The sequence below is a fragment of the Protopterus annectens genome, chromosome 2.part2, assembly GCF_019279795.1.
Source record: "Protopterus annectens isolate FY-2018-M chromosome 2.part2, PAN1.0, whole genome shotgun sequence".
In the NCBI taxonomy this organism is placed as follows: Eukaryota; Metazoa; Chordata; order Ceratodontiformes; family Protopteridae; genus Protopterus; species Protopterus annectens.
In genome coordinates, this window is record NC_056730.1 from 875,695,668 (window position 1) to 875,767,756 (window position 72,089).

The following is a 72,089-nucleotide window of genomic DNA, read 5'->3' on the forward strand; positions in this document are numbered from 1 at the left end:
TTAAATCATGAGTAAAATACAGTTTAATGGATCCAGAAGGCAGTTTTTATTTATTTATTTGTTTTTGTGAAGTACATTTGTTGGCAAGAAGACTAAGGGAAATCTATTCTGGTGAGTTGCAGGAACATAGCCAGGTGTCTGTTAAGTGTGACTTAAGGAGCTTTTTGAATTGTACGATAGAGCTGATTAATGTTATTTGGGTTGGCAGCTTATTCCATATTTTAGAAATTTAGTTAGAAAAAAAAAGAATTCCTAGCTAAGTTGTTGGCTTTGGTGGTGTCTAGAAGGTGCAGGTTACTGAAGCGGAGACACTGAGAAATAGTATTCAAGTGTATAGTATTTTGGAGAGCAGGGGTTTTATCATCAGGTTGGTGGAGAATTTTGTGTGCAAAGGTTAGTTGATTAAAGTGTAGAAGGTGGGGGAGTTTGAGCCAGTTTAGTTGCTTTGGAGAAGTGGGCAGCTGTGGTGGTGCAGTGGTTAGTGTTGCTGCCTCACAGCAAGAGGTTCTCCGATTTGATCCTCAGCTGGGGTGCCCTCTGTGCAGAGTCTGCATGTCCTCTCTGTGGTCATGTGGGTTTCCTCCCACATTCCCAAGACGTACTGTAGGTGGATTGGACACTCTAAATTGGCCCTAGGTGTGAATGTGTGCATGTCTGTTCCTTCTGTGGAAGGTTGGGTGCTGGGCTGGCAACTCGACACCATAAAACTCAGCTGCGAGTTATGAGCAGACAGGTGATCTGCTGTGGTGACCCCTAACCAGGAAAAGCCAGAAGAGCAAGATGCTTTGGAGAAGTACAGTGATGTGACCTATAGGAGGCACCAGTAACAAACTTTGCTATTTTGTTATAGCAGGATTCCAGTTTGATTGTCAGTTTTGCGGAGATTGGTTAGTATTGGGTTCTATTCCAAACAGTTTGGTGTGGGTTATTGGGGTAATCATAGTTTGATTTTTGGATGTGATGGTAAAAGACTTGGACGATGAGGGGGATCTCTTTGAGATAAAAAAAACATTAGCTTCGTTTTGTAGAGATTCAGAATGAGTAGCGAGCTAGTGAGCCATGTTTCTACAGATAGAAAGGAATCTTGGGTTATATGGAGGTCTTGTAGAATGGGAGCTGCACATATTAAGGTTGAATCATCTGCGTATTATACTACAGAAGCATGTGGTGTGGAGGTGCTGAGCTGGGTGGTGAGTAGAGAGAATAGCAGAGGTCCAATGATGGGACCTTGTGGAACCCCTAAGGCAACTGGGAGCAGTGGAGAAAGGTGGTGTTGCCATCAGAAGGCTTGCAGTTGACCTGCAAGGTAGCTATGGAACCATGTGACAGAGGTGCTGCTAAGGCTTAGGGTGGAGAGAATGTTGATGAATTTATAGTGATTTACCATGTCAAAAGGTTTGGATATGTCCAGAAATATAGTAGATACATATTGTCTATTGTCTATTGTTTCTATGGTAGTTAACTGTATTTGTAAAGGACATTAGTGGGGTGGTGGTGCTGTTGAGTGTGTGATATTAGCTTGTGTGTGAGGAAGGTAATCCATTAGTTGGGTGTGCACTAATCTTTCTAGTATTTTGGATAAGGGGAACAGGATGGTAATTGGGTGATAATTTGTAAGTTCAGTGGAATTACCACGCTTGTGTAGTGGTAGAATATGGGAGGTTTTCCAAATAACAGGGACTTGGGCCTTCAGATATTGACTGGTTGTTGTGTATAGCAACTGGATAGGTTATTGCTTCTGCTGAAATTTATAGAAAGTCAGATGGGAGGTCATCTGCAGCTAGGGTGGTTGGCTTTAGTATTTCAAGTATTTTTTTATGGATTTAATAGACATTGGGTGTTAGTTAACGTAGGAGGTGTCATCTTGGGAGATGGTGCTGTTCTGGGGTGCAAAAGGGGTTGATATGCTGTCAGTACCTTGAGATTTTGCTAGAGCTTGAATAGCTTCTGTGAAGTATTTATTGAATTGGGTTGCATTATTGTCAGAATTGTTAGTTAATGTTGGATTGGGGGTAGCTGATTTACCTGGATGAAATAAGTTATTAAGTGCAGTTTGAGGGGGTTTTGCATGTTTATTCTGGATATTGGGATAGTGATTGATTTTATCTAATCGTACTAGTTTTTTTTTTGCTTTGTTATGCAGTTCTAGGTATTTTTGCTTTGTGAATTGTGTTTTGTTTTTATGAAATTGCTCCCAAGCATTGCCTCTAGCCTTGAGTAAAGCTGTACAGTCTTTAATTAGCCAGGGTGCATACTTAGTTTTAATTATAATAGTTCTAGGGAGTGCATGGTAGTTTAGTATGTCTAAGAAGGTGCTGTTGAAGGAGTTTACTGTGTCTTCTAGTGGTAGGTGTTTGAGAGGTTCCCAGCTGCAACTATTGAGAGAGGATATGAAACTGTTTGGGTTGAAGTTTTTTTTGCTTCTGATTAAGTGGAATGTGGTCTGGATGGATTGTTGAGTACGTGTCGTAAGAAGAAAGGTTGGCTGATGATCATTTAGGCTGTCAGGAAAACAGCCTGAATGAGATGCTAGGGAGGGATTAGTAACCAAAATCCAGTCAAGGATTGAATAACCTTTAGAAGATTTGTCTGTTCTTGTAGGGGATGTGATGAGTTGGGTAAATCCGTGGAGGTTAATATGGGATTACCTAGAGTAGTCCAAATACAAGCTTTGCTGTATTCTGGACTTTTGGAAAGTTCCTGTGTTGCCCATTTCCTTTCTTGGATAAAGGGAGGCTTCTTTGTTCACCAGTGGCAGTGGGGAGCTTAGAGCAGACTATCTATCCCTGGAGGAGTGTTCCCAGCACAAGAATCCAGTAGTCTATTGGCCGTTTTGGGCCAATTTCTAGCTCTTTCAAGTCCCCCTGTATAAAACCCGCTTTAGCGCGGCTTTGCGCATCGGGCAGCTCCGCTTAATTGGGTTTAAACCATTCTCGGCTCCACAAAGTCTGCTCTTCACTTTTTCCCTTAGAACTGATCTAGTTCTCATAATAAACACCCTATTCCTACTCTAAAGCCTGGCACTTGCTCACTAAAGCAATTATATAAGTCAGCACTAAAAAATTAAAAGCACTACACCCTCACAAACTCCCCTTGAGTACCTTGTTCCCCATTGGCCCTTTTTTTAAATTATAAAGGAATTCCCAATACTATTCTAGCATGTCCAAAGGTCAGTTGTCAATCTCCTCTCTGGTCCAGCTGGTGAATCTGAGAATCTTGAGGCAATGTTACAACTGCTTCATGTACACAGACAACCCTCTCTTCCTCCCAACAAATTCCAACACATGTGAGAGATGCAACCATATAGCCAAACTGGAGGCTAAGCTCTCTCAACTCAGTACTGGTGTAACCAGTCAGGAGGAGAAGGAAACCACACTCACTGCAATTCCAGTCTCACATAGACCTACCACGACATCAAACCAAACACATAAACACACAAAAACATACTCAGAGGCTCTAAATAAAAATATGCCTAAGCAGCAGAGACCTCCAAAGCAGACACCCAAGCAACCGCTACCCCAGAACAAAACACATGCAATACATAGCTCACAAAGCCAGTGTGCCGAACAGTCACAGCCCTTAAGGCTAAACAACACACCTGATACACTTGTAATAGATGACTCTATTGTCAGGCACACTGACGTCCCGCTCACTAGGCTGAACAAGGAGAAGGTCATGGTGAGCTGCCTGTCGGGTGCTAGGATCCGCCACATAACACAAGCACTCAGGTCACTCCAAGACAAGCACAAATATGACTCAGTCATTGTCCATGCTGGTGTGAATGACCTTTGATGTACCTCCCTGGACTACATGAAAAGAGACATAGAGGAGCTCTCTGAGCATGTAGCCCAGGCCAGTATGACCCTGACCTTGAGTAGCATCTTACCCTCACCAAGAATGATGCCACAATATGAAGACAGGATGATCAATTTCAACAATTGGCTTAAGTATTGGTGTCATTCAAAGGGGATCCAATGCCTGTCAGCCTGGGATGACATGCTCGACAAGCCACGATGCTTCCATAGGGATGGCTTGCACCTGTCACCCCTGGGCTTTCGGATATTGGCAAAGGCTCTTGCCACCCCCATAGTGCCTTTTTTAGGCAAGGCTCAAAAGACAAACCCACCTCCATAGGTATCACAAGGGATAAGAAACTAAGAGTAATGCTACTCAATGCCAGAAGTCTAAACCTCAAGATGCACACACTCAAAACTCTCCTTAGCATGGAGAACATCGATATCTGTGCAGTAACAGAAACCTGGTTCAAGGCTCCCGAGAGCACCCCAGCACTACCAGGTTATACCTCATACCATGATTTTCAGCCCCAAAACTTGGACCAAACCACAAAAGGAGGGGGAGTATCAATATTCGTCAAAGATACCCACACCTCCAGGTTGGTGGCACAGCACGAAGCATCAGAGACTATCCATGTGCAATTAACAGTGGGTAAAACTGCCTTCCAGTTTATAGCCTGCTACAGACCACCCTCCCAAACCCAGGAACCCCATTCGGCCTTCCTGAGAACACTGGAAAATATGAAGGTCTCTCCAAACACAATTATATTGGGCGACTTCAACTACCCAGACATAGACAGGGAGCATTACTCTAGCTCCAACACCCTAGCCCAAAGGTTCCTAGAATTTATAAACTCAAATGCTATGGAACAGCTTGTTACCACTCCCACAAGAGGGGAAAACATACTGGACCTGATCATCACCAACATGGGGGCTCTATGCTCCAGACCAGAAGTGTATCCCTCACTGGTAAGATCAGACCATAAACTAATCTCACTGGATATTCACATCCTGACCCCACCCCTGCCCAGAAAACCACAGTGAAAACCTTTTCTAAAGCAAATTCCACACTCCTCAAAACCGAGGTGGAAGCCTTCAAAGCCCCCGGGCCTGTGGAAAATACGTCCCAGACTGCAGAATCCTTTATAAATGCATTCTATGAACACCTTCAGGAATGCATGGATCATGCAATCCCAAATAAAACCAAGACCCAATCCTCCAAAGGCAGGCATCCTGTCTGGTGGACCCCAGCCATAAACAAACTATACAATAGAAGGAGGAAGCTACTACATGATAGAGGAAAATCCCAAAAAGGGAAGGCATCACTGATCAGTATTAGCAAAAAACTACGGGCACTCATAAAATCGTCTAAGGCCAGCTTCGAGAGAAAAATTGCACAGGACACTAAGGATAATCACAAGGCTTTCTTTAGTTATGCTAGGAACCTGAGTGGGAATTCCCAGATATGCTCAGAATTAGTCCAAAATGACAAAAAATACACCAAACCCACAGACATTGCCAACATCCTAGCTGACAGGTTCAGCACAAACTTCTCTCCCCCTCCCCACCAAAAGGGCAAATATCTATCCCAGCAGAGTGCTTCCCCCCTGACATCTCAGATGCTCAGGTAAGAGCCACCCTCTCCAAAGCAAAAAACACAGCATCAATGGGAACAGATGGTGTCCCAGGCTGCGCCCTACATGAACTCCAAGAAGAGCTAAACCCAACCATAAAATTACTGTTCAATCTCAGCCTTACTACAGGATATGTACCCAAAGAGTGGCGTACAGCAACAGTGGTCCCTCTCCACAAAGGTGGTGCCTCAATGGATCCTGGAAACTATTGCCCCATAAGCCTGACTAGCTTGGTCTGCAAAGCTATGGAAAGGATCATCATGGACCTCATAAATAAAGATATTGGGCACCTACAGACACTGGATCCTACCCAGTTCGGCTTTGTTAAGGGCAGATCCTGCCTCTTAAACCTGGTTGATTTCTTTGAAACAGTCACCAAGGCCATTGATGAGGGGAAGGTGGTCAACACAGCCTACCTGGACCTCGCAAAAGCCTTAGATACAATACCCCACTCGGGCATTGCAGATAAGCTCACCAGCTTAAATATAACCCCCTATGTCACTAGATAGGTTGCAAACTGGCTCAAGGACAGAACCCACATGGTTAGACTTGCTGGAGCCATGTCAGACTCCAAACCAGTTACAAGTGGCATCCCACAAGGCTCAGTCCTGGGACCTCTCTTGTTTGGTATATATTTCTCGGAGGTACAGGCCAACACGGAAAGACTGTGGCTGACCAAGTTCGCAGATGACTGCAAACTAGGCGCCATAATCGACTCTCCAGCCAACACAAGCATCCTACAAAAGGGCCTCATAAAAACAGACAACTGGTGCCAGAGCCATGGCCTCAAGCTAAATGCCAAAAAGTGTATAGACATCCGCTTTGGCAAAAACAAAGTGCCCACAAATTACCACATAGGTGGTAATCCATTAAGTACGGAAGAAGTAATTAGGGACCTGGGGTCCCAAGTTGATAGCAATCTCTCATTTGAAAACCATGTGGCCAAAGTGGTTAGAAAAACATTTTATATAGCCCACCTAATCATGAAGGGATTCACATCTAGATCAGGGGAGGTCATTGTGCCTCTTTACTCATCCCTCATCAGGCCCATAATTGAGTACAATGCCCCTTTTGGGATGTACCTTACCAGACACCTGCAGCAACTGGAAAGACCCCAAAAGTACCTCACCAAGAGGATCAAAGGGCTCAAACAGATGCCATATGCTGCCCGGTTAAAGAAACTCCAGCTCTACTCAGTGGCATACTGCCTGCTCAGAGGCGATCTGTGCCTGACATATAAAGCCATGTCCAACCCGGAATTAATGGACATGCTGCACCTCAGAAAATCCAAATCCCATCGAGCTACATGCTCGAGAGACTTGAACCTGAGCACTGAAATAAATAGGACATGCTGGAGGGACAGATTCATAACCCAGAGGCTCCCTTCACTCTGGAATAAAATCCCAGTCCAGGTTAGGCAGAGTCCCTCATTGACTCTCTTCAAGAGAAATCTTGAGGAGTGGATGGGAGATCATAGGTTTACCCCGGATATCACTTCTGTGTCACTGTTAGACAGAGGCACAGTATACTAACCTAGAAAAAGGGCATAGCAAAATTAATTTAAAATGGGTGGTGAAAGCCAAACACACTCTGGCTAGGTTTATAAATGCCCTAGGGCAGATAGCCTAGTATGAACCTATGAACCTATAATGGATTATGTGAAGCGCAGTTAAGCCAATCAATATTAAAATCACCCATCAGGATTGTTTCTTGTGGGAGAGACATGGAGGTCCAGTGAAGTAAATTTTCCAAAGTGGGGATATTGTTTCCTGGTGAAATATAACAGCCGATGATGCTAATGTGCTTTTTATGGTTAATTTTTAATGTGGGAAATATAAGTTCAGCATTATCAAAGTCAGGAGTGGGTAGGTTTAAGAGGTCTAATATTAAGTGGCTTTTAAAGAGGACTGCTATTCCCTTTCCTTTTCTTGTTATTCTGTCTTTACATAGAATATTATATCTGGGAGCTGTTATTTCATTGTTCTTATTGTCGGGCTGAAGCCATGTTTTGGTTAATATTACTATACCTGGTGAGTATAGGGAGACTAGGGCATGCAGATTATGAACTTTATTTGCTATGCTCATTTACATTCATGTTAAGGAGAAGTAGGGAAGACTTGTTTTTCTGGTGCAGAGTTTTGAAGTTTGATGTTGTTGCTGATTACTGTGTCTGGTGGTGGCATGGGGCCAGGATTTGGGTGTATATCATCGGATTGGTTTCATTGATTAAGTAGGTATAAGTAGAGTCTGACAAGCTTGTTTAGGAGTTTGTCTTGTTTTTGAGGGGTATTTGAAAAGTTTCTTAGAGAACGGATAGTAGTTTGTCTTGTTTTTGAGGGGTATTTGAAAAGTTTCTTAGAGAACGGATAGTAGTTTGTCTTGTTTTTGAGGGGTATTTGAAAAGTTTCTTAGAGAACGGATAGTAGTTTGTCTTGTTTTTGAGGGGTATTAGAAAAGTTTCTTAGAGAACGGAATCTATGTAGATGATAGTCCATGTTAGAGGTAGAGAAAAGGGAAGGCGCTATAGCATAATTTGAAGGTTTGTTTAGGTGTATTAGTGGAGTAGTTTGCCAAGGAGCGGGACTGTTCTGTTGTAGTAGTTTGTGGTATGAGGTGAGGGAGTATAAGAGAAGTAGCAATGAACTTGTGATAATTTGGAGGAGTGAAAAACCGGAAGAAGAAGAAGAAGATATGTGAAAGTGAGTTTTGTAAAGGGGAAGCATTTTATTAACTCATTCCCTCCAGTACAGCTCTTTTGAGTGCGTACCTTTAACTCCCAGTGGGTGTGGCTTCAGCCTTTAGAATGAAGTTATCACCTTACAGTTCTAACAAATACTCATTGACAAAAGTCAAATATCAATGTAATTGTGTTTGTCATCATGTATGCTTCAAGATAAAATATTCTGATACCTTGTATGTTGCATGGTTTTGGAAATATTAATGTAAATGTGAACAAACAATATTTGACGCCTAGAAGTGCAGTAGGAGGTAACTGCAGAAACCCCTGGAGGTGCACTGGGCTGTAATGATGGTGGATTGAATGTTATTATATGCAGTGAGCCAGGTGTTTTATGTAGGTTGTAGATATACGGTATGTACAATGGTTAAGTATGTGGGTATGCAGATAGGCTGGAGGTATATAGCTTTATAAAAATAAAGAAAAAAAAAAGAGTTAAGATTAGTACCATCATATGTGACATGCAATGCATTATCACAATATGAAAAGTATTTTATCTGAAATTTTACATTTAAGTATACTTCTTAACAGCTACAAACTATAATTAAGGATTGTTCAAAGTAATCCTTGCAATGTCCAGATATTGCACATATGCTTGGTCTAGTTATACAGATTAAGTTAACAGCAGGTCATAGGATCATAGGAAGTTACTAGGCTAATGGCCCTAGGGCCCTTACAAGCCTAGCCAAATTTTTTACTCTTGTTTCCAAGATAGCACCTGTTGCCCCTGTCCAGGAGGGACACAGGTGGGACCCCCAGGTGTAATTTTCTGTAACCCATCCAATCATCTAGATTGCACTTAAATAGGACTAATGAAGTGCTCTGTTTTACATGGATAGGGAATCTATTCCAAAGGTGGGGGAGCCTCTGGAAACAAATCTGTCATGCCAGCATGTTCTATTGATGTCACATACCAGGTTAACGTCTGTGGCACGAGTAACACGTGTACAGTTTGACTTTTGGATATGCAGCATTTCTAGTAAGGCAGGGTCAGAGATGGCTTTGTATGCAAGGCAGAAGTCACCTCTGAGCAATCTGTATGACACTGAATAAAGAGAGGGTTTTGAACCTATCCACACATGGTAGGTGTTTGAGACCCTGAATTTTCTTAATCGGGAACCTTTGGGGCTTTTCCAGCTGCTGCAGGTGCTTCAAAAGATACATTACCAAAAGTGGTTTATACTTAATTTTTGGCCTGATGAGGGAGGAGTACAGGGAGGTTATGACTTATTTTTTTCTGGATACAATGCACTTACTTATGTGGTAGGCCATATAGGAGGCTTTTCTTACCACTGTAGCGACAAGGTGGTCAAATGTCAGGTTGCTATCAACCTTTGTACCCAAGCCTCTCACCACTGAGTGCATACTTAGGACATTGCTGTTGATGTGGTACCTGGCAGGAGCATCTTTCTTGTCAAAAGGGATAATGATACATTTTTTGGCATTGAGTTTGAGGCCATGGTTTTGGCACCAATCATTTGTTAGGGTGAGATGCTCATATAGGATGTTTACATAATTTGGGGAGTCTGTGACAGCCCCCAACTTGCAGTTGTCTATAAATTTTGTCAGCCACAGACCTTTGGTTTTTGCGTGTACCTCAAAGAAGTAGATTCCAAATAGCAGGAGTCCCAGAACTGATCCCTGTGGTACACCACTGGTTACAGGTCTACTGTTGGAGGTTGATTCCTCTATTTTAACTGTTTGGGTTCTATCAGTAAGCCAGTGTGTTACCCATCTAATGATGTACGGGTTGATACCTAGCTGAGCAAGGTTTTTGATGATGCCTGAGTGGGGAATGGTGTCAAAAACCTTGGCTAAGTCTAGGTAGGTAGTATGCACAGATTTTCCCTCATCCAGGGCCTTGGTGACTGTCTCAGAGAAGTCCACCAGGTTCAACAGGCATGACCTCCCTTTGACAAAATCAAACTGGGTAGGGTCTAGTGCTTGCAGACTGCCAATGCCATTGTTTATGAGGTCCATGATTATGTGTTCCATGGCCTTGCAGATCAGGCTAGTCAGGCTAATGGTTCTATAATTTCCAGGGTCCGTGGAGGTGCCACTTTGTGTAATGGGGTAATGGTGGCTGTCTTTTATTTGGCAGGGATGAAACCTCTGCTTAGACTATGATTTGATAGGGTACCCAATGGAGTTGCTAGTTAATGCTGGAGCCCATGTAGAATGCAGCCTGGATGTTATCAGGTCCCACAGATGCAGTATTTTTGTCCATAGAGGGCATTTGTGACCTGCTTGTTAAAGATATGGGTGGGGGACAGGAGACTGGGATGTTCTGGTTAACACTCAGGGAGAACAGGGGGATGAAATTTTCAGTGACCTGGTCTGCCAACAGGTTTGTTATATCAACAGCATTGGTGTGTGTGGTACCATTAGCCACCAGTTTGGTACAAATCTGGGCCTTACCTTTGAAGTTGTGGATGTAACTAAAGAAGGTCTTATGGTTGTCGTTTGTTTAAGAAGCTAATTTGGACTCAATTTACTTTGGATGGTTTCATGGGGAGTCTTATTTGCTTGTTTAAGATGAAGAGGGATTGTTTCCTGTTTGGGATCAGCTCCTTCTTACTTTTAGACAGCAGTTTCTTCCTCTTATTGTATATTCTGTTTATGGCAGAAGTCTATCAGGCCGGTATATTCTTCGTAGAGAAACTAGTTTTGGTCCTGTCTAGTACTGCCCCATGTATGTGGCTGTACAGGTGCTTGTATAGAGCCTTGGTGTAGAGTTCTGCATAGTTGTCTGTTCCATCAGAGGCAGGGAGTGTTATGAAGCTGTTTATACCAACCCATAGGAGGTTATAATCTGCTTTGGAGAAGTTTTTCTGTCTAGTTACTGCTGGGGGGGAGGGGGGGGCAGGAATGATAAAAACTTTGAATGAGACTGATTTGTGGTCAGATATCACCAGGGAGGATGACATCTTAGGGATGCTGCATTGGTCTTCTATGTTTGTCAGTAACAGGTCCAGAATGTTTTCACCCCTTGTGGGGGTTGCCAACCAGCTGGTCCAAGGTGTTTGAGTTGACAAAGTCAACAAATCTTTGGGCAAGTGTGTTTGAGCACTTGTAGTTAGTCCAGTCTATGTTGGGGTAGTTAAAGTTGCCCAGAACCAGGGTGTTTGGTTGTATCTTGATGGACTCAAGTAGATCTAAATAGCAGAATGGGTGTTTTGGTTCATGGATGTGGACCTATAGCTGGCTATGACTTGAACAAATGTCTTGTCAACAGTTAGTTGCACCTGTAGTACCGCCTGTGTATCACATTGTTTGACCAGGCTGGAGGTGTGCTTATCTTTGATGTATATTGAAACACAGCCTCCTTTTGTCTTTGCACCTTCAGTTTGAGGTCTGAACATGTGGAAAGAGGTATAACCTGGTAAAGCTGGCTGCTTTCCACAGCTTTAATCCAGGTCTCTGTGACTGCACAAATGTCTGGATCTTCTAATGTTAGGAATGCTTCTAGCGAGTGCGGTTTCATATTGAGACTCCTAGCATTCAGCAGCATGACCTTCAGTTTGCATGTTGATGATTTTTTTTTTTTTTTTACGTTGGGAATTTTTTCATCATAACATTGTCTAAAAAAGGTACTATTGGGGTGGCAAGAGCCTTAGCCAGTAGCCGGAAGCCTAGAGGGGATGGTTGAAGGCCATCTCTGGAAAAAGCACTGAGACCTATCAATCATGTCCTCCCAGGCTGTCAGGTACTAGATCCCCTTAGAATGACACCAGAAACTAAATCACTTGTTAAAGTCAATCATTTTTTGTTTGTATTGAGGCATCATTCTAGGTGATGGTAATATGCTGCTTAAGACTAGGGACATACTTGCCTGGGACATATATTCAACGAGCTCGATCATGTCTCTCTTCATATAGTCCAGAGAGGTATGTCTCAAGTCATTCACACCAACATGGAGAATGACAAGAGTCATAGCAATACCTGTTGTTGAGAGACTTCAGTGCATGTGTGATGTGGTGGATTCTGACACCTGACAGGCAACTTACAGTGACTTTCTCCTTACCAGCTTGGTGAGGGGAACATCTCTGTGTCTCACAGTTGAGTCTCCAATGAATAATATGTTAGGTTTCTTGTTTGGCCTTAAGAGCTGTGCTAGTGAGACACTGGTGTGTGTGATGTTATGTGTGTTGTGTTTTGCAGTGACCTGTGAAATGTGCTTGTGTTTGTGCTTTGGAGGTCTCTGCTGTTTCAGTATGTTCTTGGTGAGGACATCCAGATAGGTAGGTATGTATGGTGTTGGTCTAGGAGGTGTAGGAGGTGAGGTGCTTGTGCTAACAACCCTCACAGTGTCAGATGGACTGATGTGTGTGAGAGAGAGCATGGATTCAAGGTTCTTGATGTATTTGCAGCTCTCAAGTATTGTGCCACTTGTGTACAAATTAATTTATGCAATATGTTTAAAGGATCATTACTATTTTATACTTGTGGTATTTCAACCCACAACATCTGACTACAGTCTTACACTTGACTCCTACAGTTGGTTTGTGCAACAGCCTGAAGCATGCATGCTTGCTTTTACAGTTAGGATGCTTACTTTGCTCCAACTGTATATAAAATAATTTTTTAATTTAAAAATGATCAATAATACTTCTCTTGTGCTGCATGGGTGGCCATGGTGGTGAAGTGGTTAGCTTTGTCGCCTCACAGCAAGAGGTTGTCCGGTTTGATTCTCAGCTGAGGTGCCTTCTGTGTGGAGTTTGCATGTCCTCCCAGGTTCTTCAGTTTTCTCCCAGATCCCAAAGACATGCTGTAGGTGGATTGGGAACTCTAAATTGGCCATAGGAGTGAGTGTGCATGTGTGTGCCTTCAGTGGAAGGTTAGGCACTGGGCTGGCAACTCGACACTGTAAAACTCCACTGCTACTCATTCTGTGGACTGTTGTTCTCCTGTGGTGACCCCTAACTGGGAAAAGCCAAAAGAAAAAGACTTCCCTTGTGCTGCATACATACCGTTGCTTCACTCAGTCTTTCTAGACACTCAGCATGGGCTTGTCTATTTGCAGTTATCTCAGCACTGCCTGTGGAATAAACAGAAGAGAACAAGAGAAGACCATTATGCATACCAACATTGCCTATATGTATCTTTCTATCTACTATAAATTATCTTTATTAGTGTACTTACACAACTGTGGGATGTTACTACTTCTGAACTCATACATCCACTGGTTGAGTGTATCCCTCTTGCACCTTTTTAAGTCATTAAAGTAATGCCTATGCTGTTCTCCAGTATGTGGAATGCCAGTCATGATGGAGACAGCCTTGTCCAGCCTATTCCAACCTCAGGCTTGTACTGGGAGCAGGTATAGTACCCCTGCAGAAGCTGTCAGCTGTGGTGCTTTACAAAGAATCCAGTAAAGATTTTGGAATTCTGGACTCCTCAATACCCCACCTATGTGCTAAAAAGTGGGCACCATCTCTTCTTCAACCAGACATGTCTAACCAGAGAGAACAGCAATAGAAGATAATGATTTCCCACCAATACCTGTTATCACATTAACTGGTAGTGTGCAAACCAGAACAATGATGCCAGCATGTTTGCATGATGTTAAGTGAAGAGCAACAGTTCCAAACAGACAGAAAAGCAGTTTTTTAAATTGGGAGGTTAATATGACAGCTGGCAATGGTTTGAGATTGTTTGTTGCTGGAACTGTTAGGTGATTTCATTTTGCAGACATGTACTGGGGGGCACACATTTCATGAACTGAGGCATTTTTGGTTTGGCTTGATACTGTGATAAAACTGATTTCTACAATGTGGGATTCAGACCTATGCATAAGAGACAAAACATTTTCTTCCACAGTGGTGATTTTCCATCTTTGCCACAAAAGAAGTGCTTCATGACATAGTCATGAATTATATATAAATACACATGACAGATTGAGAGGTTAGCCATGAATGTTTGTGACCTGACAAGCTCCTGATTTATACATTCATGTGTGTATGAGTCTTACTGAAGTCTGAAGGCCATCCAAGGCCAGATAGCACAATTATTAGTGTGTTTGTGCATTGCCCAACAGAATTGATAGAATGTATCCATTTTGAAATAGTCTACTGTCTGCTTCCTATCTGCAGGTGCTCTGGTTGTGAAGATGATGGGGAAGGTTGCTAACTTCCGTGCAAAGTTGCTAAGTTGTGTTGCATGTTGGAAAGCAAAAAATGTAACAAGGTATGCTTTTTGAAATTAAGAATGTCTGCATCCTGACTGCAGGTGTTCTGTCTACTTCGGGTATGGACCATTAGTTACTCCAAATCTGTGAGATGGTAAGCACCACATGAACAAGCCAAGCAAAGCTAAACTTGTTCTAGCCATGTGAGTAGTGTTTATTAGGTTTTATACTTCAAAGACAAAGGTGGGACTTGAACCCTGATCTACAGATAGTATATGCTGTGTGTATCAATGTGCTTAGCAGATGTGGTACACACACAAGTGATTTCACAGGTGCAGTTGATGTATTAGTTATCAAAGAAGTACTTTACATGTCATTTATTGTGTTTATCTGTTGCCCCTTGTTTGAACTAAGCCGTGCACTGTGCAAATACTGGCATTAAAAAACAAAATGGAAATAAATCTATAAAATAAACAGCACTACAAAATATATGTTAGTATACATGAAAGATTTTTATACAAGTGTGGATGTGAACTCTTACACCAATGAACATTCAAAACACAGTAATGGTGTCTTATCCCTCTTTGCCACAGAAACAGCTTTGCAGCAGAGAATGAAAACATTGTGCATACAAGCAAGTGCAACATTATCCACAGTATTAACAAGACATATGACACTTGTTCACTTCTGAGTTGTTCCTACATCTATTCATTTCAGATGCAGTGCAATGAGTGATCACACAACCATTTAGGTCTATTGCTTGCAGAAATGCAGCTCTGTCTTCTCTCTGTGTATGTTGCCCATTCTTCTCTTATCTGATCAGTAATCGCAGATGTGCAGTCTGCAAGACATTTTATATTATTGTCCTTAAAATGTGTGAGAATATTAAATGGCAATAATATACAGTTTTCAACAAATACAGGGGAGGTTGGATGTTACTGAAAGGAAACTGTGAAATGTGTGCTGCTTACTTACATTTAAAACCTTGATACAATTGGTGTGTCAGTCAGGTTGTCTGAATTGCTGCTCTGTTTTCCTTCTCCCTACCAGTAAGCATTCATAGTTGCAATCTATTAGCAACAAACACTGAAGGAGTGCCTGCACTATATTTACATTTGCTACATGGAGCCAATAATTTGGGATTCAGCAACTGTAATGAGTTCACACATTGTTTGCATCGTCACAGTGCTCAAAGGCCTGAATCTACACTCACCAGGTTGGACAAGGAGAAAGTCGCAATCAGCTGCCTGTCCAGTGGCATGATTCATCAGATCCCACATGCACTCAGGACTCTCAGCAACAAGTACTGTTATGAATCTGTCATAGTTCATGTTTATGTGAATGACCTGAGATGTACCTCACTGGACTATATGAAGAGAGATGTGGTTGAGCTCTCTGAGTATGTGTATCAGGAAGGTATGTCCCTAGCCTTGAGCAGCATACTACCCTCAGCTAGAATGATGCCACAGTATAAACAAAAAAATGATTGCTTTCAATAATTGTCTCAGTTTTTGGTGTCATTCATAGGGGATCCATTTCCTGTCAGCCTGGGAAGCCATGGTCGGCAAACACTGCTGCTTTGCCAGAGACAGTTTGCAACTGGCATGCCCAGGCTTTTGGCTACTGACAAAGGCACTTGCCTTCTCCATACTGCCTTTTTAAGTCAAGGTCTCAAAAACAACATTACCAACATGAAATTAACCAGTCAGAGCAAAATAAGGATCATCCTGCTAAATGCTAGGAGCTTAAACCAAAAACTGCACTCCCTGGAAGTACTTCTATCACTGAAAGATGTAGATGTCTGTGTAGTCACAGAAATCTGGTTCAAAGCCTCAGAGAGTACCCCAGCCTTTCAAGGCTACAATGCCTTCCACACCTTAGGAGTGCAACAATGAATGTATGAAAACCAAAGGAGGTGTTGTTTCATTCTATATTATAGATACATTCACGTCTGATCTACTTAGACTGAACAACTCCATGGAGTTACTCCAGGTCCAGGTTACACTGGGTAAGACCCCCATTCAAGTCATAGCCAGTTACATATACCCCTACATGGGTCACGACACCCACAAAGCCTACTTGACCAAGCTGGAAACAATCCAAATTTTACCAAACACTCCGGTTATAGGGGATTTCAGTTATCCCACCATCAAATGAGAAACCTGTGCTAGCCCTAACTTACTAGTTCAAAAGTTCCTTGACTTTGTTAATTCAAATGCCTTGGAAGAAACAAATTGCCCATACCCCAACAAGGGAAACAAATATTCTAGATCTGGTCTTCACCAACATGTCAAATAGATGCACTGCCTCAACTGTTGGACCCTCATTAGTTAAAACTGACCACATATCAGTCACCTTTAAGCTGGTACTAACATTAGGACTCATAAAGGGTGAAATCAGACTAAAAAACTTCACCGAGGCAAACTATACCCCCCTAGGTGAAGGTATAAATGCATTCCAAGCCCCACATCAAGCTGGAAGTGGTAACTACGCTAAAGCTTACACTAAAGCTCTGTACAATCACTTGCATAAGTGTATAACTCGGCCTTACCGTTAGAATTAAAGCCTCAACTCCAAGTAAAAACTAGCTGCCATGGTAGATATCCAGCATCAACAAACTTTACAATAAATGCAGCAAGTTGTTGTCCAAGAAAACAAAGGCAAGGTCCTAACAATGGAAAAGCACCCTCCTCAGCCTCAACAGGCAAATAAGACAACTTGTCAAATCCTCTAAGGTCTCATTTGAGAGAAACTTAGCAAATACAGACAAAGATAACCATAAGGCCTTTTACAGCTATGTACATAACCTAAAGGGTAGGACCCAAGCAAGTGCAGAACTAGTAGCCAACAGCATTACACACACTGACCCCACAGATATAGTAAACCTGCTGGGGGATAGGTTTGGTAAAAATTTCACTCCGTTATGCCTTCCTAACTTACAATAAACCTCCCCCACCACCCCCACCCTACACATCTGAAGAGCAGGTCCTCACAGACTTATCCAAAGCAAAAAAACACAGCCTCTATGGAACCACATGACATCCCAGGCTGTCTTCTAAACAGGCTAAAACATGAACTAGCAGCACCATTAAGTACCCTTTTCAATCATAGCCTAACCACAGGCTTTTTTGCTGCAGAATGGAGAACAGCAACAGTTATTCCCCTCCACAAAGGTGGCCTAGCAACAGACCAGGGAATTACAGATCCATAAGCCTGACCAGCTTCATCTGTAAGGCCATGGAATGTATGTATTATTATGTACCTCAAAAATAAAGACATAGGTGACCTCCAAACCCTGTATCCTAACCAATTTGGCTTTGTGAAGGGCAGATCCTGCCTGTTAAATCTGGTGGATTTCTTTGAAAATGTGACCAAGGCCATTGATGAAGGCAAATCTGTGCATACAGCATACCTCGCCCTGGCAAAGGCTTTTACACAATCCCATATTCAGGCATTACTGATAAACTTAGCAAACTGAATGTAAACCCCTTCATTGTAAGATGGGTTGCCAGCTGTCTCAGAAACCAGACACACACTATCAAAATGGGTGACTCCACATTAACCAGCAGACCTGTTACCAATGGGGTGCCACAGGGGTCAGTGTGATGCCACATGGTCAGTGCTGGGCCCCTGTTGTTTGGTACATACCTCTCAGAAGTTCAGGTCAAAACTAAGGGGTTGTGGCTGACCAAGTTTGCAGCTGACTGCAAACTAGGTGCAGTCATTGAATCATCAAATGATGTCAGCATACTCTAGGAGGGTCTCACTCACACAAACGACTGTTGTTAGTCACAGTCTCAAACTGAATGCAAAGAAATGCATCATCATTCCCTTTGGCACAAACAATATCCCTTCACACTATCAAATCAACAACAATACCCTAAGTACCGATGAAGTGGTAAAAAACTTGGGATCACAAGTTACTGCAACCTTAACTTCGACCACCATGTGTCTACTGTAGTAAGGAAAGCTATGTAGCACACAAGATTAGTAAAGGCATTGCCTCAAGAGCAAAACAACTTATAACCCCCCTATACTCTGCACCTATCCAGCCCATAATTGAGTATAACATCCCATTTGGCATTTAACGTACTAAGCACCTGCAGCAGTTAGACACCTCAGAGGTTTCTAACAAAGAAGATCAAGGGTCTCCAGCATGTGCCTTATACAAACAGACTAAAGTCTCTGTCACTATACTCCGTATCATATAGACTTCTTAGCTGAGACATACCTGGCCTATAAAGCAATCCAAGACCCAAACATAATGAACTTGCTGCATATCCAAAAATCAAATGGGACTAGAGCTACCCATTCCAGGTACCTAAATATGGCCTACCACTTAAATAGGACATGCTGGAGGGACAGATTTATCTCACAGCAACTGCCCCATCTTTGGAATAGGCTACCAATTTATGTGAAACAAAGCACCTCTATGACACTGTTTAAGAGGAACCTGAATGAGTGGATGGAGCACCATAAATTCTTACCAGGGATAGAGCCCATAATCCTCTTGGACATGGACAGTCATCACTAAATGCAATCTTGGGTATTGACTAGCATTTCTATGGTATTACATTGAGATGAAATGGCTAAGTTTAAAATGAACTCTGGGTCGATAGCCTGGTACTCTCTTATGATCCTATGATCCTATAAAATGAGAACACTGTAGCTAGGGACATTGAAGGTGAGGAGACTTGTTTATGTGGCTAACACAGAAGATGATTGGTAGGTTTACCTTCATGTGTACATTTTGCACAAGGGCGAACAGCAGTTGTCTGAAAGGATGTTTGCAAAGTTTGCAAACGCCGAATGGAAAAAAGTTGGAATGTGCAATGAACGAATGCACAGTGACATTCGCTCATTGCAGATTTGGCATTTTGGGGCAGATTGCATTATAGTGGGGGTCGGAAAATAGTCCCTTTCCCCACTGTAGTGCCATCTCCGAGTTAGAATATTAAAGTAGGGTGGGTGGGGGGGTGCAGCCCCCCCACATGAGGGGTGCAAGGGGGCTTACCCCCCTGCTTTATACTTCATTAGATTTTCTTTTCAATATTAATGTTCGAAAATAAGCAAATCTGCTTTTCGATTTGCTGATTTTCAAACATTGAAAACTGTCGCTGTTTTGATTTTCGTGGTTACGGTTCGCTCATATGAGCAATCGCACCACTGTGTTTCGCTGTTGTAAAGGTAAACCTGATTGGTATTACTTTGGCTTTATCTGCACAGAAGACTACTGATCTTGATAAGGTATGACTGCATTTTTCAGTTATATACTGGATATGCTCAGATGTCACTTAGATAAATATTTTTATATATGGATTAGCAAATTCTACTTTTATCTGTATGCGCTTCTCAGAAGTTTATTGATGGCATAGGCATTTTTGTCAGGGCATTTTACTTTCTCAGATGCACAGCCTTATTAACTTTCATTACAAGTGTTAATGTTACAACTGTTTCTCTTTACACTCTTCTATCGATATTTCATTGAAAGGTAAATGTCCTATATTGTCAACAACACAAGGGTGATAGCCTTCTAGCATGGTTGATAGACAAATCTAGGGGAGTGCTGGCCACAGGGAGAGGTAACTGGCAATTGCACAAAAATGAATGTTCTCTGGTGTATGCATACACTTGCTTTTAGGACAGTTTCTTTGATAGCACTTATAACAGTTCACTGGTGTTTTATTTCTTTGTTTAGTAGCAAAATGTAATTTTCCTGTTGTTTTTGGGGGTGGGGGAGCTAAGTTCCCTTTCTGTGTTGGCACAAACAAAATTATTTGTACAGAGGTTTGCTTTGCTATTGCTGCTCCCCTTGTTTTGGATCCAACCTTCCTTTGTGTGGGAGTGTGATATGTTACAACTACATAAATCCTTTTTTTTTATATTTGAATATCTTGAAAGCTTCTTGTTTCTCTAGTGGTTAATATTGGAAAACTACTACTTATGTATTATATCTAAGCAGGACTTTTATTCATGTGATACTTACATATATTCTTCTTCTTTTGTGATTCATGTCACCTAGGACTATGGCACCCAAGCATTTCAATCCCCCAAACCCTCCTTCAGTGACCCTAAGAATTATGTCATTGTCCAAGCATTTAGGTGACATGGTGGCTTTCTGCTTGAGAGAGGCTGTGGGAATATGTTGGGAAGAACCCAAATTTGGCAGTAGATAGTGGATGATGTCAATGCTGTTGGGAGCCACATCAGGACATTTGATCAGGTGTGTCATAGGGCCACTGACACGATTTCAAATGCCCAGAGGAGAGCAGCTGCAGTGGCCCATGGACAGATGGTTAATGGCGGGGCCTGCTACAGAGCCACCACTGACACGAAATGAAGAGTTCCTGTCCACTGTTAGGGTTCCAGAGAGCTTAGTGGAAAGAGCACAACAGCATGTGATTGATGTTGGTGCTGCTGTTTCAGGGAGGACAATTATGTCCCAGGAGGAACTTCCAAGTAGGCTTACCTATGTCAATTGTTAAATATTTCTTGTATAGTAAAATATTGATAGCAATACTTAAGTTTGTTTAATAATTTTTTTTGGGGGGGTGGGGAACTAGTTATAGATTGATACAGTTAAAAACACATTCTGGTTTATTACACATGGGCTTAGGGTGGACGTGTCATCAAAGTTTCTGTTAAATGTATTGTTAATGGACATATAAAGGGCCAAAAGTTTATCACCCCTATGTTAATGTTAATTGTGATGATGGTGTCCTTACCTTTTGCTTAACTTCTTCTAGGAAATCCCCCATAGGAAGTGTGGAGTCATCTGCACATGGTAAGCAAACATTTTTATTTCAGTACTGATGAGCAGTTCAGAGAAATATTTTATTCATATGTGTGATGTGGGTTTCATGACTGTGTACATATTGCTGTACTGTCTGTAATAACTGCACCACTGTTAGTTTGCGAGCATATATTGAACTGTAGCAATGTAGCTAGTAATTTCTTTCCTGTGTTTGCTGCTTATTATCATAGGTGATCCTGACAGTGGAAGTGTAGGACTCTTACCATCTGATGACAGAGTCTGATGATGATTGTAGGCAAACAGAGGCACAGTTCAATGGTGCAGAGGTTGAATCTGACACTGAAGTTGACATTCAGCCATCTCCTGTAATTTCATTGGACAAAGCCAGTAGGCCTACAGCAACCCATTCCAGTGAGCTCTCAGATATTGGGCAGTTAGTGGGTGAGACACTTGATCAAGGTAATGTGGTTACTGCGGCTTCAGTGCCTATTGACCCTGGATGTAGCCAAAGTGTGGGCAAAGTGCCATGCAGGAGGGTTGTTACAGGTGGTCAGAGGAGGCCTGCCATTCATCCTCCATCTGATCCAGGTGTGTCTTTCCATGTCACTCGACTTATGTTTAGGGATGTCATGGAGGTGTAGGCACATTCCAATAGGGCTCCAAAGAAATGCTTGGGGTTGTAGATATGGCACAGGCTGACATGCGTGATTGCCTCCACCATATTGCTGAATCAATGGATTGTGTGAATGGCACATTGGAATGGATAGTGTCCATAATGGATCATCTGCTGTGAAGGGGAAAGCACCCATGTGGGCATAGGTCAGCACAACAGCTGATGTTAATCAACATGGCTGTGCCCGATCATGTTCCCATAGTGGCACTACTTCCATTGCTCCATCAGTTGTTGAGGTGCCCACACCCAGACATGGCAGGCCATGGGTTGTGGTCCTGAGTGGAGACCTCATCCAGCAGACATCAGTCATATTCAGGTAGCAGCAGTGCATCTGACCACGAGCGTGGATATGTCAGTGCAACCCAGAGCCAGTACCCAACAACAATGAACACCCAGCTCTACTATGCACGGCTCACACCTGCCTGACTTGACAAGATGTAGAGTTAGCACAGAGCTTGGCTGTGTTCTTGCAGACACTCATACACCAATTTCACCTGGAGTGCTCTTACTGACTCACACACAGCAGTTACATGGTTCGTTTGTGAGGCTTAAAACTCATTCTGTCTCAGTGGCCCTTTGTCACTTTATCCAAATGTCTGCCTGTTTCTCTTTCATACTCACATGCACTCACTTACCTCTTGTGTCAGCCTTGCTCCCCCCAACAGACACAACACCCTGTGCAAGTGATGATAAAACTGTGCCATATTCTTGTTCTCTGTCTTTGAGATTCAGGAATACATAAGCTTTGTGTCTGATGCTAAGGGTGCATGGTTGACTTTGTGCTTAGTACTTCTTTGTTTGCAATGCTGTTTTGCTAATTGCATGCTTTCTTATAGGTTTTGTAATGTGTACATGCCTCCCACATTCTTACAGCAACAAAGCTGGACTAAACCATGAATAAAAATGGGACGTAGGCTGAACAATAGGGAGACGTTTTAAATATTTTGGTGTTACAAAGTTAGACAGTTGATGGAATCAGTTTTTGCATCATTATTTAAGATTTTATTATGGGATATGAAGTCTGAAACTGAAGTGTGTGTCATTAGTTTCTAATTTCTCTCTTTAATGATTTGCCAATACAAAAGCATGGGGCCAAACTGAGGACATTTGGTTACCATCAGTGCTTTTGAGAGGTATGAATCTTTGATGCTTGAGGCCTATCACTTGGTAGAAGACACATGCATTCACGTAAGTCACTGCTGTCACATGTTGAAGTCATTGCTGTACAAATCAACCACCTTTTACTTACTTACATTACCAAGTAACAGTATGCAAGGCTATGCCATTCATTTGTATTACACATTTTTTTAATATTCCAGGTTCAACACTTGCCTTAAAAATCCAACAGTTGCTACACTTTTAGTTCAGGGCTGACTCTGTCTGATGCTAGAAGTACACAGCCATTACATGGGCAGTTAAAGGTTGTGAGAACTGCCTGGCATCAATGTTACTGTATGTGTGTGTGTGTGTGTGTGTGTGTGTGTGTGTGTGTGTGTGTGTGTGTGTGTGTGTGTGTGTATGTGTGTATAGAATGAAGGTTTTAACACCTTAGTTGGTGAGTGTGTTATGCTTTGCCTCTTAGCCAATGCGAGGGCACATTGAGCACACCTACATCTGCCCACACCCACAGCAGCTGTGGGTCCCCCTTTGACTCCTCACCTGCATGTGACTGTGGTGACGTTGCCAGTGGCAGTGGGATGCATCCCCCTTCCCCTTGTTGATCCTGCTGAAGCTGGTTTCTCAGGATGATGTTGTGAAGCATGGCACAGACAGTGAACATTTCAGTACATATATGTGGATTATACTGCAGTGCTCCCCCAGATGTATCTAGGCACCAGAACCGCAACTTCAGCAGCCAAAACACACACTTTATGATATTTCTGGTTTGAGTGTGTGCCTTATCATAGCATTCTTCAACTGGTGTTTGTGGATTTCTGATGGGTGTCGTCAGCCATGGTTCCAGTGCATAACCTGCATCCCCCAGTAAATGATCCTGTGGGATATCACCCGTAGTAAACATCTCATACAGTTGGGAGTTGTGCCAGATATGTGAGTTCTGGTAACTGTCTGGGTTGCCAGCACATACATTCAAGATGATTCCCTTAGCATTACACAAGTGGCAGTTAATGGAGTGGAAGCCCTTTCTATTTATGGACACCCTTTCCTGTTCCCCGGGTAGTGCCTTAATTTCTATATGTGTACAGTCTATGGCATCCACTACTTCAGGGTAGTGTGCTACAGAGTAGAACTTCTGCATATTTGTGGCTCTGTCCTCAGGTTTTCAAGAAAATTTATGTAGTCACTGGCATGCTGGAGCTTCGCATTCAGGAACTGATGGATGATCCTGGATGCTGATGCCTGTGACACCCCCCAGCATATACCCAGTTGGTCTCTGGAAGGTTCCTGTAGCTAAAATTTTAAGGACTACACATAACTTTGTCTCCACCGGTATTGGTTCCCCTTGGTTTGTCCTGGGTCTGAGTTGAGGATGACAAATGTTGCAAAGTTCCTGTAGAGTGTATCTATCCATCCTGTAGCACTCTACAATTTCCACCTCATGCAGATTGTGATAAGTTAAACGGGGTCTGAAAATTCTTCTCCTTCTTGGTCTGGCCTATTAGCAGCAGCAGCATAGACTTCAGCCTGTTGCACATATACAGGAATTAAAGTAACAGCAGCCCCTAACATTGTTTCTGTGTAGACTCCTTTTCCTGGCTGTCTGTATTCCAATAGGTTTTGAAATTTACATGGAAAACTATCACTGAGTCTACACGGTTGCTTTATAGCTTGTTGAATAGCTCCTCCATCTTAGATTGGCTGATTAGTATACAATCCAGCTGCTTATGCTGTCATTTGCATACCATGGTGTTTACCATGTTTGCACTACTCTACACTGCATGTAGAGCCATTTAGTTAATCCAAAATGGTATGCTATAAATTGCACCATGATGTGCACACGGTCTTAGTTGACTGTATAGGGTTTATTCAAATTGCCCTACAGTGTATTTGTCTCTAAGGTGCAGTTGTCATACTAAGCATCCAAGCTGCAGACATTCTTTCCTCACTGACATTTTTTCAATTTTTTTTAGCCAATAACAAAGAAATCATGTACTTCCCTCTCTAGACACAAGTGTTATTTTAAGCACTGCATCTAACATCAATAACTTAATAATTTCCAATAAAGGGTTCTTGATAGCCCAAAAGCTTACATAATTGCTAAAGATATTTTTTTCCAATAAAATAATTGCATCACGTTTGCTGCAGTGTCTTTGCTTTCTGAGATAGAGGATTAGCCATATAAAAAGGACAAATTAGATGATAGTGTTTACTGAGGGACAAGATAACCCTGAACAGAGCCCCAGAGATATTCCTGTCTAGCCAAAATGAAGGAACATGAAACGGGAGTAAGAAGGTCCTATGTATCAAGTTCAGAAATGAAAGGAACAAGAAAAACTGATTAAGGTACGGAGAGCAACTGGCACCACAGAATACTGGTACAAATTGTCTTTTCTAGTAGATGAGTTAGAGACTGAAACCCCAGTGTCTTTGTTAGTAGGATAGGAGGCAGTGCCTTCTACCTCATGACAGCTTGACCTTGAGGAACCCCCAGAGATAGCTGTGGTTCAGATAAGCTTGTTACCTTTCAAAAAGGGACAATGGGAAGATGACACTTTGAGCAGAGCAAGGGAAAATATAACTAGGTTTGTAGGGTAAGAAACTGTATAAAATGTTCCATTTCATTCCCGATCTTTGAGTTAAGAAATATATAGAGTAAGTAAGGATGGAGAGGAAGGAGTATGGCATCATCTGCTGTCCAGGCCTTTCAGAAACCTAGTGTTGAGATCAGCACAGCCATGTGCTAGGGGGGCACCTAGGAATGGATAAGACTAAAGTGCATCTCCTAGCAAGGCTGTACTGGCATGGATTAATTAAAGAAATCAAGAACTTTTGTGCTGCATGTCAAGTGTGTCACAAGGCAGTTTGTCATCCAGGCTTTAAGAATCCTGTGATTCCAACACCCATCATATAAGTTCTATTCGAACACATTGCAATAGACATTACTGGGCCACTGGTGAATCCAGCAATGGATTTCATTTTATTTTGTTTATATTGGACTATGCAACAAAATACCCATATGCTATCCCACTACACACAACTAATACTAAATATATAGCTAGGGAATTAGATTTATTATTTTCTGTGATAGAGATGCCAGGGGAAATGCTGACTGGTCAGGGGACTTCCTTCATATCCCAAGTAATGCATCAACTCTGTCACTGCTTTAAGGTCAACAAACTAAAAACTTCAGTGTATCATTCCTCAGGTGGATGGATAGATTGGCGGAGCATTTTATCCAGATGCTAAATTCCAGGCTATGAAAAGTTAATGAGGAAGATTACAAAAAGTGGGATCAGTTCCTACTATTCCTCCTATTTGCATTAGAGAAATGTCATAAGGTTTGACTGAGTTCAGTCCTTTTGAGTTGTTACATTAACAGTACCCTCTTGGACTATTAGATATTACTAGAAAAACTTGGTAAGAAGAGAAAACCCCATTTAAAAGTATATCATCTTGTAACTCATAATGAAAATAGTGATGCCCATCATATAGAAACACGTAGAAAGAGGAGAACAAGGGGTGTATAATGGAAATGTAAGGACCAGTGAAATTAAAGCTTAAAACCAGATGTTCATTTTGGTTCACTCAGCAGAAAACCCATCTTAACTGAATGCCAATATCTATTTGAGATGACAAAATAAATAAATAAATAAATGAGGTAAACTACAGGGTTAGACAGACTGGTAAGATAATGCAATAACAGATATTCTGTATCATTGTTTTGAAACCAGAGAAGTACAAACTTTGGCAGTTTAGTACAGGGCAGGATAGATGAATCTAATACGGAAAGAAAACTGATTTTTATGCCTGCAGCTCAGATAGCTGAAACACTGTCCAAGTCATAGAAACAAGAAGTAAAAGAACTTTTGCTATGAAACAAGGACGTGTTTTCAGATCTTCTGACAGGAAAACAAAATGATTCACATCACATTGAGACTAGTTCAGAAAGAGATTAACTTAAAAGCTACCGAATACTAGCATCACAGAGGAAGGCAGTACAAGAAGAAGTAAGGGCAATGCTTTAACTACAGGTAGTTGAAGAGTCTAAAACTGAGTGGAAAATCCCAGAGCATCAGTCTGAAAACATGATGGAACAATGTGGTCTCCAGTGACTTTAGGAAGCTGAACAGCATTTCAAATGTTGACACTTAATCCTGTGCCTAAGGTTGATGACTTAACAGAAAGCTTGTGGAAGGGAAAGAGAATCCTCAGGATTCAATAATCTCCACGGAGTATATCCATGTACACAGCCAAAGTGTTTTTGGCAGTGCACAATGCATATCCATGATGTGCATTGCACCCAAGTGAGATTTCATGGCACGTCCCACTCGTATTGGCCGCAAAACCTTGTAGAACACAGATAATGAATCCATGTACATGGCAGCACAGATGGTCTGCCCCCATCATGCACTTATGAAGAGTATGAAGCCCTAAACGAAAATGTCATTCATATTTATTTCCATCCATCCCAAATGATTATCTGAAAACCACAAATTTTATGAGGATATATACTTCAAAACCCTGTTAAGCCTGCCAGAAGTAGTTACATATGTATATTTCAACTTTTCCCCTGTTTCTCTCTCTTTTTTTTGATTTAGCTTTTCCCCATGGTTGTGCGATGTGCCGCAGCACTTGCCAATGCTTACCACGTTTGCGCAGTGGGACCACCAGTGTATCAGACGTAACCCATACATCTAAAAATAGAAACTGGATGCTTTAAATTAATATCACTGCATAACACTGTGCATCGAGCAAACCCGGTAGGTGGCTCTGTGCTAAGCTCATACCATGAAGTAGGCAATGATTACTAAAATACATTGATCTTGTAACTACCCTTATGGGTTAGGTGTTGGACTAGAGTGCAAATGGTCCTGGGTTTTACTCCAGGGTATGCAAACTTTTCTTATCATGGTATGACATTGCAGCTTATCCAAATAAAGTGGTACTGTAAGGGAGTAACCGTGGAATTATATTGGTTGAGTGTTTTGATGACATATTTGAAAAAGTTATGTGCCGCTATGGTAAGCGGCGTGCTCCTTTTTTAAATGTATCAAAAGCCAGACAGTGTGCACTCTCAATAAGCATAAGGGGTAGAAAAACATGGTATTTAAAGGGGACTTAACTGGAATTGCACTTTATACAGTGAGGTCTAACTTGTGCAGCAATGTCTGGTGCTAGTGAGGGAGTGCAGTTTAGAGCACAGTGCTAGGGTGTCCAGGAGTCCAATGTTTTTATTGGGTTTGTGGTTAGGGATCATGGCCCATGCCTGTTGCAGGAAGACTATACTGGCTCCCAATGCAAATCAGAAGCCTGGGATAGTTTGGCAAGTGCTCTTACCAGTGAGACTGGTATCCCTAGCACTGATGAACAATGTTGTCACCACTATGATGACCTCTGTAGAAGAAAAAGGGATACCCTTGATCAACAGATCATGGATTGCCAAATGGGGAACACCCCGGTGATGTGTAAGTATGATTTACATGTATTACCTGAAAATGCTCAAACTGACTATGGTAAACACTCATATTCATAATGCGTTTTCTTTTCCCTTTTTCCACTGCTGCAGAAAAGAGGGCCTCAAACGTGAGGTCCCATGATAGGTGATTGGTGAGAATGAGAGAAGCATGTGGTAAGTAAGAATAATTACATAAAGCACAGTTATAGCAGCCTTAATAGTTATAGATGGATTAGTTGCTATATCATACATTTTTATGAATTTGGAAATGCATATCTGAACAGTAAAAGCAAGTATACATACAATACACTGTGGCATAACTTTTAATACTACTTCAATCTGCTGAAAACCCAGATTTAAGAATCACTGCTTTACTCTGGTCATTGTAGGATTCATGGTTGTCTAGCAAGTACGTTATATTCAGGTCAAAAATAAACGAGTGTCATAACATTATGTTAAAACAAATCCTATGCAACTATCCATGTGTGTAATAGCAATATTTGAAATATGTTCCTAATTATGGGTTCTTGTACACCCAATATTTTATGATATGTCAAGATATCCTGCTTTAAAAGGTGGAGAGGTGTGGCCTGAAATGCAAAACAACAGTTGCACATTCCCAGATAACAGTGACCATGAGTCTATAAAGTGTAAAATGAAAGAGTGTTTGCATTATGTTGTATTCCAATGGAAAAGTACAATATTACAGTAGACACTGCTTGTGGATTCTAATACCACACTCCCGAAATATAAAAAAAATCTGATTACAATACTGTGTTAGTTTTTCATAAATATAAAAAATACAGTACTCTTATATAATCATCATTACAGCATTTGAAGTGCAGACTTAAAAACCTCAGCTTTGGCCGGCTAACAACTTGGTTATATTCAACTGGACGTATAAGAGAATTTAAGTACCTTTATCTGCACTTTTTTAAAAAAAAATACAGTATTTAATTTGATTTAAACTGTGTTGAACTGTGTTAACTGAACTGGCAGTTTTTCTGCTCTTCTGCTCTTTAGTAACTTGAACAGAAGCTAGTGTTTGCTGAATTTTGTTATTTGCTAGTAATTACAGGTGTGGGGGTAGCCACATTCTTTAATTTCCTGTCCTTGCCTAGTTAAGTGGTGCATTGTGAAATCTTTTCTGCTTAAAAACCTCAGCTTTGGCCGGCTAACAACTTGGTTATATTCAACTGGACGTATAAGAGAATTTAAGTACCTTTATCTGCACTTTTTTTTAAAAAAAATACAGTATTTAATTTGATTTAAACTGTGTTGAACTGTGTTAACTGAACTGGCAGTGTTTCTGCTCTTCTGCTCTTTAGTAACTTGAACAGAAGCTAGTGTTTGCTGAATTTTGTTATTTGCTAGTAATTACAGGTGTGGGGGTAGCCACATTCTTTGATTTCCTGTCCTTGCCTAGTTAAGTGGTGCATTGTGAAATCTTTTCTGCTTAAAAACCTCAGCTTTGGCCGGCTAACAACTTGGTTATATTCAACTGGACGTATAAGAGAATTTAAGTACCTTTATCTGCACTTTTTAAAAAAAAAATACAGTATTTAATTTGATTTAAACTGTGTTGAACTGTGTTAACTGAACTGGCAGTGTTTCTGCTCTTCTGCTCTTTAGTAACTTGAACAGAAGCTAGTGTTTGCTGAATTTTGTTATTTGCTAGTAATTACAGGTGTGGGGGTAGCCACATTCTTTGATTTCCTGTCCTTGCCTAGTTAAGTGGTGCATTGTGAAATCTTTTCTGCTTAAAAACCTCAGCTTTGGCCGGCTAACAACTTGGTTATATTCAACTGGACGTATAAGAGAATTTAAGTACCTTTATCTGCACTTTTTAAAAAAAAAAAAAATACAGTATTTAATTTGATTTAAACTGTGTTGAACTGTGTTAACTGAACTGGCAGTGTTTCTGCTCTTCTGCTCTTTAGTAACTTGAACAGAAGCTAGTGTTTGCTGAATTTTGTTATTTGCTAGTAATTACAGGTGTGGGGGTAGCCACATTCTTTGATTTCCTGTCCTTGCCTAGTTAAGTGGTGCATTGTGAAATCTTTTCTGCTTAAAAACCTCAGCTTTGGCCGGCTAACAACTTGGTTATATTCCAGGAACTGTTTCAAAAGCACCGCAAACTCCGTACCACAAAAATGGAAGGAACAGGCACCAACCACGAACGACAGGCTCCTTCAGCCAAGATCAGCAAGCCACAAAGCAATCAGCAAACCAAACTCCAACGACAAACTTCACCAATATTTTAAAATATTTTAAAATAAACCTTTATTCCACAAAAACAGGTTACGTGAAACGCATAGAGCGTTTTTCGTTTGAACCAATGTCCAAACTTCATCAGACAAACACTGGCTTTCACGCCAGTACACATTTAAATAAAGCCCTATGATGATGTCATGTAAAGCCTTAAACAGGCAATCATCCTTTTTTAAGAAATTCAATGTACCCCTAATTTATAACACAACCAAAGCTCACTCTGGAAGCTCCAAATGAGGAACAACACGTTACCAAAACACAACCAAAGCTCACTCTGGAAGAACAACACGTTACCAAAACACAACCAAAGCTCACTCTGGAAGAACAACACGTTACCAAAACACAACCAAAGCTCACTCTGGAAGAACAACACGTTACCAAAACACTTCATATTATATGATGCTTTTGACACTGGAAATTGGCTTAGCAAGGAACTTACCTTTGATGGAGAACAAAATGTTGGTGCAGACGAAAATGATGCAGTAAGTACGTCCAGTTTAACAGACAAGCTAAGGATGTTTGATGTGAATTTATTAAAATGAAAAAGGCACAATTAGAACTAAACTATTTAAATAAATGCATCAAAGAAAGTATAGTACCAAAGGGGCTTAGACTATTTTCTTACCCAAATGGGCTAGAATTTGGGTCAGACTTTTTCAATGAACTGACAGGGTTATATAATAAACATGGATTGGAAATCTTGAGGTGTATGACTAAACACTACCAAATAACCCTGGATGCATTGATAAAAGGATATTAAAAGTGACTTAAATTTTCATAGATACGAGTATGAGTTCGAAAGAACACTTACAAGTATTGCACAACAAATGGTAAAATTGAAAACTGTTAAACTTAAAAAACTCAACAGAGACTTAAAAGCCTATAGGGAGGGGTTAGCTTTCCCGAAACTGCCGAGCACATTAAACAAAAATAAAAATGGGAAACTAAAGAATCATTCTCATCCTAATAAACCTTATGACTCGGGAAGACACAACTTAGGGGACAACGACCAGAACCATACTGAAAATGTTCAAAATTTGGACTTGGACTTCGAGGCTATTGAAAATGACTGTGTAATAGAGGAAGAACATGTTCAAGATGGAAACTTTAATAGAGGGAATAACACAGATTGGCACTTAGAAGAACATTACCAACAACCCCAACAACAACAAAAAAACTACAGGGGGGGGAGGGGGGCAACTTGGAGACCACAACCGGGCAATGGACAGAGGAGACAGTACAATACCAGGAGCATGAACAAACAGTGGGACTGACACTATCAGAGACCATAACAAACCAAACTGGGGATTTCACGATATACAACTATACTGGATGCTACATTGATAAAACTTTAGTTGAACTTTTTGCTAAGGGGTAAACCTTTGTGCCAACAAAGGGTTGCAACATAGTAGAACTTTTAATTGATTTCAAGATGTTTATGCGGAAATTGAATTTGAACATTATGTTTGGTAGTGTAAATAATAACACCACAAATGAGTTACATGTGACTAGTAGCTTCAACCCGCCACAGAATCCTTTACTATGTATGTATAAATACTTATGTGAAAATGAGTTCAGAAACATAGTAAGAAGACACAAAAGAAATCAAAATACAAACATCACGAGAGAAGAAAACAGTCTTCTTCTTTCCCTTAGGAGTTTACCAATAAGACTTATGAAACCTGACAAAGGAGGAGGTCTTGTGGTAGTATACAATGTAGATTATTCTAGATCAATGTTAGCCCTGTTAGAGAAAGATACTTATGAAAACTCCAGTAGAAATGAACTAAACCAGGCTCATCACAACATAAGATCAATTATTAATGATTTATACCTGGAAGGATTAATTAGTGTAGAACAAAATCATTACCTAACCATCCCAGCCCCAAGGATCCCAAAAATTTTTGGTATCCCTAAACTCCACAAAAATCTGAGAAACCCACCTTTTCGTACCTTGGTAGATGCAAGGCAGTCGATAACATATCCTTGTGCTAAATTTGTAGATGCACTTTTGAAAAAATATGTGGGAACTCAAGAACAGATCTTAAAAGATTCCTGGTCCCTTTTGGGGGACTTGCAGGATATACCATTTGATCCGTTACTTAATTTTTTGACTATAGATATTTGTGATTTGTACACTTGTATACCACAAGATTTGGGGATCAAATGGGTGGTGGAGTTTATTAAATCAAAAGGAGCTACACAAAATGAATGTAGGATGGTAGAGAAATTACTGGATTGTATACTTAAAAACAATTTTGTTTCCTTCGAAGATAGGTTGTTCGTGCAAAAGTCTGGTGTAGCAATGGGGTCCCCAGTAGGAGGTAGCTTTGCAAATCTGGTATTAGCACATTGGGAAACCACTTACGTGTTAAACCAACCTTGGAGTTCTGACATTTATATGTATAAGAGGTTTCTGGACGATATTTTTATTCTAACCAAAGGACAAGAAAAAGAAGCAACAGAGTTAGTCGACCAACTTACAGCTACCACAACTTTCCTGAAGTTTACAATGAATTTTGATAAAATGAAGGTAAACTTTTTGGATATTGAGTTAAACAAAACTACACATGGTTATGTATCTAAAATACATAGAAAGGAAACTTTTTCAAACACCTACCTCCATTTTTCCAGCCAACACCCCCTTCACCAAAAGAAATCAGTGGTGAAGGGGCAACTTGTGAGGGCAGCTAAAATGACTACCTTAAACCAAGATTTTGATATAGAATGTGAAAACTTATATTTAATGTTTTCACATAGGGGTTATCCAGCCAGCTTTTTGGAAGGAATTTTTAAGGAAGTCATAGAAAAAAGGGAAAAAGGAATTTATAAGGCAATTTTGACTATTGCATTCCAACAGCAGGGTGTTGTTAGTAGTGGCAATACTGAACTAGTGGAGGTCAACATAGAAAATTACTCTGGAGCAGAGTTAGAGGCGGCAACAATAGAAGAAAATGACAAGAATTATAACACAGCATTTATCTTCACATATTGCCCAGAAGCAAGTCAGATCTGTTACACAGTCAGGAAATATTGGTCTAGTTTGTCACTAGACAGGGAATTAGCAAAAACCTTAAAATATGGACCTGTTATTACATATAGAAGAGGTAAGAATTTGAAACAATTGTTAGAAAGCAAGGCACATATCACTAAAGGAAAGGGTGGTACTAAGAAGTGTGGCTCATGTAGGTACTGCAGTTATATAACTTCTGCAGATACATTTACCATTAGGAAAGAAACTTACTCTACAAAAGGTAATTATAATTGTAATAGTAAGAGAGTGGTGTATTTGGCCCAATGTGAAAAATGTCCGTCATTTTACGTGGGGAAAACGGACAGACGGATTAGAGATCGAATATATGAGCATATTTACGCTATTAGGAAAAATAAAGAAGAAAACGCCTTGGCAAGACACTGTAATATTAATACAGGACACACATTTAAATTTATGATTATAGACCAAGTACAAATTAATTCTATGAATTTGACAAATGAGAACATGTTGAGGTTGTACCTTGAAAAGAAAGAACTGGAGTGGCAACTTCGTTTGACATCCTGTAGGGACCCGGGGCTAAACGAAGTTTGTTCAATTACCTGCATATTAAAATTAAAAAGTTTACTTAGGTAACAAAATACCAGATACTAAGGGATATATGTGAATGTCCAAAAGGTCCTTAAGGACATAGTACAACTATAGGTTAACAAACTATAAAGTTAGAGACCTGTCACATTATATATTATATATTAGTCATTGAGTAGGATGGGAATCAATCATGTTATTTATGAAAATTTAGAGAAAGATAAGCCCCTTATAAGTAGTTCTTTGTCATAAGTCCCTTTGTCAAGGTTTCTTTGTTATTTGTTGTTACATAGGTTTCCTTGTCTCAGTTGTTACATATGATTCAGACTCTACAGTATTAACACGATATAACACTGTTGCAAAAAATGGCTGAATAATTTTAAAACATATGATGGTTTTATAGTTTAATACATATATATATATATATATATATATATATACAAAGGATGTTTTTTATTTGGATATTATATTGTATTTTAGTTTTAGGTACTCATTTAAAAATGTCTAATTATTTGTAAGGTTTGGGTATCATATATCAAATTGATGATGATTTTTAGTAAAATACATATATACACATTTTTTTATATTATATGTACATCTTGTTTAGGTATAAATTAGGGGTACATTGAATTTCTTAAAAAAGGATGATTGCCTGTTTAAGGCTTTACATGACATCATCATAGGGCTTTATTTAAATGTGTACTGGCGCGAAAGCCAGTGTTTGTCTGATGAAGTTTGGACATTGGTTCAAACGAAAAACGCTCTATGCATTTCACGTAACCTGTTTTTGTGGAATAAAGGTTTATTTTAAAATATTTTAAAATTTTGGCGAAGTTTGTCGTTGGATTTTGGTTTGCTGATTGCTTTGTGGCTTGCTGATCTTGGCTGAAGGAGCCTGTCGTTCGTGGTTGGTGCCTGTTCCTTCCATTTTTGTGGTACGGAACTTGGTTATATTCAACTGGACGTATAAGAGAATTTAAGTACCTTTATCTGCACTTTTTTTAAAAAAAAAAAAATACAGTATTTAATTTGATTTAAACTGTGTTGAACTGTGTTAACTGAACTGGCAGTGTTTCTGCTCTTCTGCTCTTTAGTAACTTGAACAGAAGCTAGTGTTTGCTGAATTTTGTTATTTGCTAGTAATTACAGGTGTGGGGGTAGCCACATTCTTTGATTTCCTGTCCTTGCCTAGTTAAGTGGTGCATTGTGAAATCTTTTCTGCTTAAAAACCTCAGCTTTGGCCGGCTAACAACTTGGTTATATTCAACTGGACGTATAAGAGAATTCAAGTACCTTTATCTGCACTTTTTAAAAAAAAAAAAAAAATACAGTATTTAATTTGATTTAAACTGTTTTAACTGAACTGGCAGTGTTTCTGCTCTTCAGTTATTCCCACCCACCCTGTTTTTGTTTTGGTGTTAATCTTGGTGGCCTTGAAACTGCCCGCCCCTCAGCCTGCCTCTGGGCCCATCTCATTTGCTCACTCAACTGAGTGCAGTGAGATCATATTCTGATTTCAGGCACTCCTACTGTGTACAAAGAGAGCATCTGGGAAACAGACAAAAAAAAAATTAAGCTCATTTCCTGCCTTTCCTGTTAAGTGGTATAGACTATTTGTAGGCTTCTGAGCCCCCAAGCCCTTCTGTGTTTGAGGGAAGCCTTCTAGCTTGTCTTTTTTTTCTTCTTATAACTAGCCAGTTTTCTAGTTTCAGCTCTCAAATCTGTTTCTTTGATCTCAGCACTTGTTCAGATAAAAAAAAAAAAAAAAAAAATTTTCATCTGCTTTTACTGTACTTGTGTTTCTACCTACTTCATTTTACTTTTGCATCATCTTAAAAATACTCAATTGTATTTATTACTGCTTGGTGTAACTCATTCTAAGCCTTTTGGTTTAAACACTTGGGCTTCGGACCAGTTGTTTTGCACTGAGGGTTTGTGGTCTGCACTGTTGTGGCAGAACAGGTAGCTTACATCCTTCTAGGTTGGGAACTGCTGATTGAGGGCTCAGTGTCTGTTATTCTAAAAGTGTATTAATTCTGGTTTAAGCACTTGGGCTTTCAGGCCAGTTATTTTACATTAAGAGGGTTTGTGGTCTGCACTCTTGTGGGAGGAGAGGCTGGACTCTGTCCTTCTGAGCTGGGAATTTCTGGTTAAAGGCTTATAGTGCATGCATATCTGAACTGCTTCTTACTGAAGTTGGTGCGCCTTGTTTGCTGTGGCATAGACTGGATTCGGGCCTGCTGGATCTAGCGTTGTTTGTGTAACTTGAGCACTAATCCAGACATTCTCTAAAGTATTCAATTGTATTTATTACTGCTTGGTTGTAACTTGATTAAAGTGTAGCTATCATTCTAAGTCTTTTGGATTAAGCACTTGGGCTTCAGACCAGTTGTTTTACATTAGGAAGGTTTGTGGCAAGCACTGTGGTGGCAGGACAGCTAGCTTTCATCCTTCTAAGTTGGGAACTGCTGATTGAGAGCCCAGTGTCCAAGTGTATTAGTTCTGGTTTAGGCACTTGGGCTGCAGGCCAGTTATTTTACATTAAGAAGATTCGTGGTCTGCACTCTTGTGGGAGAAGAGGCTGGACTCTGCCCTTCTGAGCTGGGAATTTCTGGTTAAAGGTTTATAGTGCCTGAATATTTGAACTGTATCTTACTGAAATTGGTACACCTTGTTTGCTCTAGCATAGACTAGATCCAGGCCTGCTGAATCTAGCTTTGTATATATGCTTGTTGTTTGTTTGCTTGTTATTTCCCTGAAAGCTAATTCCACCTAATACGCGGCTTCTCAGCGCTTCTGTGGATCACTAGTGATATCTGCATTGCTGACTGTACTTATTTCCTTGTTTCACTTGAAAGAAAGTTACTGTTTGTCGTTTTTGCATTTAGTTACTTGTAACACATTGCACTCAAGTTACCTGGCACTTGCTCACTAAAGCAATTATATAAGTCAGCACTAAAAATTAAAAGCACTACACCCTCACTCCCCAATGGCCCTAGTTTTCAATTATTAAGGAATTTGCAATATTATTCTAGCATGTCCAAAGGTCAGATGTCAATCTCCTCTCCGGTCCAGCTGGTGAAGCTGGGAATCTTGAGGCAATGTTATAACTGCCTCTTGTACACAGACAACCCTCTCCTCCTCCCACATAACACAAATACTTGCGAGAGATGCAGCTATTTAGCCAAACTGGAGGCTGAGCTCTCTCAACTCAGGACTGGCAAGACCAGACAGGAGGAGAAGGCAACTACACACACCATAAAACCAGCCTCACATAATGCTACCACACCACTGAATCAAACACATAAACACACAAAGACATACTCGGAGGTTCTGAGTAAAAATTTACCTAAACAGCAGAGGCCTCCAAAGCAGACACCCAAACAACTGCTACCTCAAGACACCCCACAAGCAACACATAAACCACAAAAGCAGTGTGCAAAGCAGTCACAGCCCTTAAAGCTAAATACAACACCAAACATACTTGTCATAGGTGACTCCATAGTCAGACACACTGACGTCCCACTCACCAGGCTGAACAAGGAGAGGGTCACAGTAAGCTGCCTATCGGGTGCTAGAATCCGCCACATAACACAAGCACTCGGGTCACTCCACGGCAAGTACAAATATGACACAGTCATTGTCCATGCTGGTGTGAACGACCTGAGACGTACCTCCCTGGACTACATGAAAAGAGACATAGAGGAGCTCTCTGATTATGTAGCCCAGGCAGGTATGACCCTAACCCTGAGCAGTATCCTTCCTTCACCAAGAATGATGCCACAATATAGAGACAAGATGATCAGCTTTAACAATTGGCTTAATGTCTGGTGTCATTCAAAGGGGATCCAGTGTCTGTCTGCCTGGGATGACATGCTTGACAAGCCACGCTGCTTTGCAAGGGACGGCTTGCACCTGTCACCCTGGGATTCGGATATTGGCTAAGGCTCTTGCCACCCCCATAGTGCCTTTTAGGCAAGGCTCAAATTCTAAACCTACCACCCTAGAAAACAAAAATGGGAAGAAACTGAGGGTAATGCTGCTCAATGCCAGAAGTCTAAATCTCAAAATGCACGCACTCGAGGCCCTTCTCAGTATGGAGAACATCGATGTCTGTGCTGTAACTGAAACCTGGTTCAAGGCTCCTGAGAGCACCCGGCACTATTAGGTTTTACCTCATATCATGCGTTCCGGCCCCAAAACCCAGACCACACCACAAAAGGAGGGGTGTATCCATATTCATAAAGGATACCCACACCTCCAGGTTGGTGGCAACGCATAAGCTCGGAAACCATCCAGGTGTAACTAACCATAGGCAAAACTGCTCTACAAATTGTAGCATGCTACAGGCCACCCTCTCAAACTCAGGAACCCCACACAGCCTTCCTGAAGACACTGGAGGGTATAAATGCATCTCCAAACACCATCATATTGGGTGACTTCAACTACCCGAATATAGACTGGGAACATTACTCAAGCCCTAACTTTCTAGCCCAACGGTTCCTGGAGTTCATAAATTCAAATGCCATGGAACAGCTAGTCACTGTTCCCATGAGAGGAGAAAATATACTAGATCTCATTATCACAAACATGGGGACAAAATGCTCCACACCGAAGTATATCCCTCATTTGTGAGATCTGATCATAAACTAATCTCACTGGAAATCCACATCCCCCCACCCCAAACAAAAAGACCACAGTGAAGAACTTCTCTAAAGCAAACTTCACACTACTCAAGACTGGTGTGGTATCCTTCAAGGCCCCTGAGACAGTGGAAACCACAACCCAAGCTGCGGAAGCCCTTACAAATGCCTTCTATGAACACCTCCAGGACTGCATGGATCAGGCAATCCCAAATAAAACCAAGACTCTTTCCACAAAGGCAAACGTCCAGTCTGGTGGACCCCAGCCATTAACAAACTTTACAATAAGAGGAGAAAGCTATTACATGATAGAATAAAATCCATAAAAGGGAAGTCACCCCTGATCATTATTAGTAAAAAAATACGAGCACTCATAAAATCAACTAAGGCCAATTTTGAGAGAAAAATTGCCATGGATTCAAAGGACAATCATAAGGCCTTTTTCAGCTATGTTAGGAACCTGGGTGGAAACTCCCAGATATGCTCAAAATTAGTCCAAAATGATACAAAAATCACTGAACCCACAGACGTTGCCAACATACTGGCAGACAGGTTTAGTGCAAACTTCACCCCCCTCTCCCCCCCTAAAGGAGAGATAACTATCCCAGCGGAGTGTAGCCTCCCAGACATCTCAAATGCGCAGGTGAAAGCTGCTCTCTCTAAAGCTAACAACACAGCATCAATGGGACCGGATGGTGTCCCTGGCTGTGTGCTACACGAGCTAAATGAGGAATTAAACCCGCACATAAGGCAGCTGTTTAATGTCAGCCTTACCACAGGATACGTGCCCAAGGAGTGGCGTACGGCAACTGTGGTCCCACTCCACAAAGGCGGTGCCTCTACGGACCCTGGTAATTACCGCCCCATAAGCTTAACAAGTCTAGTCTGCAAAGCTATGGAGAGGATCATAATGGAGCTCATAAACAAAGATATAGGGGACTTGCAGACATTGGACCCGACCCAGTTTGGCTTTCAAGGGAAGATCATGCCTTTTGAACTTGGTCGACTTCTTGAAACAGTCACCAAGGCCATTGATGAGGGAAAGGCAGTCCATACAGCCTACCTTGACCTTGCAAAGGCTTTCAACACAATACCCCACTCGGGTATTGTAGAAAAACTTACCAGCTTAAATGTAAACCCATATGTCACAAGATGGGTTGCAAACTGGCTTAAGGACAGAACCCACAGGGTTAGAGTTGCTGGCGCCATGTCAGACTCCAAGCCGGTCACAAGTGGTGTCCCACAGGGCTCGGTCCTTGGCCCCCTATTGTTCGGCATCTACTTTTCAGAAGTACAGGCCAACATGGGAGGACTTTGGCTGACAAAGTTTGCAGACAACTGCAAACTGGGCCATAGTGGAAAGTGCATCGGACACGGATATCCTTCAGAAGGGACTCACGGAAACAGATAGCTGGTGCCAGAGCCATGGCCTGAAGTTAAATGCCAAAAAATGTATAGTCATACCCTTCGGGAAAAACAAGGTAACCCCAAGCTACCATATAGGTGGCAATCCACTAAGCACAGAAGAGGTTATCAGGGACCTGGGGACCCAGGTTGACAGTGGCCTTTCTTTTGACACTCACGTTGCTAAAGTGGTTAGAAAGACCTTCTACATTGCCCACCTGATCATCAAGGGATTCACATCCAGATCTAGTGAGGTCATTGTTCCCCTGTACTCTTCACTTATCAGACCAATGATCGAGTACAATGCCCCATTCGGGATGTATCTCGCCCGACATCTGCAGCAATTGGAGAGACCACAAAAGTTTCTCACCAAAAGGATAAAGGGACTCCAAAATCTGTCATATGCTGCCAGATTGAAGAAACTCCAGCTCTATTCAGTCGCATACCGTCTGCTCAGAGGTGACATGTGCCTGACATACAAGGTCATGTCCAACCCGGAATTAATGGACATGCTCCACCTCAAAAAATCCAAATCCACCAAAACCACTAGAGCAAGCGACTTAAACCTTAGCACGGATATAAATAGGACGTGCTGGAGGGATAGATTTATCACTCAGAGACTCCCTATGCTGTGGAATAGAGTCCCGGTCCATGTGAGGCAGAGCACCTCGCTGGCTCTGTTCAAGAGAAATCTTGACCTGTGGATGGGAGATCGTAGGTTTACCCCGGGAATCATCTCTGTGTCACTGCTGGACAGAGGCACAACAAACTAATGGGTACAGTATTTTTTTCATATAAGGGGTGGGCGTAAGCCACAAAATTCGGGCTAGGCTTATAAATGCCTTGGGGCAGATAGCCTAGTATAAACCTATGAACCTATGAACCTATGAACCTAAGACCTCCACACCTGTGTCTTCAATGGCCTGTTGTCACATGTAATCACTGTACATGTAGTCAGAGTAATAAAGGAATTTCTTAGCAGTTGTTATTTTTTAAAGTAGACTAACAGAATACAATAAGGTTATTTTTGAAAGCTTGTATAATGTATGAAGTTAATAATGTTTTCCATATTTTCTCTCACCCCACACCATGTCTTCTTTTTATTTATACATTACTTATTTTTATTATGATTTCTTTAATATTATTATAGTATTATTTATTTAATCATATTTCACCTTATTATATCATTTTTTTATTTCTTATGTTTCATTATGTATAATTTTATCTTCTGCTGTTGTTAAATACTTTTCCATTTTTATTATTTATCCTTCTGTTTCTATTAATATTATTTAACACTTTTTATAGTGTTTGATTTTTTTCTTTTATTCTAACATCTTTGATTAAATCCCTTTCTTGTTTTATTTCATTTTTACTTTGTTTTTCCTTTATGTTATTAGTACAGCACAGCAGGGTAAGCCGTTTCTTGGTGATCTGCCTACTCTCACTCCACTGGATGCATCACCAAGGCCTAGCACTTCTGGGCTGCCATCTGGCCACACCATCCCTCTGCTGCCCTTGCCCTGCCTGGACTCCAGGTAGATTTGCCTCAGGGGCAGGCATGCGGTCCCCTCTGTGATTGATTTATTTAGTAGTATACCTATAGAGGAAGGTATAGAAGCTTTTACTAGATGCCTGAGAAAACACACGGAAATGACATGGGATAGGACATCCCTTCTGGCAGATTTAATGAGTATAATATTGCAAAATAATTTTATTTATTATGAAGGGGAATTGTTCAGACAAACCAGGGGAGTGGCTATGGGTGTGGCTTGCGCACCCATATTTGCTAACCTGGTTATGTTGGACTGGGAGGAAAGGACTATATTCAACAGTCCATATTATACCTCAATAGCATATTACTCCCGGTTTCTCGACGATATATATATATTATGGAAAGGGGACAACAGTTCATTCTCTGAATTTTTATTATATGTCAATACCAGTAGTGAATTCTTAAAATTTACATCAGAATTTAATAACAAAGGAGTGCCGTATCTAGATACATTAGTAAGTGTAGAAGATGGCTGCTTGAAGTCGAAAATATTTAGAAAAGCTACATTTACTAACTCTTATTTGGACTTCAGCAGTTTTCATCCTACTAATGTTAAAAGGAATATATACAAAGGACAATGTATCAGGGCTATTCGTATGACCTCTGAATATGAGGACACTATTAATGAAATCGATTTTATTACTGCATTATTCTTGGAAAGGGGATATGATGAAGAAATTATGAAGGACATTTCTAAGTATGTCATCAGTCAGAGGGGCAGTAGATACACATCATTGTTAGGAGGCAACAACATATTGGACACAAATGACCCTCACAATTTAGTATTAGAACCTATTAGTCCATTAGTTAATAATACAAATGAATTAGATTCTACAGGGAGAAATGGATACAAAAGACTTAATAGAGCTTGTATTATAGAATATGGGCCATTTAGTCACATTATAAAGGACACAATGATTAAGAACTGGCATTTATTGACAGATGAAAAAGCAGTAGCTGATATAGTCGGAACAGCTCCTAGTTTTATTAACAAAATGGGCAGAAACATTAAGAATTTGTTAGAGCTCAATATTAGAATTAAGAAAGCAGATGATATACACACAGGTAAATGTGGGTTTTGTAATCAATGCTCCAGCATATATGAAAAAAACCCTATAATTTTGCAAAATATTAATAAGAACAAGATTTATGTATCTAAAGGTAATTGTAGAACTAAGATGTTAGTATATATTGCTTTATGTTCGGTCTGTCCCTCATTTTATATAGGGAAGACAGAGAGACAACTCAGACAAAGAATATACTCACATCTATATTGTATCAAAAGGAAAGATACTAAGAACGCCTTGGCAAGGCATACGGAGGAAAAAGGGGCGGAACATAAATTTAAGTTTGCCATATTAGAAGTAGTAAAAAGTAATCCTAGGGGTGGAAATATGAAAAACTACTTAGCATATAGGGAACTATATTGGCAGGTATTAACAGATGCCAATACTGCCCCAGGCATAAATGATTTTTTATCAATAAAGCCATTGTTAATGTTGAATAGTTAAACAGTTTCTAGTTATACAACATCACAATATGTACTATAGTTACTATTTTATTCAGGAGTAAATAGTCACACAATTAGTTTCACAAACAGTACAATTAGCATGAAAACACAATTCTGATTTAGGGGACATTATATATGATTTTTCATAAAGCTTTTTTATATAAACAGTTTTATACACAAATACTACATTTTTAACGTATTTTTTGAGAAATGTATTCATTAATTATTGAGGTTTTGGCGCCATTTTTTATATAAATTGATTACAGGTGCACTTAATTATTGTTCTGAAGAAACTCGCTGTGACGAGTGAAAGCGCTCAACAAAAGCACTGTGGATATTTATTAAATATATCTTGATTTTATTTTGGCACCGGTGGATTCATTTTGCTTTCTCAGCTGTGGAGGTACTTTCCGTTTGGCTTATCTGTTTTGTGTTATTGGGTCGATCCAAATGGTTCTTTGTACTTTCACCTACTCCAGATGGACAACATGCTGTACATCTTTGTACAGCAGACTGGCCGCAGGTGGATACATTGGCCACTGCAGCCAGCGGTGCAGTGATGGAACAGTGCTGATAGTCCAATGGGTGAGGACTTGAGTCACACTGTTACCATGCTGATGTCCATGGGACTTTAATTTCCCCACCCCCACCCAAACCAAGGTGTTCACCCCCCCTTGTGTCCTTCGCCGACCAAGTCCATTTGGTGGGAAGTTGATTCTCATCATAGCTCTCCATTTTGCAGATGTGTCTACATTGTCGAGCAATACTTCTTTAAAGAAAAGAAATGGGGAAGATAGGAAAGTGGTGAAATGGGGAGGAAGCAGGGGGAAAAAACAAAGTGAAAGGAAGGTAGGAATGTGCAGGAAGGGTGTGGGTAAGAACCAAAGCTATCCATTTCTTCAACAGTAACAACTGGGCATATGTACACATGTGTAGCTGTATTTGGACTGTCACCTCCAGAGAGAGGGGTGACAACAACATATTTGTATTGTGAAGCCAATTGGAGTAAATTAGGTGTGTCAATTAGACACATCTGTGAAACAGAAAGCTATGTATGGGACGATTTCTTTTTTTAGGAATAGGTGCCTTTCTTTCTTTTTTAAAGGAGAGAGAGTGGAATGTTGGGGAAGTGACAGAGAAGTCTGGGGCAGGCAAGTTGGGATGGTGAGGAAGTATTAGCAGACAGACAAGATATACAAGACAAGAACAGGGTTGGTAAAGGACACAAAAGGGGTGAACACCTTGGTTGGGGTGGAGGTACGGGAATTGCAAGCCTATGGACGTCATATTTGGTGACAGTGAGAATCAACTCCCCACCCAATGGACTGCCATCACTGTCACCTCACTGTGTTGATGGCTAATGTGTCTGACATCTGTGTTTCCTTGTGTTATTAAGTATGATGATGGAGAACAGTGTCTCCACTTAGTTTAGGCATGCACCAATTGTGTGAAGCACAATCCTATGCACCAAACCTGGCAGTTCAGCTTGGTTGACAAAATCACCCCCTCTGCCTCAGCTCCTCGAGGGAATCACAGGCCTATTGTCTGGGGCAGAACTACCTGAGGGTGCAAGTAGGGCAGGGGCAGCAGGAGGGGGGTGCAGTCTGGTTGCAGCCCAGAAGTGCTGAGCCTTGGTTCTGTAGCCAGTGAAGGGAGAGTAGGAATTCTGGGGGTACTGTCCTATCCTGCTGTGCTGTAGTAATAACAAATAAAATTAAAATCCAATAATGAAATAAACATAATACAAAATAACGTGCAAAATAACATTTACATAAAAGCAAAACAAAAGTAATACAAAATAATTATTATAATGGAAAATATGATTAGATATATAATATAATGATAAAAAATAAGACGAGAAGGGGTAGGGTGAGAGAAAAAAAAATAGTAATTGCTTTCTACAGTTACTGTACTATATTGTGTTACAATTTACTTATAACAATAACAAATGCTAATAAATACTTTTATTACATTGAATACTACCCTGTTGCTAACACAGACACACTATACTACAGATCAGATTGCATCCAGCAATCATGCATGGTTGCATATATTGAACATAGGCATGTTGCATGTACAATGTTTACTAATGGTTATATAATTTTTGCTTTTCATTTTCTAAATTGTATCATCAAATACTTTGTCTTCCATGTACTCTTCTTGTATTATAACAACCTGTTTTTTATTTTATTTTATACATTGTATCTATGGAGCTTTTCTCCTCAGTACTCCATTGAAAAATGGGCTCTTTCAGCCTAATGAATCATCCTGGCAAACAAACTTCAAATAAATAAATAAATAAATTTGACAGTGGGCCATCTGAGGCACAGGTATAGAAGTCTGCACTTCCTCTGCTATCATTATGAATATGTAACTGTAATCAGTTTTATTGATGACAAGCTAAAACATTATTGTAAAGAGCTGCCCTTAAATTTGGGGAGTGTGTTATTCAAACTCACAAACAGTGACTAATATAATACTGTACTTTCCATTTGGAATACAGCATAATGCCAGCACTCTTTCCTTTTACACTTTTATAGATACAGGTTCCCTGTTATAATGATAATCTGCAGCATACTCTAGTTGTCCCTGATGTATAAGTCATAATTTACATTGCGATATTTATGTCAACTTAAACATATTCTAAATGACAACCTCTGTCTGCTCTGTAATACTGGACTGTTTTACCAAACATACTAATGCATGCATAATATTGCATTAAAATGGACAAATGCATACTAATGTGGTACAAGTGTTTAGCACAATATGCTGTATTTACTCCTAATGCTAAAATGCCAGTACTGCTTTGAAGCATACATACTACTTGCATCTCATCTTTCTCAGTCTTCCCTCATAGGCTCACACATTTAGTGTTTGCTCCGCATTAGCTGTGGGGAAAAATACAACATATTAAGATCTGCAATCAGAAACAGATGCAGCTGTTTCATCATTCAAGAAGTGCCTGTAAGTGATACTTACAGATCTGTAGAGTGCCATCAGTCCTACATTCATCAATCCAATGATGAAGGGTATCCCTCTTCCTCATCTTGAGGTCACGACAGTGATTTCTACACTGTTTACAAGTGTGGGCCAATGTGGGGGATACCAGTGAGACTGGACAAATCCCTAGCCAAACTATTCCATGCATTGGATTTGTAATCTGATCCACGATAGTGCTCCTGCAACAGCTGGGGACCATAATCATTCACTATGAGTCCAACAAACACTTTGGACTCCTGCACACCCCACCTTTGAGAACGAAATCTCAAAAACTTCACCCTGAATGCCAGCCATGTGTAATGTAGATAAGCACCAATGTATAATGTGTTTTCCCACCAATTACAGTTACAACAGAAACTGAGAATGCAGAATGTTATATTTGTGTTTGTGCAAGGTTAAAGAAGCACAATATGTGAAATAATACAGATATTAATAAAAACAAAAACACTGCACAACTAAAATAATATGACTGCCTCATCCATCAGGATAATAATTATGATATAGGAAACACTAGGTCAACTACTATACTTTATCATGTGATGTGTGACACCATTACAAAGGACAAGATTCTGAAGTATTAGAACCCTGGACCTTAGCTATGCCAGGCCTAAACTCACAGCTGTTCCCACAACAAGAATGAAGATAAGTGTCTAGAATTCATTGCATTGCTAGCTATTACAAGGAAGCATTGCAAAGAAACAAGGTTGCAATACTTGTATTTGAACCCAGGACCATGTAAACTTAAAAGTGATACTTAAGTCTTTGCACCACAGGAGAAATTACCTAAACTTTGGCTAAATTTATATTCATTGTAAGGTTCATACAGGTTCAAAATGTAAGGAGAAAAAGTGATAACCTGCAGAAAAGGAAATCAATGAATGATATATACAGTTGTTGTTGTTGTTTGTCTTTCGGCTTTTCCCAGTAAGGGGTGGCCACAGCGGAACTCCGGTCCGCTAATGATTGGCAGTAGATTTTTACGAAACGCCAAGGTGCCAGCTCAATGCCCAACCTTCAACGAAGGCACGCCCATTTACGCACGCATGTCTTTCGAACTCTACCCAACCGCGGGGAGGACATGCAGGCTCTACACAGAAGGCACTCCCAAGCCCAGCCGAGAATCGAACGGGAGAACCTCTTGCTGTGAGGTAACAATGCTACTGCCGTACCACCAATGATATATGCAGTACAGTTTGTTAATACCCCAGGAATATGCCTGCAGGTGTGTGCAATCCAGATCAACATACAATGTAGATTCAGAGCAATGCATGGGTACCTTAAAGCTATTGTTCTCACATATGCATCTGTAGCAAGCAGTAACAATCATTTAGCACACAAGCAGCTTAAACAGAGAATGCACATTTGTACTGAAATAGTACATTAGACTTTCACTTAGTGAAATGTTTAACTTGGAAAATACTGCACTTAATCCTTACACATGCTGTTATGATTCTTATTTTCAAATATACAACACTGTCCTAACATGCTGTGTTCCTTGGTCAGTCAGCAATCATCTGACCAGTACTGTAGTACAGAGCGTGTGTGAAAATAATTCTATATTATTGCCTTTACAATGTTGAAGGATATTAACTGGGAATATCTTATGCAGTTGGCAAATAAGTAAAGCCAGGTTGGCTAGCATAAACAAGCATTTGCTGTTATTTTGTGGGTGGGGAGAAAAGGCATCCACCCCTACGTGAGCCTGTGAGATATCCCCCATAGCACACATTTGGAGCAGTTGGAAAATGAGGCACATATAGAATGTAAGTTAACTAGCAGGTTTTCCAGCACACATGTGGCACATGATACACATGCCGTTAAACATGACTTAGCAGTTTTGAGTTGTACACCTCATGATCAATATAGATCTTTCCCTGTTCCCCATTTCTTGTTGTGATGTGTACATGACTCCAGTGTAAGGACACACATTAATCTAGGTTACCATTGTAGCATTCTTCTGAAAATATACTCAGAACTAATGTTTAAATTTGCCATTTTGTAGCATACCATGCAGTGATATTTTGAAGATCCTGGAAGGTGATGCCTGTAACACACCACGAATGCTCCCTGCTAGTCTGTGAAATGTCCCAGTGACAGGGAATAGCATTTAAACATATACCTTATTTCCACTGGGATGGTTTCCTGCACTTGTTTCTGCCTCTGACTCAATGCTGAGAGAGATCCCTGAGTTCCACCTGTGTCCATATGACCTGCAAACTTTCCACCTTCTCTGTGTATGGCTGTTGCCAGCAGAAGCAGTGTCTTCGTCCTGTATTAGAGATAGATGTATTCAAAAAGCAGCAGTTAATAACAATCTCTTTGTGCCTACTTTGTCTGTACTCCAGTGTTTTCTCAATCCACAAAAAAAGAAAGAAATGGAAACAAGGATGCTTTTATATATTTTTGATTAGCTCCACAGAATTGGTTGATCAGCATGCAGTTCAGCTGTGTATGCTGTAATTAGCATCTCTGAAGCACAGAGTAGGACACATGCAATCAATTATGGATGTACTCCATTATAAAAAGGCAGATGAGTAGCTGGGTAAACTGATGTGGATGAGAGTTATTACATGATTCTACCTCAGATACACATTTCTTATTCACTATATTTCGACAGGGGAGTATTGTTCTCCATCAGGTATGTATCCATCTTGTAACCTAAATAATGCATATGCTGGAATGTAGATAACAATAAATGGGAGGCAAATCTGTATGCATTTTTTAAAACATACTCATTCAATGGCTTTCTTTACCAGCAATGTGAGAGGTACAGAGGATGTAGAGTAGGCATAAAGTATAATGCTGTGTGCTAACTATGTATCCATGTTCCATGGAAAGATACTTTGATAGCACTTTTAACATTTCCCCATTGTTTGGTTAACAACATTGTTCCTGACCCTGTTATTTAGGTTTATTTTTGGAGGGTGGGTGATGTCCTGCTATGGCACAAACTAGAGTGGACTGTTATGTTGGGTGGGTGACATAGTTCAGGATCTGTTAGGGCTCAGACAAGAACACGTTGCTCTTGTTGCTCTCTTAGTTTTGTAGCTCACCCCTTGTTATTTACTGGCCACTGTTGAATCTTTACAGTTTAATCCACTTGTGAATATTGGGAGGCTTCCTTTACTGGATTATCTGTACAACAACTTATTTGTACTGTGATCTTTATATGTGTTATCATTATTTTGTCTTTCAGTAAACGATATGCCCCTTAGTAGGTAACCATTCTCTGAGGCTGAAAATGAGCTGATAATAGATGTGCTCAGACAGCATCATGAAGTGCTGCTGTCAAGAGGGTGGGCAAGAATGGCTGAACATGCAGAACTCCAGGATGACCTTGTCCAAAATATCAACAGGGTGGGCCGATAGAGCTGCAGGTATGAGCAGGTGTGTCACAGAGCTACTGATATGATCCATGGGGCCAGGAGGTGTGTAGTTGAAGTGGTATGCAATTTTCAGGTCACCGGTAGTAGTGTACATAGTTTTAATGTGTGGCAGGTTGATTTTTTTGGTGGGGGGTAATTAAGATAGCTGCAGTGTTCAGGTCCTTTAACTGCCACAGAGGAATTCCTGGCACACATCTCCACACAGGACAGCTCCCAGCAATCCTTGAGCCACTATGTTCTGAATGTGGGTGCCACTCTCACATCACATGTGGGGCTGCCAGTTATGCTTTGTTACATCATCATTAAAATAGTGCTGCATTCTGTCATAAGTGTATATAGTTGTGTCAAGCTGTATGTGTGTTGACTGGAGGTATTTCAGATAGCTGTGGTTTAATGCTTATTTTAAGGTTGTCAGTCAAATTCCTGATAATATTTCTTTACCCATACATATAGATGAGTAAAAGTATTAACCCCTGTTGTACTGTTATATGTGTGGTGCTGTTGCCATTATGTCTTTTACTTTTCCCAGGACCATCAGGAATTCACTGAGCAAGGGATACAACAGTTGGTAAGTTGAATAATTTTTTTGTCTGTACTATATATATATTCCCACATGTCTGCTAAAGTGCCCTCTCAGGCCTGCTATATGTATTGCAGTACTGTCTGCATACCTGTCCACTGTACAGAATTTTGCTGAATGTCAAGAATTTTTACTCATCTTTCTGGCTCGTATTTAAGACCATAGTAACTGACTGGCAAATTATTGACAAGTCATTAATAACTGCAAACATTAAATATGACACAGATTTCACATTCAAACTGGATACCCTTCAGATATGTCATGGTGAAGCAAAACCTGTTATTCCATCAGCTGTATACGTTTGTAGGAGCATATTATGTCACATTTGTCCCTATTCTTGAGCCTTTGTCCACCCACTGTTTATGGCTTTGTCCACATTTATTGCTGTAAGCGGTTGATAGATTTAAATGTATGTAATAGTGACAGCAGTGTAAATTGCTTAACTTATATTGCAGCATAGTAGTGCAGGTATTAATGTTGTCCTGTTTTTCTTTTTATCACAGGTGATCATGGAAGTGGTTCTGTGTCCCCTGCACCACCTGTCAGTGTTTCATCAGGGTCTGATGATGGTGGCCAAAGTGAGGCACAGTTGAGGATCACAGACAAGGTAACATCCTGCCCCCCCACTCAGGACCCCCAGACACAGCCAGTATGCTTATGCATATCCAGTCTACTGAGTGCCTGCTGACCCTGTCCGTAGCCATATTGTTGGCAAGGTGCCACACAGGCAGATTGATAGGGGTGCTCATCAGAGGCCTGCTGTCTCTCCACCACCTGGTGCAGATATCTCTTTATGTGTCACTTGACGTATGTTCAGGGCCATAATGGAAGCACAGGTACATTCAGAACATCACTCCAGAAGAATGCTCAGGGTTCTAGATGCAGCACAGTGTGACATCCGTGACTGCCTCCACCATGTTGTTGATGCACTGGATCAGTTCGATGAGACATATGAATAGGATGTGTCTGTGAGGGAGCGCAGAGTATCTGTCAGGGAATGCACATTATCTGTGAAGGGACATCTGCTGGGAGGGGAACTTCAACCTAGCACACCATCTGACCTTAGGGATGGAGGTACCAGTGCAACTCCTGGCAAAGCCAGTTCTCTTGGCCAGGGATGAAGACAATGAACTGTCAGCTCTACCATGCATGGCTCATAGCTGTCCAACATGCAGATACTTAGGGCTAGCACTGAGCTTGGATGTGTTCATGCAGACACACACACACACACACACTATTGTCACATTTATGGCACCTATTAACACACATGCTACATTTACATGTTCCATGTTGACTGCTGCCGTTGCTGGCTCACACACATACTCACCAACATTTTGTGTCAGCGTAGGCCTCTTGCAACCCCACACATCACCCTGTGCATGTGATGAATGTGCCACATCCCTGCTGTCTGTCTTTTGGATTCAGGGATACTAAAGCTATGTATCTGATGTACAGGGTGACTGCCTACATTAATATGTATTTTATATCTCCATTTGTGCTGTTGACTTGATAACTGTACTGGTCAGTTATATTGTACTTAGCCATTTAGACAGTTGCTAGTGTAATAATTCTTCTACTTTCTAGTTGATACTTTTGTAAGGCTTGTGAAGTCAGTAAATGAAATGTGTCTCATTCATATATCTAACCTTCTCTTTAAGGATTTAGTGCAAACTTATGTGTATACATCCAAAGTCAACCACAGCAGAACAGTAATACAGTATAATGTTTTGTTTTGTCATGGACATCACCACAGGTTCTGAGGTTCATAGGCTGTGACAAGGGTATTGACCTGATGGTGCTTAGAAGCATAGCTGATACATCACAGTATAATATGCAATGGCAGATATAATGCATGGCCATGATTCTTACAGAAAGGAACCCACATGTCCAGGAGAGAATCAGCAGTGATCCACAGCAGATAACATTTTCACATCAAGTCAGCCAGCCTGTGCTTAAACAGGTTAATAGATGTGCTCTGCTTGACATAGATTGTAAGCCGGACTGACAATACACTGTTTGAAACTCCTGGTGTTCCGGCTGCAGTGTGATTCTCAAACAATCAGGAAGAATATCGCTGATTGATAAGCATATTTCTTGGCATTTTAACCTTTCAGAGTTCTGCATTGTCTTAATTTTGCCTGACTGAATTATTTTATATATTTTCTGGCATTGTTTTCTGTTTCTCAGCTGTCCTGAAACTGTCCCCACCACCCTATTCTTGTGGTGGTGTCATAGTTGGTGGCTTAGAAGGCCAACCCACTTAGGTTCTTAACCTTGAATTTTTCTTCTGCTCTTTCTTCCTCTCTCCTTGCACTTTACTAAAAAAAAAATGCACTTTAGTTTGCTTTTGCCTCTTCTTAAAAGTACTCAATTGTATTTATTCTGCTTCATTTATTACTGCTTGGTAGTAGCCTGATTAAATTGAAACTGTTACTCTAAGCCTTTTGGTTTAAGCACTTGGGCTCCAGACCAGTTGTTTTACATTAAGAAGGTTTGTGGTCTACACTGTTGTGGCAGGACAGGTAGCTTACATCCTTCTAAGTTGGGAATTGCTGATTGAAGGCTCAATGTCTATTATTCTAAAAGTATATTAGTTCTGGTTAAAGCATTTGGGCTTCAGGCCAGTTATTTTTCATTAAGAAGGTTTGTGGTCTGCACTCTTGTGGGAGGAGAGGCTAGATTCTGCCCTTCTGAGCTGGGAATTTCTGGTTAAAAGCTTATTGTGCCTGCTTATTTGAATGGTTTCTTTCTGAAACTGGTGCGCCTTGGTTGCTGTAGCATACACTAGATTCAGACATCCTGAATCTAGCTTTGTTTGCATAACTTGAGCACTAATCCAGGCCATCTTTTTGGAGAAGGTTCCCCAGCACCCTAGTGGCAGGAATGTGCAGTTAGAACATGTCTGATTGAAGACTGCTGGAACAGGGCTCAGTTTTGAGCTTTTTTACTGGTTAATTGGGTAATTTGTTTAAATCAGTTTGCTCGTTTTCTATTGTTATATAAAAAATTGCACTTTATTCATCTGCTTTTACTGTATTTTGTTTCTTCCTACTTTATTACTTTATTTTGCTTTTGCTGCTTGTAAGTACTTAATTGCATTTATTCTGCTGCATTTATTACTGCTTGTTAGTAGCCTGATTAAATTGTAACTGTTATTCTAAGCCTTTGGTTGAAGCACTTGGACTTCAGACCAGTTGTTTTACATTAAGAATGTTTGTGGTCTGCACTTTTGTGGCTGTTCAAGTAGCTTACATCCTTCTAAGTTGGGAATTGCTGATTGAAGGCTCAGTGTCTGTTATTCTAAAAGTGTATTAGTTCTGGTTTAAGCACTTGGGCTTTGGGCCAGTTATTTTACATTAAGAAGGTGTGTGGTCTGCACTCTTGTGAGAGAAGAGGGTAGATTCTGCCCTTCTGAGCTGGGAGTTTCTGGTTAAAGGCTTATTGTGCCTGCTTATTTGAACTATTTCTTTCTGAAATTGGTATGCCTTGCTGAATCTAGCTTTGTTTGTACAACTTGAGCACTAATCCAGACAATCTTTTTTGGAGAAGGTTTCCCTCTACCCTAGTGGCAGGAGTGTGCAGTTAGAACTTGTCTGATTGAAGACTGCTGGAATGAGGCTCATTTTGGCTTTTTATTGGTTAATTGGTTAATTTGTTTAAATCAGTTTGCTCATTTGCTACTGTTATATTAAAAAAAAAAATATATATATATATATATATATATATATATACATATATATATATATATATATATATATATATATATATATATATATATATATATATATATACTTTATGCATCGCAGCTTAGCTAGGGTTAAACTATTCCCGGCACCATAAAGTCTGCTCTTCAAATTTTCCTTTAGAATGAACCAGTTTTTTCAGGTTTAGCACTAAAATCTGTTTCTTTGAGTTCAGCACTTGTTCAGAACTCATTGTTAGCACTAAATAAGTTACAAATTACTACAGCACTCAACTTTCCTCACTTGTCTAGAGGAAAACAGTTTTTAGTACTTAATAAATAAGCACCTATCCAGGAATGTCTAAGGGTCAACTCCCGGTGTTTTCTCCTGTCTACCTGATTAATCTGGGCATCTTGGGGCAATGCAGCAATTGCCTCTTGTACACAGACAACCCTCTTATCCTACCAGCCAACAATATAACCTGTGAGAGATGCACTTATATATATAAATTGGAAGCAAGGCTCTCTTCACCCAAGACTGGACTAGACAGTCAAGAGGAGAAGGTAAACACTTGCACCACACCACACTCATTACATAGTCCCTCAAAACCTACACCACCAAACACACACAAGCACCTATCCAAGAATGTCTAAGGGTCAGCTCCTGGTGTTTTCTGCTGTCTACCTGATTAATCTGGGCATCTTGGGGCAATGCAGCAATTGCCTCATGTACACAGACAACCCTCTTCTCCTACCAGCCAACAATACAACCTATGAAAGATGCACTTATATAGCCAAACTAGAAGCATGGCTCTCTTCACCCAAGACTGGACTAGACAGTCAAGAGGAGAAGGTAAACACTTGCACCGCACCATACTCATCACATAGTCCCTCAAAGCCTACACCACCAAAACACACACATAAAAACATGAAACACACACCTACATTCACTGAGGCTCTCAATAAAAATCTGCTCAAGCAACAGACCTCCAAAGCAGAAGCACAAGCAACCTCCACCCCCCAACACAACCCAAATGACACATAGCCCACAAACTCAGTGTGCCACTCAACCACAGCCCATAAGGCATAACAATGTACCCAACACTCTAGTCATAGGTGACTCTATAGTCAGGCACACTGCTGTTCCACTCACCAGACTAAACAAGGAGAAAGTTACTGACAGCTGCCTGTTGGGTGCCAGGATCCGCTACATAATGCACACAATCAGGTCACTCCACAACAAGTACAAATATGACTCTGTCATTGTCCATGTTGGTGTGAGTGACCTGAGATGTACCTCACTGGAGTACATGAAAAGAGACATGGAGGAGCTCTCCGATCTTGTAGCCCAGACAGGTATGACCCTAGCCCTGAGTAGCATCCTGCCATCACCCAGAATGATACCACAGTACAAGGACAAAATGATTGACTTCAACAATTGGCTAAGCTTCTAGTGTCATTCTAAGGGGATTCAGTATCTGTCTTCCTGGGATGACATGATCGACAGACCATGATGCTTTTCCAGAGATGACCTGCACCTGTCGTCCTTGGGATTCCGGATACTGGCTAAGGCTCTTGCCACCCCTGTAGTGCCTTTTTTGGGCAAGGTTCAAATGACAAATTCACCACCTTAACAGGTACAAGCAAGCAAAATTTGAGGGTAATGCTACTCAATGCTAGAAGCCTAAACCTCAAAAGGCATTCACTCGAGGCACTCCTTAAAATGGAGGCCATCGACATCTGTGCAGTGACAGAGACCTGGTTTAAGGCTCCAGAGAGGAACCCTGCATTACCAGGCTATAATTCATGCCACACCTTTCGGCCACCTAACCTAGACCTAAACACTAAAGGTGGAGGCGTGTCCATATTCATTAAGGATATCCACAACTCCAGGCTAGTTGCTCAGCATAATGCATCCGAGATTATCCAAGTGCAACTAACTCTGGGCAAGACTGCAATCCAAATTGTAACTTGCTACAGATCCCCCATCATGCCCCAGGATTCCCACTCCTCATTTCTTGATACACTGGAAAATATTAGGGTACAACCCAACACCCTAATAATGGGCAATTTCAACTACCCCACCATTAACTGGGAAAACTACTCATGTACCAACTCTTTTGCTCAATGTTTTCTGGAATTCATAAATTCCAATGCCTTGGATCAACTTATCTACACTCTCACCAGGGGCAGCAATATCCTAGACCTGGTCATTACCAACATGGGCGACCAGGGTTCTAGACCAGAGGTCAATTCCTTGTTGGTCAGATCCAACCACAAGCTAATCACCCTAGACATCCATATCCTGCCCCCATCCACCCATTAGGGAAGCCACTGTAAAAAATTTCTCCAAAGCCAACTTCATGCTTCTTAAGACAGAAGTGGCAAACTTCACAACACCCATGCAGACGGACAGTAGAGATACGACTGCTGAATCCTACACAAATGCACTTTATAAGCACTTACAGGAGTACATGGATCGTGCTATCCCTAACAGAACCAAGATGCTATCCTCCAAAAAAGGAAGCCAATCTGGTGGTCCCCTGCCATAAACAAACTCTACAATAGAAGAACAAAACTGTTGCAAAAAAGAGTAAAATCCCATGATTGGAGGAACTCCCTGGTCAACCTCAGTAAGAAGCTGAGATCCCTCATAAAATCCTTCAAAGCTAGTTACGAAAACAAAATTGCCACTGATTCTAAAGACAATCACAAAGCATTCTATAGCTATGTCAAGAATCTCAATGGCAACACTCAGATCTGCTCTGATAGACTTATTTGAAGCAGTCACCAAAGCCGTAGATGAGAGTAAGGTGGTTCACGCAGCCTATCTAGATCTCACCAAGGCTTTTGACACCATCCTTCACTCTGGAATTATAGATAGACTCGCTAAACTAGGTATAAATCCCTATGTCACAAGATGGGCTGCCAACTGGCTCACTGACAAAACCCACACTGTGAAAGTATCAGACTCCAAATCAGACTTCAGACCAGTGACAAGTGGAGTACCACAGGGTTCAGTCCTGGGTCCTCTCCTGTTTGGTATCTACTGTTCTGAAGTACAGGCTAACACAGCAGGTCTTTGGCTAATGCAGTTCACAGATGACTGCAAACTAGGGAGCCATAATCAAAACTCCTAATGATGTTGACATCCTACAAAAGGGCCTCACGGAGACAGATGCCTGGTGTCAAAGCCATGGCCTCAGGCTCAAAGCCAAAAACTGCATTGTCATCCCCTTTGGTAAAAACTCTGTACCCATGAGCTACCACATAGGTGGTAGTCTACTTGACACTGAAAGTGTGATAAGAGACCTTGGGACACTAGTGGACAGTAGTCTCTCCTTTGATAATCACATTGCCATAGTAGTCAGGAAATCCTTCTACGTGGTACACTTCATCACAAAAGGTTTCTCATCCAGGAAAAAAGAGGTCATTGTTTCCCTCTACTCGTCACTCATTAGACCCATTATAGAGTACAATGCCCCTTTTGGTATGTACCTCACAAGTCATCTACAACAACTGGAAAGGCCACAGAAATACCTCACAAAGAGGATTACCGGCCTCAAACAGATGCCCTATGCAGACTGTCTCAAAAAACTCTAGCTTTACTCTGTCACATATCACCTACTCAGAGGTGATCTCTGCCTAACCTACAGAGCTATGTCAAACCCAGAGCTGTTGGACATGCTCCACTTAAAGAAATCCCAATCCCTCCGAGCTACACGCTCTAGGAACCTAAACCTTGTCACTACAATAAACAAAACGTGCTGGAGGGATAGATTCCTGTCCCAGAGACTTCCTATACTCTGGAACAAACTACTTATCTATATCAAACAAAGCTTCTCATTAGCACTCTTCAAGAAAATCTTGATGATTGGATGGGAAAAAGGAAATTTACCCCGGGGATCACCTCTGTGGCTCTGCTCGACAGGAGCACAGGAAAATCATTTTCTTGTGTGGCGAAAGCCAGAGTACCTTTTTGGCTAGGCTTATATCGGCCCTAGGGCCAATAGCCTGGTACCTACCTATGAACCTTTGAGACATGCATCTCTCCAGCATGTCCTATATATGTCATACTGTACATTGAGGCCCCTAGAACAGGTGACTCTAGTCCCATATGACTTAAAAGATGTGCAGCATAGTCGTCCCATTTGGGCCACAGACAGCCATGTAATGCATACATAATCTGCCTCAAAGCTATATATATATATATATATATATATATATATATATATATATATATATATATATATATATATATAATACTGCATACAGTAACAGATACTTCGTTTTGCCCACAGAAGACACATGTTGGAGACCCTCTGATGTTTTATTACTCAGAAATGTCTGAGGTCTGTTAACTTGATGCAGGTGTCTGGGACAATACATTTCAAAGGGAGGATTATATTCATTAATAGGTCTGATGAAGGATGATTATAGGATATTGATAACATTAATTGCTCTCAGTGTAATATCTTTGCTCATCTGATGTAAGATATAGAATGTTTTCCTCCCCACAGTACACACAGGTTGCAGTCAACATGTGTTGCAAGATATATTAATGCAGAATTTGGGAATACTGTACTTTGGGTTATTTTTTAATAAGCAGGAACATTTATTAACACAGGGTATGGTGATGCAGTTGTTATAACACCCATAGCTTTGTCAGCAGTCTTTAGTGGCACAAAGATATTTTGCCACACACCCTGTTTTGTTTTGATAAGTATATGGCAAACAGGAGGGGAGACTGCACTGACACATCTGCTACAACACAGGTGACCGGTCTTCCACTTTGACTGAGTGCTGTTGGTCTGTGATCCCATTTGCAACCCACCTGATAACACAAGATGTGATATTAACCTTGGTTAGTATCTCATTGAGACCGAATGTTGGATTGTGTTGAAGGGCTTGACTAAGTCAAGCTAGGATGAGTGCACAGCTTTGTCTAAGTCTGTACTCACAGTCTTGAATTCCCACTGGTTTTGCAGGCACAAGCTATCCTTGAGAGCACTTAACTGGAACAGATATACTGTTTGGAGGTTACCTATGTCCATTTGTTGGGATGCATGCAAATTGTTTCCATTGTTTCCAGCAAAGGTTGAATACACTTATGAGTCTATAATTCCAGTTGTATGTTGCCTATCCTCCATTGTGTGGGTGAGAAATGGTCATTGTATTCCACTCAGTGTGAACAACAGCAGTACTCAGACTGTGGTTGAATATGGTGCCTAGTACAGTAGCTCACTATTGCAGCACATGAAGAACACACGCCAGAATGTCATCTGGTCTCATGGACACTGTCCTCTTACTCTTGGAGAGAGCAGTGGTAGCTTGTTCTTTGCAGATACCACAGTTTGAAGGTGATGGTGCACAAATGTAGTAAGCTTGGTGTTGTGAGGGTGAACGCTTTACAGCTACATGTGTCTGCTAGCAGGTTTGGAATTTACAGTGGGTCAGTGTGTGCAGTACCATCCAGAATTAGCTCATAATACATCTGAGTGATATATTATCAGTTTGCAGATGTAAATGAAGGCTTATGGTTAACCCTGCTTATGTGTCATAAATTATTAGCATAATTGCTATAAGCGTTTTTCAAGGTGTCTCATTTTTTGGGCGCACTGAGGTGAGTGGCCTTCTAGGACTGTTTTTTTACATGTTTTATTTGTAAACAGCAGCTTCTTTCACTTACTGTAGAATGTAGCAATGACAGAAATCCACCAGTATGGTTGTATTTCCCCACAGGTCTGTCTTTAGCATATCAGGCTTGGCTGTGTATATACATTTGTGTAGATAGAGCATCAGGGCATAACTTACTACAGCTATCAATGTCCTTTGTGGAAACCAGAGCTTGGAAGTTGATTATACCATCCCTTAGGAGGGTATAGTTACCTTGGATGACATTTTTAAACCTGAGTCCTCCTTTAGGAAGGTCAATTTTATAACAAATTCTACACATACTGTTTTATGGTTGTATTAACAGTGTAGGCACTACACATGTGCCATTACATAGTTAACTCATACTATTGAACAGGTCTGACATATTACAGACCCTTGTGAGGTGGTTCAGTATTTCTTCCATTGCATTTCAGTTAGCCAAATCCAGTTATGTTTGTGCGAGTCTATCCTCCTATATTTATCCAGGTGAGGCATTATATGCATGAGTAGAACAAAATCATGTCAACTAGGCTTGCAGGGGAAACAGAAGGAAAATGATAGGTGAGGGTTGGAGGTTTGAACCTGGTATCTGCATATGGAATGCTAAAAGGAGGGATATATGTGATCTGAGTGTATTTTCAAGGGAGCAACCTATGGAGTGTACATTAGGAGGTCCTTCATAAGGTGGACCTATAGTTCTGTAATTGATTGGTAAGTGGCTTAATTGCTGCTTGTTATGTAACAGAAGGTATGACAGCTAGTTAGAGCTGTTGGGGATCTGCTATGCTACATAGCAGCAGCTGATTGTACTGGAAATAAGTGTATTGGCATTTCTGCATGTACGAGGGCAAAGTGTTAAGGCCTCTGCACACAAACCAGAACAGAGCAGGTAATACAAGGAAACACTGTTAAAGCTCACACTGGATCCAGAAACACTAACCTCCAAATAGATACTCCACAAGTGTACAGGTGGGATTTCTCCAGAAACAGATGTTATCCTAATCTTCTTATTCTTTTGGTTATTACCATCATGGGCTTGCCACAGCACATCATCTGCTTCTAGGATGAATTTGTAATGTATTTAAAAAGGAAGGGGCTGAAACATTGATATTGTTAGTTTTAGATAGCTTTAAATGGTTGGTATTAGGTATAGTTTTATACTTAGAACATAAATGTTTTAGGACACTGTTTTAGGACACTGTGTTTTTAAAAATGTTAATTGGTGAATGAGCCATTTAAGTATTTAAATGTATGTTTTTATTACAAAGGCATAATCTGAAGAAGTCTCTAAGGGAAGAGACGAAAGCGCTTACTACTGGCTTTGGATCTAATAAATCTTCTTACTGGCACAGTGTTTTATTTTTACAATGAGATTAGAACCTCTACCTATGTAAGGTTTATAACTAAATAATGCAGTACTTAACACATGGGCTATGGCACACGCCTGCCTTTAACACAACTGCAGGTGATGTTATAGTAGACTACATAAGCAGGCCCTGTGGGGGGGGGGGGCAAGAGGTTGAAGGACTGGGAGACATGGATGTTTTTGTAAGCACAAAAATACTGCAAAAAACATTCTATTTGACAAAGCACTGTTGGATACACACTCCCACTCTTCTTTATGGAGACACACCCACACACACACTGGTACAGTGAGACATGAACCCCTACCTATGTAAGGGCATAAACTACAGAGCACAGTTTTTAAAGGAAGTGCCACTACACAAGTCTGATTTTAACAAGACTGCATGTTAATATATAGTAGATGACATCATCAAGGAATGTAGGGAACACCAGCTTGGGAGGCCTGCATAGGCACATCTCACCTTAGTGTCATCTGAGGCTAGTACACTAACAGTAGTATACTGTTTAGAAGCCATAGCCGTGTAACAACACAAGTCCCTTATTGAGCATATTTGGATATTTGACTTTGGCAGTGCAAGCCTGTGGGCACAACTATATGGCCGTGTCCATGAGGGAGCACACAACATTATATATTACACTTTTGTTTTGTGTTCGATGTATGTGTTGTAGAATTAAGGAGATCCCATGGTTGTACTGCTTGTTGTTGAGGTTGGTTGTGAGGAAACACATGGAAGGTTATTAAGTTTCTGTACAGATAGTTATACTGCGTCCTCAGTTTGCATTGTTTTCACATGTAGTCTTAGGTCACACAAAGCATCTGGGAAATATATTTTTATTTTACATTTGTTAACCGGGCTAGTCTAGCTGGATATATGTCCATTTTCAGTAGAGGCCCGAGGAGAAAAGCTCCACACATACTAAATTTCAACGGGACAATTTACAGAGTAAATAATTAAGTACAAAATGAATGATCATTTAGTAACATGAAACAAACAAAAAAATATACATGAAGTACCTAAGGAACATACTATAAAAAATTGTTGTTCAGTAAAAAGCATTACACAAAAATCAGGATTAGCAAGATAGTTTCAAAAAAAGAAAAATGAAGAAGAGAAGAAGAACAGGAGATAAGAAGGGAAAACATAGGAGGAAGAGGGATAGAAGTAATAGTCTGGAGAGGAGAAGGGTAAGAATGTGTATGAGAGGACAGGGGAGAGAGAAAGGAGGAGTAGGTTAGAGCATAAGAGGAAATATAAAACAGTAAGAACACAGATCTATGTTGTTGTTTTCTTTTGGCTTTTCCCAGTTAGGGGTCACCACAGCGGAACTCCGGTCCGCTAATGATTGGCAGTCGATTTTTATGGTGCTGAGGTGCTAGCCCGACGCCCAACCTTTAATGAAGGCACGCCCATTCACGCATGTCATTTGAATGCCACTCGACCATGGAGAGGACATGCATACTCCACACAGAAGGCGCTCCAGCTGAGAATCAAACGGGAGAACCTCTTGCTGTGAGGCGACAACGCTACCGCTGCACCACCGCAGCTTCAAGAACACAGATCAATGTATGTGATGTAATTATTAGCATACTTCTCATCCTCTTAGAACAAGAAGTCTGCCCAAAGCCATAATTAATGGGGCCAATGTTGAAACATTGCCATTACAAACCTACAATGCTGATGGAATAACAGGTTTTGCATTAGCATGAATTTTCTGAAGGGTATGACATCCACAAATCAAATGTATGTCATTATTTTCTGACCTCATTCTCAATGATTTAACAATAATTTTATAGAAACCAACATTTTGTGAGGAACAGACTACAAATATTATGTAAAAATATGGACATTTTTCATAAATCTGGACAGTTGAAAGCTATGATAGGCATAGCAAAAATGCAATGATTATTGTGCTAAGTGTACATGGATGCACGTTTCCCTCTTTTACCTGTTTGTGCATAAGTAAGCAGTGTGCAATTGCGAGATGCATTGCTAACATCCAGCCTTCCTCTTATGTAATGTATACGTCCTACTGCAGCCCACTCCTATCACTACTCCAGGCTGTGATTTTGCAATTGCTACGGGCAGTAAGTGAATGTATCCAGTGTCTGCTATTGCCAATCTGACATAACTCTTATCTACTTATTTCTTTTTTCTGCAGTTTTGTGCTTCATGCAAAATATTTAAGCATTATTAAAATTGTTTTCATTACACAACGCATCACACAAATGTGTACTAAAAATATACAGATGAAGACATTATGGGACACAGAGTCACAGTCTGTAAAAACACTAACTATTGCAAAAACACCTCCTAAATGTCAACTTACATTAGGATTTGAACCCTTAACACCACTAAAGCTTCATCAAGCAGGATGGCTGCCTTAGTCCTTTTGGCCACAGAAGCAGCTTTCCAGAACTGGAGTCATTTCTCACACAACCACCTTCATAAAACTGTACACTGCTATCAAACCATGCACTGTATATTGTACAAGCACTTCTATGACTTATATTTGAACATACTAGTAATGACTAAGACAAACTTGGAACTTAACAAACAAAACAAGACCGAGAACCAAGTATGGAGACCACAGAACTTTAATAAAATAATAAAAAATGCCAACAAACACAGTCAGATAAAGCGCTTTTTATCTAGTTGGTAACTAGACTTCCTCAGATACCAGTGTTTGAATTAAGTTCTCCGGAATACCCCCACCACTCCCAGTTTCTTAATTGACTGATGACACTGGTAAGTTAGGTACCATAGTTACTACCCTAATTTGCAACCACCCCAGTCTTGTAAAAAGGTACAAACAAATAACAATTGTAATAACTGTAAAACACCTAATTTTGTACAATGTTTAAAAAGCTTTAAAATTATTGACATGACTGTGTCCAATACCAAATATATTTACTTGGTTCAAGAATGAATCCTATATGTGGACTATATATACAGTCCTAGAAGAAAAAATATATATGTATATTTAACAAAGAAAAAACTTAACACTGATAACCTGTAAAGAGAGTAGCTTGAATGGCAAGCAATTCTCCTCTTACAATCTTGTTAAATTCTTGAGTCTTAAAAGGCACTGTATGGAACACATTTCACTGAGGCCAGGGAAAAAGCATGCATCCAGTCGGATTTGCCACATCAGTTCTAGCCTCTCTAATAACAGGGACCTAGGTCTACCCCTTAAGTCTTTTGGAATGTGGTCAATAACCCTAAATTTAAATGAGGGTGTGGGATTCAACTTGGTGTGATTAGCTAATGCATTTTCGATTTTCACCTTCCTAATGTTATATATATGTTCATATACTTGCTCCCTCAATTTACGATCGGTTTTCCCGACGTAGAAAGCAGCACATAATTGACAATGGGCTAAACAGACCACAAAGCTAGAGTTACAGTTGAACCTTCCAAATATCGTTGTGTAATGTCTGTCCCTGATGTTAAAATTATATCCAATATCCATACATTTACAGTAATTGCATGACTCACATCTTGTCATGCCAGGATGTCTAACTGTACTCATATTACAAGTTTCGAGAAAATTCCTCAAATTATTTCCTCTCCTAAATGTAAATGAAGGGGTGGGCCCTACTCTAGTTCGAAGGCCTTGGTTACTGCTGAATAATCTCCAATTCTTTTTTATTATTGCTTGTATGTCCCTACTTTGCACACTAAAAGTTAGTATAAAACTAATGGGGGACTTATTAAAATCCTGATTTGTTTTACTTAAAAGATCACTTAGATTGACTTGACTAAATTCTGTTAGTGAGGATCCTAGTAAGGGAATATAAATACCATTAGTTCTTTTGTTGGAAATCACATTGGTGATCTCTAAAATAAGTTCCTCAGGGTAACCCCTTTTAATAAACATATCACTTATTTTTTCACATTCTCTGATGAACTCACACTCTACTGTCACCATCATTGCGACTCGGACTAGTTGGCCCTCTATTACTGACTTTTTCTGATGGAATGGGTGAGAGCTAGTGTAATGTAAATAGCTGTTCGAAAAAATGCTCCTCCTATGTATCTTAGAAGTCAGCCTCTTATGTGCCCTGTCTTTTACTAATTCTATATCTAGGTAAACAATTCTGTCTTGATGGAAAGTGTATGTGAATTCCAAAAATTCAGTGGTCTGATTTAAATATTTGACCAAGTCGATAACCTCATTTATGTTGCCCTTATTTATGACAAAGATGTTGTCAAGGTAACGGGTGGAGAAAAAAATATGTTCACGTAGGTCCTCTCTCTTAAAGATGTACTCCTTTTCCCAATGGGCCATAACTGGGGTTGCAAAGCTGGCCCCACAAGGGGACCCCATTGTGACCCCGATTTTTTGTAAATAAAATTTATCAAAAAGAAAATAATTGCTAGTTAGAATTATATCCAGTAAAATGCTAACTAATCTAATCTCTGAAGTTAGTGCCCCTGTCTTCCTGAGGAAGTGGTCAATCCATTCTTTCCCTTCCATCTGTGGGATTGAGGTATATAAGTCCTTGATGGCTATTGTCAGGAAATTGTATTCCTCCTGCTATGAAAGCTCATTCAGTTTCGACATAAATGTCCATGAATCTTTACAGATCTAACCCTCCTCCTTCAAGTATTCTTTTAATATACTATCTACTACATTAGCCATAGGGTAAGTAATACTTTGTTGGGTGTCCACAAGTGGCCTCATTGGCAGATCAAGTACAGATTTGTGAATTTTAGGGGTATCAAATAGTGCTGGTGTTCTAGGGGCCAACATGGTTAGATAGTTCAAAAGGTGCATGTCAACTAGTTGTTCAATAAATAAGTCGTTCAAGGAATCTTTTATTCTTTTATAGGCTATATTCACCTCATTCAAACTGACTGATACATATGTATCAGTATTCAGTAGCTCGGTTATTTTACAAGTGTACAAATCATTTCCCATAATGACCAAACCTCCCCCTTTGTCTGGTTTTATAGTCCTTACTGGCAATTTCCTAACTCAGTGAAAATGTCTCAATCTTCTCTCCCAAAGTTCCTCCTGAATTTCCATTTACCAGATAATAAATTTCTAAAGTCGATTTCACACATTTTTTCAAATGTTGAAATCAATGAGTTAATTGGGGGATTAAATGTACTGGCTAACTGGAATTCAGAAAGCCCTCTCTGTTCTGTCCTAAAAAAAACCTATAAATTAAGTTTCCTGATAAACAACTTAAATCAATAATAGTGTTCACCATGTCTGCTGGTTTTGATGGTACAAAAGAGTCCCTTCTCTAGTACTTCAACTAATCTAGGATCCACATCAAACTCAGATTAATTATAAATGTTAAAGTCACCACTAGAGTTGGTGACCAAATTGTATCCAGACAAATCCTGACCTATTGCTTCAGTGCCATTATTTTCGTTATTGTCAAAGTCAATTTCATCCAAAGGCCTGTTGTTATTTGGGCCAGACATCATACATATATCTAAGTCACTGTTTTGACTGTGGTACAAAAACTGTCTGGAAGGTGAAGTGAATACACTGACTGTGTGCTCATGACCTTCCCTTATTTCTACTTTACCAGATTCCAAACTAAAATTCAAAATAGAATTACACATACCACCACTGTGAATGAGTTTTCCCTTAGTAAAACCACTTATTCCACCAGTAATACACTCATCGTTTTCACAGACTACTAAATTACTCAGTTCCAAGTCAATATAGTGAAGGGCAATATTGTTGGTTACCTCTTCTTTTTCCTGTTGTTGCCCTTCTTTTGATAATTCCTCCCTTGGCGAGTCTCCCACCCAGTCTGTTAGTTGGGAACTTAGGGAGAGAAGATTAGGAAGTCTTCACTGAGTTTAGGAAATTGCCAGTAAGGACTATGAAACCAGACAAAGGGGGAGGTTTGGTCATTATGGGAAATGATTTGTACACTCGTAAAATGACCGAGCTACTGGATACTGACACATATGTATCAGTTTAAATGAGGTGAATATAGCCTATAAAAGAATAAAAGATTCCTTGAATGACTTATTTATTGAACAACTAGTTGACATGTCCCTTTTGAACTATCTAAACATGTTGGCCCCTAGAACACCAGCACTATTTGGTACCCCTAAAATTCACAAATCTGTAGTTGATCCATCAATGATGCCACTTGTGGACACCCGACAAAGTATTACTTACCCTATGGCTAAGGTAGTAGATAGTATATTGAAAAAAATACTTGAAGGAGGAGGGTCAGATCTGTAAAGATTCATGGACATTTATGTCGAAATTTAATGAGCTTTCATATCAGGAGGAATACAATTTCTGACGATAGCTGTCAAGGACTTTTATACCTCAATCCCACAGAAAGAAGGGACTGAATGGACTGACCACTTCCTCAGGAAGAAAGGGGCACCAAAGTCAGAGATTGGATTAGTAAGCACTTTACTGGATATAATTCTAACTAATAATTATTTTCTTTTTGATAACAAATTTTATTTACAAAAAATCGAGGTAGCAATGGGGTTCCCTTTTGGGGCCAGCTTTGTGAACACAGTTATGGCCCATTGGGAAAAGGAGTACATCTTTAAGAGGGAGGACCTACGTGAAAGTATTTTTTTTCTACACCCGTTACCTTGATGACATCTTTCTCATATACAAGGGCAACTTAAACGAGGTTGTCAACATGGTCAAATATTTAAATCAGACCACTGAATTTTTAGAATTCACATACACTTTCCATCAAGACAGAATTGTTTACCTAGATATAGAATTAGTAAAAGACAGGGCATATAAGAAGCTGACTTCTAAGATACACAGGAAGAGCACTTTTTTGAACAGTTATTTACATTAAACTAGCTCTCGCCCATTCCATCAGAAAACATCAGTAACAAAGGGCCACCTAGTCCGAGCCGCAAGGATGGTGGCAGTAGAGAGTGGAGTTCATCAGCGAATGTGAAAAAATAGGTGATATGTTTATTAAAAGGGGCTACCCTGAGGGACTTATTTTAGAAATCACCAATGAGATTTACAACAAAAGAACTAATGGTATTTATATTCCCTTACTAGGATCCTCACTAACAGAATTTAGTCAAGTCGATCTAAGTGATCTTTTGAGTAAAACAAATCAGGATTTTAATAAGTCCCTCATTAGTTTTATACTAACTTTTAGTGCGCAAAGTAGGGACATACAAGCAATAATAAAAAAAGAATTGGAGATTATTCAGCAGTGACCGAGGCCTTCGAAGTAGGTAGGGTCCACCCCCTCCTTTACATTTAGGAGAGGAAATAATTTGAAGAATATGCTCGAAACTTGTAATATGAGTACAGTTAGACATCCTGGCATGACAAGATGTGAGTCATGCAATTACTATAAATTTATGGATATTGGATATAATTTTAACATCAGGTTCATAGGTTCATAGGTTCATAGGTAGGTACTAGGCTATCGGCCCAAGGGCCTACGTAAGCCTAGCCAACAAGGTTCCCTGGCTTATGTCACCCAAAAAAAAGTTATTTTCCTGTGCCACTGTCAGCAGAGACACAAAAGTGATCCCCGGGGTGTATTTCCTATTTCCCATCCACTCATCACAATTTTTCTTGAAGAGTGCTAATGAAGAACTTTGCTTGACATAGATGAATAGACTGCTCCAGAGCATGGGAAGTCTCTGGGACAGGAATCTAGCCCAACAGCATGTCCTATTTATTGTGGTGACAAGGTTTAGGTCCCTAGAGAGTGCAGCTTGGAGGGATTGGGATTTCTTTAGGTGTAGCATGTCCAACAGCTCTGGGTTTGACATAGCTTTATATGTTAGGCAGAGATCACCTCGGAGTAGGCAATATGCTAGAGAGTAAATCTGGAGTTTTTTGAGATGGTCATTGTAGGGCATTTGTTTGAGGCCAGTAATCCTCTTTGTGAGGTACTTCTGTGGCCTTTCCAGCTGCTGCAGATGTCTTGTGAGGTACATTCCAAAAGGGACGTTGTACTCTATAATGGGTCTAATGAGTGTCAAGTAGAGAGGAACAATGTCCTCTTTTTTCCTGGATGAGAACCCTTTTATGATGAGATGTGCCACTTAGAAGGACTTTCTGACTACTGTGGCGATGTGACTATCAAAGGAGAGACTACTGTCCACCTGGGTCCCAAGTTCTCTTATCACACATTCGGTGTTAAGTAGATTGCTGCCTATGTGGTAGTTCATGGGTACAGAGTTTTTACCAAAGGGGATGACACTGCACTTTTTGGCATTGAGCTTGAGGCCATGGTTCTGACACCAGGCATCTGTCTCAGCGAGGCCCTTCTGTAGGATGTCCAAATCATTTGGGGACTTGACTATGACTATGCGAACTTCGTTAGCCAGAGGCCTTCTGTGTTAGCCTGTACTTCAGAGAAGTAGATACCAAACAGGAGAGGTCCCAGGACAGAACCCTGTGGTACTCCACTTGTCACTGGTTTGAGGTCAGATTTGAAGTCTGCAACTTTTACAGTGTGGGTTCTGTCAGTGAGCCAGTTGGCAACCCATCTTGTGACGTAGGGATTTATACCTAGTTTAGTGAGTTTAGCTATAATTCCAGAATGAGGGATGGTGTCAAAAGCCTTGGAGAGGTCAAGATAGGCTGTGTGAACCACCTTACCTTCATCTATGGCTTTGGTTACTGCCTCAAAGAAGTTGATCAGGTTCAGGAGGCATGATCTGCCTTTCATAAACCCGAACTGGGTGGGATCCAGTGTTTGGAGTTTACCAGTGTCTTTGTTAATGAGTTCCATGACAATACGTTCCATGGCCTTGCGGACCAGGCTCGTCAGGCTAATAGGTCGATAGTTCCCGGGATCAGTGGTGGCTCCCCCTTTGTGAAGTGGGATAACTGTTGCTGTGCACCATTCAGTGGGCACAAAGCCTGATGCAAGGCTATTATTGAACATGGTGCTTAAGTGGGGAGCCAGTTCATTTTGAAGTTCGTGTAAATTGCAGCCTGGGATGATGTCCGGTCCCATGCTGTGTTTTTGGCTTTAGACAGTGCAGCTTTTACCTGCGTAGTTGTGATTACAGGGACTCCTCATTCTTCCTGTATAGATATGGGCTCTTTAGGGGGTGAGGGGGTGGGTAAAGTTAGCACTGAACCTATCTGCCAGGATGTTGGCAATATCAGTTGATTCTGTAATTTTCGTGCCGTTGTGCTGTAACTCAGAGCAGATCTGGGTGTTGCCATCGAGATTCTTGACATAGCTATAGAATGCTTTGTGGTTGTCCTTAGAATTAGTGGTGATTTTGTTTTCGTAGCTAGCTTTGGAGGGTCTTATAAGGGATCTCAGCTTCTTGCTGAGGCTGACCAGGGAGCTCCTCCACTCATGGGATTTTACTCTCTTTTGCAACAGTTTCTTCCTTCTGTTGTGCAGTTTGTTTTCGGCAGGGGACCACCAGATTGGCTTCCTTTTTTTGGAGGATAGCATCTTGGTTCTGTTTGGGATAGCACGATCCATGCACTCGTGTAAGTGCTTATAGAGTGCCTTTGTGTAGGATTCAGCAGTCGTAACTGTATTGTCCATCTGCATGGGTGTCATGAAGTTCACCACTTCTGTCTTAAGAAGCATGAAGTTGGCTTTGGAGAAATTGTTTACTGTGGTTTCTTTAATGGGGGGTGGGGGCGGGATGTGGATATCAAGGGTGATTAGCTTATGGTTGGATTGGACCAACGAGGAGTTGACTTCAGGTGTGGAACACCGGTCACTCATATTGGTAATGACTAGGTCTAGGATATTGTTGCCCCTGGTGGGGGTGTGGATAAGTTGATCCAGGGCATTGGTGTTTATGAATTCCAGAAAGCGTTGAGCTAAGGATTTGGTACACGAGTAGTTTTCCCAGTTAATGGTGGAGTAGTTGAAGTCGCCCATTATTAGGGTGTTTGGTTTAACCCTAATATTTTCCAGTACATCAAGAAAAGAGGAGTGGGAATCCTAGGGCATGGTGGGGGATCTGTAGCAAGCTACAATTTGGATTGCAGTTTTGCCCAGAGTTAGTTGCACTTGGATAACCTCGGATGCATTATGCTGAGCAACTAGCCTGGAGGTGTGGATATCCTTAATGAATATGGACACACCTCCACCTTTGGTGTTTTGGTCCAGGATACATGGCCGAAAAGTGTGGTATGAGTTATAGCCTGGTAGTGCAGGGGTGCTCTCTGGAGCCTTGAACCAGGTCTTAGTCACTGCACAGATATTGATGTTCTCCATTTTAAGGAGTGCCTCGAGTGAGTGCATTTTGAGATTTAGACTTCTAGCATTGAGTAGCATTACCCTCAGTTTTTGCTTGCCTGCTCCTGTTATGGTGGCAAATTTGTCATTTGAACCTTGCCTAAAAAAGGCACTATAGGGGCAGCAAGAGCCTTAGCCAGTATCCGGAATCCCAGTGGTGACAGGTGCAGGCCATCTTTGGCAAAGCATCGTGGTCTGTCGACCATGTCATCCCAAACAGACAGATACTGGATCCCCTTAGAATGACACCAGAAGCTTAGCCAATTGTTGAAGTCAATCATTTTGCCTTGTACTGCGGTATCATTCTGGGCGATGGCAGAATGCTACTCAGGGCTAGGGTCATACCTGTCTGGGCTAAAAGATTGGAGAGCTCTTCCATGTCCCTTTTCATGTAGTCCAGGGAGGTACGTCTCAGGTCATTCACACCAACATGGACAATGACGAAGTCATATTTGTACTTGTTGTGGAGTGACCTGAGTTCGTGGGTTATGTGGTGGATCCTGGCACCCGACAGGAAGCTGACAGTAACCTTCTCCTTGTTTAGCTTGGTGAGTGGGACATCAGTGTGCCTGACTATAGATTCACCTTTGACTAGTGTGTAGGGTACATTGTTTTGCCTTATTGGCTGTGGTTGAGTGGCACACTCAGTTTGTTGGCTATGTGTCATTTGGGTTGTGTTGGGGGATGGAGGTTGCTTGCATTTCTGAGAGCCTCCGCAAATGTTTTTGTGTTACTATTTGTAGATTTTGGTGGTGTAGATTTAGAGAGACTATGAGTGTGGTGTGGTGTAAATGTTTACCTTCTCCTCATGACTGTCACATTCAGTCTTGGTTGGAGAGAGCTTTACCTCCGGTTTGACTAGATAAGTGCATCTCTCACAGGTTGTAGTGTTGGGTGGTAGGAGGAGAGGGTTGCCTGTGTACATGAGGCAAGTTCTACATTGCCTCAAGATGCCCAGCTT